Here is a 72089-nt window from a genome sequence, read left to right on the forward strand (position 1 = left end):
CAAAAGCAATTGGAAAGGTTCGAGGAAAAAACTAGCGAATAAGGTATTCATCTTCTAGTTTTGTTTAGTATTATTATGGGCTTATGCATGTGATCCTAGGAATACTAATGTAGACATTAGATGTCTTATTTCCGCCATTGACATTAGTATAAGGGTGTAAAACCCAACAGTTAGTGGTATTCAACAATGAGTATACTTCATATATGAGTGCAACAACAATGTGAGATTGCTGCACAATTTCGATGAACTTTCCCCATTGATAATGGTCACCGGTGACGTTATGACAATTCTGGTGGAAAAAGAAGAAGAAGAGGAATGTCTAGGGATTTGGGTTTTGGGAAGATTTATAATTTTCACAACTAAATTCCTAACGTGAGTGAAATACAGCTTTAAAGGGGGTTTGTTTCACCCATTCAATTGGGGCCCTTTAACCAAGCTAAGTCAAAGGCATTTTACTAAGTCAATGGAGCCATGCAGGGGCCTTTTAACAAGAACGAGGGGGGCTCTAAAATCTCCCTATTCATTAACTGTAGTCACCAAGTGGGTAAGCTATTTACACATCAAGTCCTTGTAAATTTGGTTATCTTCTTCTTTCCCCTGATAAATTGCTTGATTGCAAAACGAACCTTACTTAGCGACTAACACATGAAATTTGAAGACAAATAATTTAGTTCTAAAGGACTCATCAGTTAACTGTATTAGAAGTCAATGAAGTAATCTGGCAAGATTTTTTAATTCTTCTGGAGATTTTGGATGCAGTCTTTCATCAAACACCTAGCTTGTATATATAATTTAGCTCTAGTTAAGACATGGATGATAGCTGAATAGATTTGGGGATTCATTAAAGACAAAACACAACATGACTAATGACTTGCTTCCATTAAGACTCTCACCTTCTTCTTCTTCTTCTTCTTCTCTCTCTTTACTTTCTCTCTAGAATTTGCATTATACGATGTTCTTGATCCAAAGCTTTTGATTACTCACGAAGATCATTTGTCTCAAGATTTCTCTCTCTATTTCTAATCCTTGAAGAAGTGGAAGACTCGAAGACTTGAAGATTGGAAGAACAAGAATCGAGAATAAGAAAACCTAAAATTTCTAACGTTTTTTAGAGAAAATTTGAAAATAACCTTATTAGTAATTACTCGTATTATTTCAAACTTTATGTATCATTACTTAGGGTCAGTGTTTTGGGGAAATAAGCGAAGTTTCCGGGGCAATAAGTTTTGGGTGGAAACAAAAAGTTCGTGTTTCCTCCAAACACTTATTATTTACAGCTTCTTCCCTTTTCTTCCTCTCCCACTTTCACCATGAATTCCGACGACCTTCATCGTAAATTCCGGCGAGACTCCCAAAGACATGCGAGCCTCTCACTTCTCCATCTCTTCTCTCTCTCCTCTCTCTTCTCCCTCTCCTCTCTCTTCTCTCTCCTCTCTCTTCTCTCTCAGCTCTCTCTCTCTCATCTCTCTATAATTCCGGCGAGACCAGATTGGTTTCGTCTGGAAACCAGAAATCCGACGAAGGAGTTCCTCTCCTTCGCCGGATTTAGAGAGGGACAGAAGAGAGCGAGCAAAAAGAGAGAGAAAGAAGGGAGATAGAGAGAGAAGGGAGAAGAGAAGATAGAGGTAAGAGAAAAGAGATAAGAAGTCGCCGACAGTCGTCAGACACTTCCGGTCGGCGACATTTTGCCGGCAACGCTTAGGGTGTGTTTGGTTTATGTTCTTTTGGATTTTCACCTATTTCCCCGGAAACTATATTGATTTCCCCAAGGCGCTGCTGGCCTTACTTAGAAAATTGTGGCAACTTCTGATTAATAGAAAAAATACAGGTTTTTTTAGTTAGGCGGGTGATTTGGGGAAATAAAAAAATTATCCGGGGTACAAAGTTTTGGGTGGAAACAATTTTTTTCTATTTCCTCCAACCACTATCCACTTTTATTGTATTCTTTTTTCTTCTTTCTCCATCTTCCCCTTCCACCACCATAACTCAGGCAACCATTAACTTCGACGACACCACCAACACTAACTCCGGCGACCATTAACTCTTCTTCTTTCTCTTTTCTCTCTTCTCTTCTCTCTCTTCTCTGTCCTTCCCTACTAGCATATATGTAATAGGCAATTGAGATGAAGTTGATGTACCAAACAAGCCCTTTCTCCTGAAATTTCATCGGGTAGTTCTTCAATGGATTTATCTGGTTGTTCTTCTTCTTTTGTTCATCTATCATCTTTTCCAAGTCTCAGCGCAGATATTCAGTGATGAAGTTTTAGTGTAAAACAAAGAGAAAATTTTTTGGACATGAACTGTTCGACGTTTTGCCTAACTGAAATTTTCTGCTAATATTGTAATTCCATGGCTGGATTCATTTTTAGAGGAAGAATCATCCTCCCATTATTTATACCCAAGTCTCCGATTTCTTAAACAACATGTAACTTTTGCTCAAACCCATCCCGGATTCTTGACAAGGACAAAAAATCAAACCCATCAACAATTAGTTCAATCGAAAATCAACTTTCTCCCTTTATCTCGAAAAAAGTTTTAAAGAAGATGATTTTAAAATAGAGCTTGTTGATTCTGAGATTTGGAATGTTTCATCAAGTATAGCTTAAGCATGGAAAGATATAAACAAAACATTCAATTATTCTTCAACTAATAATGAAAATGATTAACCCTACTCTCTCTTCCCCTATTTCTACTCTCAATTTTATATCTGGCCGGTTACTAGTAAGGGGCGTTTGGTGAAATATTTTTGGTTTTTCACCGTCTTTTTCGGAAACTTTTTTTGTTTCCCTAAAACATCAACCTTTAGTTATTATGATTGTATTAATTTCGGAGATTTTAAAGGCAGTGCTCGAAGTTGTTATAGGCAATCTCGCGAAAGGCAATCTGTATTTTGGTTAAAGGCAATGTGTGTGCAAGAGGCAATGCCTAAATCAGAACTTGACCTAACGACGTCAAACTGTCGGCATGCGAAAGGGAGGAGCCTTTTTCACCGGAAACGTTTTCAAAGTCTAATTTTTAAACCAGAACTGGTACCCTTAAGCAAGTAAAACTCAGCGGGTGAAAATGGTGTGTTCTTAAACTTTTCTGCTATCACTCAAACGAGATTAAATTCTAGGTATGCTTATCTGTTTCGGTCAAATGGTGTCTTCAACCTTTCTGCTATCACTTAAAGGAGTTTAATTTCTAGGTATGTTTATTTGTCTCAGGAAACGGAGAATTATAGTTGAAGGCGTATCAAGGAAGAGATCAATGCATCTTCGTCTTCTTTATGGAGTAGCTTATGGGCAACCATGGTTTGGTGGATGGGGATACAAATTCGTCACTTAAAGGTATTTACTACTTGATCTACTCTTTTGCTCGCAATATTTTATGATACGCGAAACCCTAAATTTTACGGTTCAAACAAACGATTCCCAATCTTCAAGTCTAGATGACTCGACTTTGAGGAACTCTGATTTCACTTTCTTCGTACTCGATCCAACGATCTTAATCTTGTACATCAGTGTGAGGAAATCGACCCAGTATTGAACCTGATAGTCAGATGGGTTATTTGTTGGTGTATATTGCCATTAAACATAAACCATTGGCATTAAACATAAACCCTAAATCTGTTTCAGACTAAAATAAGGTTGGCAATAGGTCACATTCGAAACAACAAATAACAAATGATGACACTTTATATTATGGATCGAACTTCTCTTATGATGGAGCAAGTGTATATCTTTCAAGAACTCCTAGTTCTCAATACGATAACTTTTACAAAAATATGCTTTATTCAACAGTATGGATGGCAGTGTCTTTATACCCACCAAAACTAAATTCAAAGAGATAGGAAAAAAACTGTTGGCGGAAACTGAAAAGGCGGGAACGAACAACATTTTTCTATATTTACTTATTTTTTAGTATTATAACAAGTTTATAAAAGTTTTAAGTCCCTGCATATGTTGCCGTACAGTGTATGCAACCATGATACATGTTTTTTTTTGGGAATACTATCTATAGTGTTGTGGACGTTGATATAACAGTTGGGATAAACGATGGCAGTGGGGAATGTGACACTGATCTATAGTGTTGTGGACATTGATATAACAGTTGGGATACATGCTGGCAGTGGGGAATGTGGCACTGATTTTGTGTGTTGTATGCAGAGACTTACATATTTGTTAAACATATCTTATATTTTTTTCTCTTTTCTTTTGACATCACAACTTTCTACAAACAATTGTGGGTTTCTCTGAGGTTTGGCAGTTAGCTTATTCGGTTTACATGTGATGTTCGAAGATGCTTATTTTATATTCAAAAATATTTTATAAATGTTTTCTAGTTTTTGGAAGTATCTCCATACGTCAAGGTATCATACCTATTATGTGGGTTCATTCGAGAAGGATTTGAGGCAGAGTATCAAAGTAATGGCTGGCAGTTGGTTTACTTTTACACCTACGACGTATGGAGATGCTTACTATATCTTATTCTCCTTTTTCAATTTTATGATTATCTTATTCTTGCTCTTTTATCATTTTCTTTTACAAGTTTACAAAAGTTTTTAGTGTAAGTCTCTGCATATGTCGCCGTACAGTGTATACAACCATGATACATGGTTTTTTGGGGAATACGATCTATAGTGCTGTGGACGTATTGATATACAGTTGGGATAAATGAAGGCAGCGGGGAATGTGACACTGATTTTGTGTGTTGTATGCAGAGACTTACCTATTTGTTAAACTTATCTTTGATTTTTTTTCTCTTTTCTTTTGACATCACAACTTTCTACAAACAATTGTGGGTTTCACTTGAGTTTTGGCAGTTGGCTTATTCGGTTTACATGTGATGGTCAAAGATTCTTATTTTATTTTAAAAATATTTTATAAATGTTTTCTAATTTTTGTAAGTATCTCCATATGTCAAGGTATCATACCAAATTACGTGGGTTCATTCGAGAAGGAGTTGGGACAGACTATCAAAGTAATGGCTGGCAGTTGGTTTACTTTTATACCTAGTGGCGTATCGAGATACTTACTTTATCTTGTTCTCCTTTTTCAATTTTATGATATTTTAAATATTGTGTAAGTCTCTGCATTAGTCACAGTACAGTGTTACAACCATGATACCTGAGATTGTTTTTTTGGAATATAATTGGTAATGCTGGTGATCATTGATATAATAGTAGGGATGGCTGTGAGGATAATGACACTGATTTTGTATTGTGTGCGGGAGACGTACTTAATATTTATTTTCTTTTCTTTTGTGATTTGAGTAAGTTCCTTTGGGCATCACATTGTTTACTTACCAACTATCCGAGATTAAGGTTGGCGTTGGTTTATTGCAAATAATGATTGGCAGTTGGTTTACATTTTTGGTGATAGTTTTGTAATTTCTGTAAGTATCTCCATATGATAAGGTATGATACCAAATAATGTCGGTTCATTCAGGATGGATTTGGAATGTTGACTCTAAATAAGATACAAGTAATGGTTGGCAAGTTGAAGTTTGTGGCTATATTTTCACACCTATTGCGTATGGAGATGCTTATTCTATTTCTGTTTTTCTTTTCCTACGTTAATGACATTTGAGACGTCTAGTGTAAGTCCGTACACCATTTACGGTGCAGAGGGAGTTACATGTCAAACTTATCAGCTTCTTTTTCGGGGAATACTTAAAATCGCGTGATTTGAGTGCCTTTTGACATCACATTTTATCACCAAAATTCTGCAATCGAGATTCGGGTTGGCATTGGCTTGTTTACAAAGAATGGTTGGCAATTGGTCTTTAAATTTGGTCATAACTTATACCTGTGATGTCAGAAGATACTTGTCTTATTTTGTAATAGCTTCATATTTGTTTCAGGTGTTAATATTTATGGTGTATGTAAACATGGGATAGTTGGGGAGACAAAATGAGTGAATTCTTCTCCATTTTGTAACAGATGGATGGAGGCATACTTATCTTATGATTAATTATTTTGTAACAGATGGATGGTGGCATACTTATCTTTTGATTAATTATTTTGTTTCAGGTGTTAATGTTATATATACTAGTTCTAATTCTTGCAAGCAACTTCATACAACACGGTTTGATACCTAAAATGTTTCTGTTTGACAAAGAGGTATAAGTATTGCTTATATTACAAATAATGGCTGACAGTTGGTATATCTTCGTTGCGGTTATACACTTATAACTGCGATGTAAGGAGATGTTTATTTTTATGATATTTGTTTTTGACAACGTTCCAAAAGTATTTAGTGTAAGTCTCTCCATATGTCACTGTACAGTGTATCCAACCATGATGATACATGGGATTTTTTCGAGATCGTACGAACAGTGTATCCAAAAGTATTTAGTGTAAGTTTCATTTGACATCACCTATTACTAACATTTGTGGGTTTACTCGAGAATAAGGTTGGCACTGGTTTATTGCAAATAATGATTGGCATTTGGCTTACGTTTTTTGGTTATCTGTGATGTTCGAAGATGCTTATTTCCTTTGAAGTAGTAATTTACAATATTTTTGTAATTTTTGTGGGTATCTCCATACGTCAAGTCAAGGTATGATACGAAGAGACGGGGTTTTGAGATGGAGTCAAACAGACTAGAAACTAAATACAAGTAACGGTTGGCAGTTGGGTTACTTTTGTGATTGTACTTTAACACTTATGGTGTATGGAGGTTCTTTATTTAGTTGTGCTCCTTTTTTCCCAAGTTGTTGATGATATTTTAGTGTAAGTCACGTTCATCACTTAACGGTGTATACAAACTTAGTTACCTGGACTTTTTTCTATTGGAGCTTATGAATATGCGATGATGTCACGTTGTAATTAAACAGCTAATGTGCCATTCACTATGAACTGATCAGGCAATTCGTTGTTTTAATGAGTAGCAGAACTTGATACATGTGATGTTTGAAGATGCTTGTTTAATAACTAAGGTTGGGAGAAACCGTCGTCCAATCAAGCTCTAAGGATTTAATCCGAGGGACTCCTTTTCTTTCCACTAATTCTACTGGCATTCAGCTTTCTGGTTTTCTATTTGCCAAGGAGTGTGGGCATCACTATTCTTTTATTACCAGGTACTTGTTTAATTTTCCTGTATGCTTTCTTGAAATGTCTTCATGTTTTTCGTGGTTTTAAATCTCTCAAATTATCCTGCTAATAAGGAAAAAGAAACGCAATCGATCACAAGTTATATATCTCGGTCAAATTATCATTTTAGTGACACCAAATATTGGAAGAACTCTGTTTGAAGCAAGTTCTGTAGCAGCTGACAGGTGTCAAATATTTTGATTAGACGACGAGTTTGTTGAAACATAACTTCTACCATCACGAGTTACATGAAGTGGCAAAAGAGAAATAATAACTTGTTTTATTATAGAACATATGATTTTGATTAGATAACAGTTTAAAAAACAATGAGAGGAAAATATATTGCGGCTGATTCTTATTCCTGATTTTGCGCGAGAAAGAATTTGAACAAAAAATGAGCGATATGATTGCTGACAATATAATATTCGAGGGCCTTAGTCGAGCTAACAATTTAGAGACAACAAATCTGCTAAATTGGAATCACTTGGTGGCTTGAAGGCTCATGAAGCTTTTGAGTCTTGGAAGCTACGTGATAATGTCAAAACCATTTAACTTTTTGCCTCCTCAAGACATTTTAGGAACCATTTTAACTAATTGATCCGGGTTAAAACTTACTTGATGCCTTCGGGTACATTTGAAGGAATAATTAGTTCCGGTGCTAAAAGCCACAAAATTTGTTTTTGATGCTGAGTTGGCTAACCAAACGAATCAAGACTACTTTGTTGAATAGGCCATTGTATACTTCCAAGATGCATTTTCGAAGGCTCTAAAGTCTTTAATGTTATTGAGGCTCTCAAACATTCCCGTGAAAATGTGATCGGAAGTCTCAGGTTTTGAACAACGCCCAAAGATTCAGACGTGTATATAAATGATCACGGGGCAATCCTCTTTAGGTGCATATTTTAAATTTAGCATTACTGTGTGACGCCTATGCGCTGCAAAGCTATATTTGAATGTATTCTAATAGCTGAGTGATGTCAATGAGATATTGAATCTGATAAAACAATCACATCATCATATAGAAATAATAAAACAACCTCAAGATTCAAGAAATGGTTCTGGATGCTTTAAGCCGTATAGTTATTTTGTTCGAAGATGGATATACCAATCAAACCAGGTTAATTGGTGAGTTTATCTTTTGCAATAGTTATGTTATAACGTGGACAAAGTTAGGGTGGTTATGAGAGTTGTTGAACGCCGAATTACAGGATAATGGTAATGTTCACTTTTCTTGGAAGAAGTGGTAGCAAAAGCGTCAACAGTACTGGCCCAGTGTAAAGCATATTAAGGCGGAAAAATCTTTCAGGTACATAACTAAGTTGACTATGCTTTACTAACTTGATTTTTTTTTTTGAAAAGTTGATTGAATTAAGAAGGGGGAAAAGAATTTACAAGCAGAAAGGAAGAAATAGGGGGGGTCCTCGGGTACAGCTCACCCAAAGATACCCCCCAATTCGACACAAAATCAGCATAAGAATACATTTTTGCACAGCCTAACTGTCTACTCCACTTGATTAAATCTTTACACATTTGACACTAAGATTATGCTTTACGAAATTGACGCTTAGTTATTACTTGATTATGCTTTACTAAGTTGATGCTTTTTGAAAGTTATGCATGTTTTTACTAATCTTTATATACTCCTTTAACAGAGAGGATTCAACAGGGCCCATGTTCTTTGATTTAGGTTGGCGGTCTATTTTTGAGATGAGAATGCTTCCATGTTTAGTAAACCAAAGAAGAGTTATAGGTTTGGTTGTCTCAAAAGTCAAAACTAGTTATTGCATGAAGGATTGACTTGATGGATCAATAATAGTCGCGGGACTTGAACATTTCTAGATGAATAACTTTAGGGAAGAGCAAGCGGTGAACTTGTAGTTGTGCTGACCAACGGGGGACCCTGCAAGGTATCTTACACCTCATAGTAAAAACGTGAAAATCTTTCATGACTTACTGTAAATATAATTCTGAATTTCAGCAGTCTTCCTTTTCTTTTCTGTTCATTTACTTGGCTTCTTCTCTCTTCGACGTATCTGTATTGAGGAATCTGCTTCTTGCATTAGACCTCCCGTAACTATTTGAAAGTCTATTGTAGGCGAATATGTGGTCGAATACAAAATTGATTGAAAGAAGTAGATAACATGTACCCGGATATTTTTGGAAGTATCTCCTTACGTCAAGGTATGGAACCAAATAATATCGATTCTTTTCTAATATAAGTAATGGATGGCAGTTGGTATACTTTTGTCGTTATACTTATACACTTACGGTGTATGGAGAAATTGAACTTTGCTCTTCTTTTCTATGCTACTAATATTTTAAATGTTTAGTACTGTAAGTCCCGTTCAAAGTTTCTCAAGAATTTGATATTTGTGGTTGTGCAATTTAATAAGCTAATGCTTACATAACTGCAAGTTGCCAAGTAATGTGCGTTGATGTGTAATATATTCCGAGCTGATCATGTAATACTTTGTCATAATGACTCGGAGATGCATATTTAATAATTAGAGTTGGAAGCACCCATAATTAATCGAACTCTGAAGATATAAGCCAAGCTCAGAGACTCATGTTCTTCCCATTGAGGAAGGAATATGTTGGATTACTACTGGGATTATGTTTTCTGGTTATTTGTTTGCGAAGGAATTCAGACAACACCATTAAATCTTCTAGTACCACATACTTGTTTAATCGCCCCATATACTTTATTGACAGATCTATATATCGGTTTTAATTTTCGATCCCCGAAATTATCCAGCAAATAAGAAAAAGAAACATAATCATAAGCTTGGCCTAAACTATATTGCTTTGTTCCAGATGGTATTATGGTAAGTTATTGATATAAACGTAGAAGAACGTTGTGGGATTATCATTCAAATATTGGAAGCACCTAATTATAAGCATGTCCTATAGCAACTCACTGGTTTCGAATATTTTGTTGAAATGAGAAATTTGTTGAAGCCTTTTAACATCTAGAGTTACAAGAAGTGGCAAATTAGAAATTTTAACTTTTTTATACTATAAATACAGTTTCGTGGTTCTTTTTCATCAAGCATGTCCTTGACTCCTTGCTTTATTATGTTATGTTATAATGTGGACGAAGTTAGGGATGGTTCGGCAAATTGTTGTGGAAAAGCTTTGCAGGTGAAGTTTAAATCCTAACCCATTCGACACTATGTTCTTGGTTCTTTTTCATTAAGCATTTCAAGTTATTCATTATGTTATATATTCCAATATAAATTTTCAACATTTTGTAGTAGTGGTTGGAGTATTTGAGATATAAATTAAGAAAACCGTCGTTATGATAATACATGCTCCGGGTAATAATATTTATCTACTCATTTGAAAGAGGCCAAGATTCAAAGAATGCCGACCTATTCTCGTTTAGGTTGTTATATTTTTTAAAGGAGAATGCTTCCATGTTTAGCCAACCAGAGACGGATACATTAGAAATGGGCATGCATGATATATTAGGTTTAGTTGTCTCATAAATAGACAATCTTATTTGTTTCGATGGAGAAGGGGGTCCCCCTTCTTATATTTCTACATTTAGGATCCGACTTGTATCATTGATAATAATAGGTTGTTGCTTGAAGGACTGGTTAGGTGGATTAGTTAACCCGACAAATGAATAGCTTGATACTGTTAGGATTTCAGGAGTGTCGATATTTCAAAATTTAGAAGAATAACTTCGACAATAGAAAGCTATGATCTTCTATTTCTCCCTGACAAACTGAAGACCCTGCTAAATATCTTAGTACATGCTCATTGTAAGAACACACGAGTTTTGGCATGAACTGTTCTGCAGATATGATTATGGAGTTCAGTATTCTTTCTTCTTTTCCCCGGCTTTTTGCTGATGTTGTATAGCGGAATCTGCTTCTTACATTAAGACCTGCCCTTAATTGTTGGAATGCCTATTACAGGTGCATGTGTGGTTAGGTAAGTTGCTGATGGAAACAAATACGAGGCCCTCTAGAGGGTGTGGATTAATTATCGTCTTTCAGGTGGGTCCTAAATTCTCGGAAATAGAACTGATTGAATACAAGGCCAGATAAGCTGACTTCTTCAGTTTCTCGAGAAGGATACATTTCATTCTTATTGCTTAAGCAGCTCTGAGCACATTTAATTCTTGTGAAATCAAAGAATAATTTTATATGCAATTTGCCATTAGGCTAAAAGGCCAGATATCCAACTAGTTAAATGTTAACTCGATCAAAAGAATGTTATTGCTGCCTTTATCTTCTGCGGTGATTATTTTTTGATGATGTGAAGATGGTTACAGTGTCGTTCTTTGTTAAATTAAATGATGGTTGTTTCTGTTACTTCCGTAGGAAAATACCAAAGGTAAACTAGACAGGCAAAAGAGGGCAAAGAACTGTGTGGTTGAAGTATTTTACGGGAGTGTTAGGATCTCTTTTTATCTTGTGGATATTAACTTCATTGCGTCTAGCTTTACAGTCATGTGGGTTATTGTTGGATCTTTGTTTTTGGATATTAACTTCATTACTCTTTCACTTTTACCGTTTTACGATATTCTTAAACTTCTATCATGAAATATATTTATTACCCTGATACAAACCTAAATCCAGTTATTTAGTTTGGTTGAAGCAGTTACTTCGCGCGTGGTGTACTTGAAAGGTGAGTTTCTAGGTGGTGTTCTATTTATACGAATCAAAATAATAAACCTGAATTATCATCTATAGATAGAACGTATTCAAATTCACCTCGAAATAGATAGAACGCTTACTATACCTTAATTCTTGCTTGATTATGTTATACTACGAGGATACTTTCTTAAAATTATGTATGTTTCAGTTAATGAGCTTTATGGACCGTTTCAGTAGAGATGATTTAACATGGAGCATGTTACCTGATTTAGGATTCAACGTAGCAGCCATATTTAGCAAACAGCAGACATACTGAAAATGGCAACCAATAGTTATATGTTTGCTTATCTCGGACCTAGTTGTTGCATGAAAGATTGACTTGTTGGTGGATATCTAACCCCAAAACCAAATGTAATAGTCGGGGGACTTGAACATTTTTAGATGAACAACTCTGAAAAGAGCAAGCGGTGAACTCAGTAAAAATTTGGAAGTTTTTTCTTGACTTTTTATGTAATTCTGTTGACATAATTCTGAATTTCAGGATTCGTTTTATCTTTCATTCATTTATTGGGCTTCCTCTATCCCGATTTATTGAGGAACCTGCTTCTTGCAGTAGACCTCCCCTAACTGTTTCAATGTATATGGTAGGCGAACATGTGGTCGGATACATAATTTGATGGAAAGACGTACATAACATACCTTATGAAGGGTCGGTCGTCAGGTGGGTTCCAACATCTCAGAAACACAAGTATTTGTATTTATATTAATATTTTCTTTCTGAAATTTGTCTTCTTCTTGCACTCGGTAATGCTATCAGTGCTTGTTATGTAATTTTTTTAATGATTTTATAGACCTTTTCCCCTGTTGAACTTAAAGCTAATTAACTACTCCTTGCAAATTCAATTAGGTTTTATACCTTTTTAAGGGTCGGAAAAGTAATTTGACTTCGTCAAGTTTTTGAGGAATTACTTATATTTGATAAATTAAACAATTTTGAGGACATTTAACATATCTAACAGAATAAAAGATTACTATTCTTGATGTATGTTAAGAAATAGGGCACACATGCCTAGTAGTAGTATATAGACCAACTCAGTCAAGCTAGTGCCATTGTTGAGTTTATCGTCTGCAGTGATTATATTTAAGAATCTATAATGTCAGGGTGGTGAAGGGAATTGTTCTTTGCTGAATTTAGTGGTTGTGGTTACTTTTGGAAGAAAAAGAAATAGTAGCTCAAGAACTTTGCCCCTATGTCGAAGCGATACATTCATTATTTATTTGATAATTTGCTGGATCGAAGTGGTTATTTGCGTGAAAGTGGTTGATGTCTAGGACATACAACTCGTCGTTGCACGTAAGAGTGGCTTGGTTGATTAAGTAGCAGGGGACAATTCAACTTTTAGATGAATAGCTTGACTTTTAAGGGGGGGGGGGGTGCTGGTATTTCAAAGAGTTATACCATAAATGCTGACTAGAGGAAAGATTACTGAATTCATATAAGAATAACTTTGCCAAGAGAAAGTTGTCATTCTCAACAACTTCTATTTCTCTAAATAGAGATTATAAAAGATACTCACAACATGCTCATTGTAAAACGATAATGTTGTTTCATTTTCTTGCTTGAGCATACTGTGGTCTTAAAATATTTGGAGTTGTCTTTTCACCTAACTTTTTTACTGTAAGAGAAAGGGTTTTGTATCCCATTATGCATCCACAAATTCGTTAATAACAAGACCTGTAAGAAGTTAACTGAATGTCTCACAATGCTAGCTCAATATATCTATGAAACAGATTTAAATTCTAAAGATCCTCTTGTTATCGACTTAAACGCATACACTCATTACCAATGGATACGTGGACATGCAGGAACTGCTTTAAGACTGAAGGCTAGAACCCGTAATGCAAGGTTTGGGACGGGAACGTGGTGGAACGGTTGAAAAGGAATATATTGAGGTACTTCATTCATTAGCTTATACTGCTTTATGATATTCTTACAGTTATCAATAAATATTTTTATTTCCTTGATGCTAAATTAACCCAGTTTTCTAGTTTTATCGAAGTAGTAACTTCATTTGTGGTTTGCTTAAAAGCTAACTTGCAAGTTACTGTTCTATTTATATGAATTAAACTGATAAATCCAAACTATCATCTAGAGCAGCATATAAAAACCCGAGGCTCCTAAATTACACTATAGTTTTATGCATCGTCCTAGAAAATACTCTCATTCTTAGCTTTTGTTGTTCTGCTAAACAAGTAAAACAACTTATATTATTTCAGATGTTTTTATGTTTATGTCATGACCAATTATGTTGTAGTGATTCTGATGTTTTATGTTGGTAGTTTCAGACCATTGGGTACATCTTCTGACTTTTTTAAACTTCAAGCAGGTATAGATAATCAAATCTTTTGATGTTAAATTTTTTTGGGTGTATCTTGTCTAAAGCTAATTTCTAAACTTTCGCTACCTGTATTTTTATGTGGCTCTTATATATTTACTTGCAATGTTTAAAAAAGCGTTTTTAGGCCTCGATGCGGTTTTCTTTGACAATGTGAGGCGGTGCCTCAAGGCGGTAAAGAGGCGTAGCTTCAATATTATATATTTTAATATAGTTATAGTATGTTATTCTATTAATAATATATTTTATTGAATTTGTTTGCAGTATTATAGAAAACTAATTTTTTTTTATAGTTGAGTTAAAATTTATGAATGCTTTCGGTCACTTCTACCCATTTGACTTCTTCTAGATGTTAAAGAACAACAAAGAAAGTTACTACAACACCGAGGCGTAAGCTTCGATGCGGCCCACCTATATTTTGCCTCGAGGCGTACGCCTCGATGCACATCTTATGCGCCTTTTTAAACATTGATTACTTGAATACTATACAAGATTAGTATTTCTGATGCTCATTACAGTTGGATGATGTTTTTTAGCACGCCGAGTAGTACACGTAATTGTTGGTTTGGTATTCCGCAAATAAAGTTTTAGTATATCTACTTGGTATTCACGTGCAAATTTAGTATGATTACCTGTGTAGCATGTCCAAATTCAAATTGTAACTTTTGGTGATTGTACCGAGTAATGTGGATCAGACTTAGTATTTCAGACTTTTCTTTATACGCGTACTTACATATATTATTGTGCTGATAGTAGTATGTACTATTTGTATTTTGAATTGCTTTGTATATGAAATTTATAATTTGGATTGTTTGTGTATGGTATTAACATTTTTGACTGTTTTATCGTGTAAGTGGTGTTTTGTTTGTTGAGTTAAGTATACGTATCGAGTTATTTGGTGTGTTACTTATTTTACAATTAGTTTCTTGTGGGCGTAAATTATATTTTTATTATTGGATTTTGTAGTAGTATTTATAGCTCTTCAATGTTTCTTTGTTAGTCGATTACCTTTGTAAAAGCATGTACGGGATTAATATTCTTTCTATGTCTTTTTCGTTTCGAATATGTGTTATTGCATGAGTTTACAAACATAATCTTTGGTGTGCTTCCTTTAAATATATGTTGGTGTATTTGTTGGGTGGTTATGTTTTTGGGCTAGTACTTGCTGAATTGGCATGTCTAGGTAATGTTTTGCCTTTTAATTTTGTAGCCCTTTACCGTAGATTCAATTCAATTTACTGAACAAGACAAATGGTCTTTTTGTATGAATTAAATTTGTTTGTATTAGAATAATATTATTACATAGTACAATTAGTATGTAATAAATTTGTATTTTGGTGTACTTTTATGTATTTTTCTTATTGGTTAAGTAGTTTATACAAATCATACACAAAATTAGAATATCACCATGTGTGTTCGTATTGAATTAGAGTAGTATCTACAAAATTCGTGTTATGTTTTCTTATCAGAATGATTTTGTTTAGTGATTGTTAAAAGTTTCTTTTAGTTTACCGAATTAGTTTTTTTAGAAGTTGTCTGAGTTACGATGTGTAACTTGTCTGGATGGATGAGTATTTGATGTGCTACTATGATGTGTACTTCTAAAAATTAATATTTGATGTGCTTGTATTGAATGAGTGCAGTATTCACAAAATTAGTGTTATGTTTGTATGCTTCTGTACGTGCACAAGAATTATGTGTAATGTGTCGGAGTGTTCTGGTGTATTTGTGTTATTAGATGAGTTCATAATAATAATCATTTGGTGTCTTGTGTATTTATTTGATTGTTTGAGTTGTATAAATTAAATTATTATTTGAGTGTGCTTCGTCCTTATATCAATTGGTGTTTTTCTTGGGTGGTTGTGTTTTTGGTATACATATACTGTCGAGGTAATATTTTGCTCTTTCATTTTTAGTGATGTTTGATTCAATTTTGTTTACTGAACTGAATCATTTCTTTTCTAGCTATTACTTTGAGCAAGACGTCCTCAATAGATATAAGTACGAACTGAATCATTTAGTTTACTGAACTAAATCGTTTCGTTTACTGAACTGAAATATTTGTGTTATTAGATGAGCTTGCAAGATAATCCTTTTCTCTCTTTCGTGTTTATGTGATTCGTTGAGCTGTTTATAAATTGAGTTACTATTTTGGTGTGTTCTATTTTTATATAGGTTGGTGAAATCCAAGGTTTTTGGTGTGCTTCGTTTCTATTGTGTAGGTTTTGTTTGCCTTTTCGTTTTTGTAGTGATTTACTGTTTGATTACTGAATTGAATCAATATTTTTTAGCTATTGTTTTGAACAAGACAAATGGTCTTTTGTATGAATGACATTTGTGTGTTTAGGTGTGTTACAATGAATTCAAATCGAAGCTTTTGGTGATTGTACTGGGTAACATGTATCGAGTTAGTATTTCAGACTATATAAGATATATTTATAGCGGTGATTGTATAAATAGTAGTATTAGTATTTCATACTGCTTTGTGTGTGATATTAGTATTAGTATTTTGGATTTTTTTTATTGTCCCGAGTGTTTAGTCATTGATTGTAGACTTGAGTTGTAAGTATGGAGTTGGTCTGTTTTGTATTTTAGAAATAATCTTGAATTGATTTTAATATTAATTATCGGGGTAACTGTATGAAATAGTATTTTGTTTATATTGTACAATTAGACATTCTGTATTTTTGTAATCGGTTGAGTAGTTTATCCAAGATTAGTATTAGGATGTGTTGAAATTGTTGCGATTGTTTCAGTGTTATAAACACGATATTAAGTGAGCTCCATTAGTTTAGGCATATATTCAGCTAGGTTAGGGGACAAATTTGTTTCACAAACGAGGAGGCGGAGTTTTACTAACTTAGCTGGTTGAAACACACTTTTATATGAGACTTTAGATACTTTAAGAACCTTAAATATCGTCTTGTTTTAATTATTTTTTGAAAGGTCTCTGTCTTAATTTCATCTTGTTGCAGTCAGCATGTTGTGGTAACTATGCAAGCTGGAAAATTACCCCCCCATTGTTTGAGACATACAAACGATTATACTTATTATTGGGTCATTATTCTGAAAATCCATAATTATTTTTAACCAAGAAAATATAATTTAGGCTATTTGTTGAGTTTTCACCCTGTTAGTTTGTTATCCTTTTATATAGCTCCACTGATGAGTCATGAAAATGCCTCATCAGAATCTCTTAATTTGGGCTAGTTAGTCCGTTTCGAGCAATTACTTTGATGAATTGCTTGTTTCTCTTTCTCAGGGGTTTCTTACGGAGTTTAATCTGAAAGACGGATAAAACTGGGAGAAAGGCATACAAAGGGCATTTTGGTAATTTGGAGATTATTGTAGTCTGGTGATTAGGCCAATTTTGATGCTCGGATGAAAGTAGAGTCCAAGACGAATCCATCGGCGAAAGCGGAAGTGGAATCGGAGTCTAGATGCGAAAATTATAGCTAGTCAAGTGTGGGTCTTAATCTGTTGACCAAAGGTCAACCCGAATCCCTCTCGAGACACGTGGCGCAAGAGATGGAATCAGATCTAATGGTGCCAATAAGTCTCGGGATACTCTCGGGCGTAAAGGGTGTGTTTCGGGCTCTTTTTAGACGCACTAGACAGATCGACGGTTGTAGCTATTCCCGAACACATGGATCCATCTTAAGTGTTGTTGCAGCTTACTTAAAATACTGCCCGAAGCACTGAATCATCCGTATTTCCAGCAGAGACACGCTAACTTGGCCGTTTCATATATCCTTCCTTTCTTCTCAATCTCAACAGTAGAGATGGAGAACGTGAAGGTAAGGATTCTTTCCAAATAAAAAGGAAACCGAGAAGGGAAAGGAGCTGAACATGGACTCGATTGAGAGCTTATGGAAAGAGGATTTTGCTGAATCAAGAAAGCTGGAAATCAATGGAAAGAGAGAGATATGTATTTCTCTTTAAAACAGAAAGAAAAGGATGAAGATGGAAAGAAGATAGAAACCAAAAATAGAGAAGAAAACAGGAAGGGGGATCACGGTTTAAAGAGGGGAAGCTCACCTCGGTTTTGAGGACTATCTCTCACGGCTGAAACCAGAGGAGCATTAATCATCTCTTCTCCACGACTAAGAAGGATTTTCAGAGAGGGAGAGAGTCGACTATAAGATAAACAGAGAGTAGTGAGAGAAACAGGAAGAAAAAGAACAGCTCACGGCCATTGAAAGAGGAAGACCGAGAGCTAGAGAGAGAAAGTGAGAGTTTAAAGCTTTTCTTTTCTTTTCTTCTTCTTCTTTAATCCTTCTCTTTGTAAGAAAGAGGGGTTTATATTGAAAGAGTTAGAGAGAGAGAGCTGCTGATTTGTAGAGAGAGATAAATTGAATTAATTTTATAACTCCATTAAAACTCATATTTTCTTCTTCTTTCTTTACTGTTCCTGTTAGAGAGAGAAAGAGAGAGTTATATTATTGTATTAGAGAGATAAAGAGAAGTTTTAGAGTGAGAAAGAAGGAGAAAACAGTAGAGAGAGAGAAAAACCAGAGAAGGAAAATTATTTTCTCACCTGGAAATCGTTTCCGGGAAGATGAGAAAATAATTTTCCCTAAGGTTCTGTTTGGCTGCGCAGAAGCGAAAAAAGGTGTTTTCTTCTCCGAATCTTTTTCTTTCTTTAATGTTATTAATTTTTATCTCTCCCACCATGATTATGATCTCTTTAGTGATGAGTAGCTAATTTATCTAATCTAGGGTTTCGATGAAATTATGATTTTGTGTAAATTTTCACTTAATATCTTAGTACTTTGATAAGCAACTCATGCATTGATTTTCTATAAATTCTCATGATTTCTTCTTCATTTATGTTTCCGAGTTGATTAGTCATATTTAGATAATCTCTTTAATGGCCAATACTCCTTAGTTAATAGGTGAATGTTGAAAACGTGTGTAAATCTTTCATTACCTATGCTTCATAAGTCTTGATTCGTCATATTTAGGTTAAGTCCTTTAATGGAGAATACTTGATAGTTGATAGGCAATAGTTAGAGTCGTAGAAAATCAATCATAGTGAGCCATACACGATATAAGATTTAGGTCGATATTTATGCCTAGTTATAATGGATTCAAACCCTAGACTTCCATCCCACTGATTTACTCTCATCGTTATTAATTGCCCTCGTTATTTTAGTATTTTAGTATTCTATCACAAAATAAAAAAACCAATTTCAAAGAAAACCTTATTAGTCATAGGATTTAGAATAGATTAACTTAGTCTCTGAGGAACGAACCGGACTTACCGGAATTATCACTTGACGCCCGTATACTTGCGGGTGGTGACCTATTTAGGAAACTTTCTTCCTTGAGTTATAAAGGAGACAGATTTCATCACCGTTCTCTTGCCCAAATAGGTAACAACATTCACGATCCTAAACCTCACCTACAAACTAAAATTTGATTTAGACATCAGCCCCTAAGGTGACGAGCTCATAGGATCTTTGGAACAATTCAGGGACTTGATTTTTATTTGGGCATTCCTAAAGGGAAAGTTCACTCAACTCTTTATAAGGTCGCCTCGAGAAGAGGAAACGTTACCAGGTTGGACGGCTATCACAACGTTTATCGTTGGTCGTCTCCAAGAGTTGTTTGATCGTAGTACTTGGACGGAGTAACCCTCATAACAATTATAGTTCAAGCTTTGTAACGAAGTAGGAGCTGTCTAGATTTTTAAGGGAAATCTGACCAACTTGTCATTCGTCTAGATTTTGTTTAGGTTGCTTGGTGGAGTCAGACTGATTGTGTTTGCTTTCCTCTAGGGTCTTCGTAGTGATTCCTCGGTTTTCGATTTAAAAAAAAAAAGAAAAAAAAAGTTTTGTTGAGAATATCCTTGGTCATTGGGCTCTAGTTTATGCCCGATAGATATCGTGATAAGAGAGGTCGTTTCATCAGTAGAGAAACACATTTAAGTAATCTTTTAGCGAATCTCTCTTTGAGTGACACTATGGGTGAAAATCCAGACCAAGCCAGGGGCGGAAACCCACCTATGACACTCAGGGATTACATGAATCCTACTAGAAAAAGTCAACCATCAAGCATAAGGTTACCCCACTCCACGACTCACTTCCAGTTGAAGCCGAGCATTATTCAAATGCTCCCTACCTTCCGTGGGGTTGAGAACGAGAACCCCTACCACCATGTTAGGGATTTTGAAGAAATCTGTGGGACTATGAATCTCCCCAATATGCCTGATGAAATTTTGAGACTTAGGTTGTTCCCTTTCTCTTTAAAAGAGAAAGCAAAATCTTGGTTGTATGCCTTACAACCTCATTCCATTACTAAATGGGAAGAATTAAGCAATTTGTTCCTTCTGAAATTCTTCCCTAAACACAAAACTATCACTTTAAGGCAAAGTCTTAACAGTTTTGTGCAACAAGAAGGAGAGTCTCTCTATAACTATCTTGAGAGGTTCAAAGAACTTGAACTGCAGTGTCCACATCATGGTTTTGAAAAAATGAGACTAGTCCAGATTCTTTATGATGGACTAAATTATTCAACTACATCCATGGTAGAGTCATTCTGTAATGGCGGGTTTATCGGTAAGAGTGCTGATGATTGCATGGCCTTTTTAGAAGAATTAGCTGAGAAATCCCACCAATGGGAAACTTCTAGAGGACCTCCTACTAGGACAAATATTACTCCAGGTGGTATCTATAGAGTTGATGAGTCAGAACTTAAACTCGCCGCCATGGCTAGAAGAATAGAAGCCCTAGAGCTTGGTCAGCCTAAAGCATTCAGGGAGGATCCCACTCACATCATGAGTGTTGTAAATGAATCCACCTCTTATCCGTGCTCCGTCTGTGGAGACCCTTCTCATACAGGGAACAAGTGTACCTTGTTATTTGGTTATGATGAAAAAGAACAGGCCGATCTTATGGGCATTCAGAGAAGAGTCAATGTCTCCTGGGAGGATGAACTGACCTGGTTTATTGGTACCTTGGAGGGAAGTTTCCTAAAAAGGAGGTTAGGGGGTTTGGTTTTCACTACCTTCATTTCTCAGATTTGGAGGGAAAGAAATAGAAGGTTTTTCCAGCATGAGAGCAGACCAGCAACAACAGTTCTTAGGTTGATTATTAATGAAGTGAAGATTGCTCTGTCAGCTTGGAAGGGGAAAGTGGAATGCAACTCAGCAAATGCTGAACTCTTGAGCAGATGGAATATTGAGATGCCTATGATTGCTGTTTCTTACCAGAAACATGTTTGGAAACCTCCTCGAGAGGGCTGGTTTCTCATTAACTCAGACGGTGCCCTGGACTTGGATTCTGCTGGGTTTGGAGCAGTGATAAGGGACAGTAAGGGAGAGGTTCTGGCTGCAGCTGCTGGCTCAGCTACTAGAGATTCTGTCATTGTTCATGAACTCCAAGGGGTGGAACTTGGTCTGAAGTTAGCAGCAAAGCTAAACCTAAGGAAAGTGACCATTGCTACTGATTCATTGTATGCTTGTGGGTTGTTTTCGATTGGCAGTAAAGACCCTCCTTGGACTACTTGGTGGCTCTTCAACAGAATTAAGGCTCTTTGGAGTCGCTTTGAGGTTTGTGAGATTGTCCATGTGGTTCGAGAAATGAATCAAGCAGCTGACTGGCTCTCGAAGTTGAAACCGGGTCCTGATATTCTCGAGCTAGACCCCTCCTGGTTACCAAATGAGTTTGCTTTAATTCTTAAGCAGGATAAAGATGGTTATGTTAGACTTAGAAAGAAATATGTCGTGTAATTGTGTTTTGTTGTTTTTCTTTGTTAGTTTTTCCTTGTAAGGGTCAGGCCCGTTAATCCTGCTTACTAATGCAAAAAAAAAAAAAAAAGAACAGGCCAATTTTCTTTATCAAACCTCTAGGCCAGACAATCGTCAGAAGTATGATCCTTATTCCAACACGTACAATCCAGGTTGGAGAAATCATCCCAATTTCTCTTGGTACAAAGGTCAAAACCAGAGTCAACCTAGCAGTTCAATAAACCCTCCTGAGTTTAATGCCTCTAGGAATCCCTATACTCAGCCTAGTGCACAATATCCTCCGGAGAACAAGAACTCTCTAGAGGAGGCCTTCATAAAACTAGCTAATAGCCAAGTAGAGACCAACCAATCCTTGAATAGTCTGAAAATCCAGGTAGGTCAACTTTCAGAAGCCCTTAGCCAGAGGGAAAAGGGTATGTTTCCTAGTCAAACTGAGCAAAACCCAAAAGGTACACTAGGTAAACAACCAATGGATCAGGCCAATGCAGTAACCACCCTTAGAAGTGGTAGGGTAATTGACAATAAGGTAGGAGTTCCCGAAGATAGTGAACTAAACTCTGAGCAACCCACCTTACCAACTAGTGTCCCTCGTAAAGAACCTGAGAAGGCTCCTGAGTCTGAGGAACCACCTGTAGTGCCTGAGCCTTACATTCCTAGAGCCCCGTATCCTCAGCGTTTCGTAGAGCCAAAGAAAAAGTCTCAGTTCGAGGAGATAATGGAAATATTTAAACAAGTCAACATTAATATTCCATTACTAAATGCAATTAAACAGATCCCAGCTTATGCTAAGTTCCTTAAAGACCTATGTACTAGAAAGCGTAAGATGAATGTGCATAAGAAGGTTTTCTTAACTCAACAAGTGAGTTCTATCATCCAACAAAACCTTCCACCTAAGTACAAAGATCCAGGAAGCCCTACATTACCTTGCACTATAGGGGACCATAAGATCGAACGAGCTTTGTTAGATCTAGGTGCTAGTGTCAACCTTCTCCCTTACTCTGTGTACTTACAGTTAGGTTTAGGAGAAATAAAACCTACTTCTGTAGTTCTTCAGTTGGCAGATCGGTCTGTCAGGCGACCACGTGGCATAGTAGAGGATGTTCTGATAAAAGTTGGTGAGTTCATCTTTCCTATAGATTTCATCATCTTAGATACTGAACCAGTTCATGATACTCAGAGTCAAATCCCTGTCATTTTAGGTCGACCATTTTTAGCTACATCAAATGCTGTCATATACTGTAGAAGTGGTCTTTTAAGATTGTCATTTGGGAATATGACGGTGGAAATGAATATTTTTAATGCTGGACTCCATCCGGATGACATAGATGAGTTTAGTGGGTTGAACTTGGTAGAGTTATTAGTTCAAGATGGATTACCAACGACTCAGTCGAGAGATCCCTTAGAAACTCTATTAGCCCTTTTGAGCTTAGATGAGGAGAGTATTATTAATGAGATGGATAACATGTTGGAATCTAGCTCATGGTTGGTGTCTGAACCAATTACGTTGTCAATCATGGAGACACAATTCCCACCGTGTGAACCCATTGTTAATTCTGAGGAGACTTTTGTGCCCCTTTTGGAGGAGCAAAAAGTCGAGGTTGTGTTATCTCCGACGTCAACACCTTCATCCCATTTTCATGTGGATAAACTTGAGAGTCATTCCACAACCAAAGATGATGAGTCATGGCTACTTGACTTGTTGAATGAGACCATTAGCTCACTTGACTTAGGTGAAGATCTAGATGCCTTTAAGGACCCTGATTACATTGGGATAAGAGAGAGCATAGAAGGTTTATCTAAACCGACTTTTGAGGACTTAGAGTCGGATGGCCGGGTTATTCCTTTGGAACTACCCAACATACCTGTTTTGGAAACCGCTAGTCTAAGTATAGACGTCTTTGATAGTCCTCAAGATCCTCTTGCATTGTGTCCATCGGGAGCATGTTGGGAAGTTTGTGCAATCTCTCACTTGGTTTCTCCTCCCTACAGAGATCCTTTCTATCAGGACTATAGTTCTGCTAGTCCATTGCCAAACTTAACGACTTTATTGTCGTCTAAGTTTGGGGATTCTTACCTCATCACGATAGTCTCACAGGTACTGCAACATATTTACACAAGAGTGGGACTATCATTCACTAATCACTTCGTGTCTTGGGTAGATCCTCAGATGTTTCGCCTATTGGTTTATGGAGCTGTTTCTTAAGGTTGTTGAATCATCTGTTTCGTCTGGCTGAAGACGTTAAACTTAGCGCTTTCTGGGAGGCAACCCACGCTTAGGACTTCCGAATCAGGTAATATCCTTCCCTCATCCTATCATTTTTTACATAGTCTTCAGAACATTGAGGACAATGTTCGGTTTAAGTTTGGGGATAGGGGATTGAATTTTTAGTCCTTATTTCAAAAATTCAAAAGGGTTCAAAATTTTTCAAAATTTTATGTTTTTGGATTGAAAATGTGAGTCTAGTTGTTTTTGCTTGTTAATAGTTCTAGAGTTTAGTTGGTTGTACTACACTTTTGCTAAAGGTTTTTCCACGAATTTCGAGTCTTGAAGTTGTCTGTGCACTAGCCATGTGAGTGTTAGATAGGTGAAGAGTAGACTTTTCTAAGAGAACTTAATCGATCATTAGTGGAGACTTAACCTATGTGAGATTCTGAACCTTTCTTTTTGCTTTGAGTGACCTCTTCTGCGTTAACTCCGAGTAGAGTGAAGAGCTACTCAACCTCGCAACATTCATTAGAGCTCAGTTGATCTCTTGAGTTCAAATTTTACAACCACTAGGGATGTCATCAGGAAATAAACCTTTCTCTTGTAGTCTGGAAACTTGAAAACAGTGTCAACTAGAGGAAGATAGGAACCTCATCATTTAGAACCCTGAGAATAAGGCATGAAGCAAAGTAGAGAGAATTATACCCAAGGAAAGTGTTAAGAAAGTACTTTGTGTATTTTGAGTTTTATTACCAGAAGCGTATTCAAAAAAAAAAAAAAAAAAAGAGAAAAAGGAAAAGTGTTTGTTTAGTTGTGTTTGAGTATTCATCCCTTGAAGTAGTTCCTGAAGATTTGAAGATGTCGAGTTCTCAGGAGTTCTAGTCACATCATCATTAGTGTCTATCGACCTCTAGGAAGCATTGTTAGATAGTTGATCAGGTGAGAAGAGTTGGTTAGCTTCCCCATTCCGTATTAGTGGTTGTTTCCTTTCTATGAGATCCGTCGTTTACCAAAAATTTAGTCCGTCTTTTGTAATGTGTTGAGTTTTTTTCATGCTCATACTCGCACATTGAGTGAAACATTTCTGAGTGACTTGAATTTTTGAGTGTATGACCGTGAGGCAGTAGTCGAGGCGAAATGTATTGACAAGGTAATCGAGGTCTTGTCTGTTTGGAACCGAAATGATACTCGTATTGGCGGGTCATGTGCACTTTAGGTCTTGATTACTAGTGAAGGGATTTTTAGCATTTGTACGGTTTGGTCAACTTTGATTTCATTTCCATTAACTTTCGGAAACTTACCGGATGAACATTTTTAGTCCATACTATATTTAGACCCTTCTGCATTTTTGAAATTTTTGAATTTTGTGGGTATATTCACTGCAAACCCTCACGAGACAAAACTCGTCCTCTTGGGTAACCTAGAGGTTTAACGGCTTGTTGCACGTGCTAAGTGCAATCGTGAGTCCCTACGAAAGTGGCGAAATGGGTGTAGTTTTATTTTTCTGTTTTGCTCGAGGACTAGCAAAATCTAAGTTTGGGGATGTTTGATGAGTCATGAAAATGCCTCATCAGAATCTCTTAATTTGGGCTAGTTAGTTCGTTTCGAGCAATTACTTTGATGAATTGCTTGTTTCTCTTTCTCAGGGGTTTCTTACGGAGTTTAATCTGAAAGACGGATAAAACTGGGAGAAAGGCATACAAAGGGCATTTTGGTAATTTGGAGATTATTGTAGTCTGGTGATTAGGCCAATTTTGATGCTCGGATGAAAGTAGAGTCCAAGACGAATCCATCGGCGAAAGCGGAAGTGGAATCGGAGTCCAGATGCGAAAATTATAGCTAATCAAGTGTGGGTCTTAATCTGTTGACCAAAGGTCAACCCGAATCCCTCTCGAGACATGTGGCGCAAGAGATGGAATCAGATCTAATGGTGCCAATAAGTCTCGGGATACTCTCGGGCGTAAAGGGTGTGTTTCGGGCTCTTTTTAGACGCACTAGACAGATCAACGGTTGTAGCTATTCCCGAACACATGGATCCATCTTAAGTGTTGTTGCAGCTTACTTAAAATACTGCCCGAAGCACTGAATCATCCGTATTTCCAGCAGAGACACGCTGACTTGGCCGTTTCATATATCCTTCCTTACTTCTCAATCTCAACAGTAGAGATGGAGAACGTGAAGGTAAGGATTCTTTCCAAATAAAAAGGAAACCGAGAAGGGAAAGGAGCTGAACATGGACTCGATTGAGAGCTTATGGAAAGAGGATTTTGCTGAATCAAAAAAGCTGGAAATCAATGGAAAGAGAGAGATATGTATTTCTCTTTAAAACAGAAAGAAAAGGATGAAGATGGAAAGAAGATAGAAACCAAAAATAGAGAAGAAAACAGGAAGGGGGATCACGGTTTAAAGAGGGGAAGCTCACCTCGGTTTTGAGGACTATCTCTCACGGCTGAAACCAGAGGAGCATTAATCATCTCTTCTCCACGACTAAGAAGGATTTTCAGAGAGGGAGAGAGTCGACTATAAGATAAACAGAGAGTAGTGAGAGAAACAGGAAGAAAAAGAACAGCTCACGGCCATTGAAAGAGGAAGACCGAGAGCTAGAGAGAGAAAGTGAGAGTTTAAAGCTTTTCTTTTCTTTTCTTCTTCTTCTTTAATCCTTCTCTTTGTAAGAAAGAGGGGTTTATATTGAAAGAGTTAGAGAGAGAGAGCTGCTGATTTGTAGAGAGAGAGAAATTGAATTAATTTTATATAACTCCATTAAAACTCATATTTTCTTCTTCTTTCTTTACTGATCCTGTTAGAGAGAGAAAGAGAGAGTTATATTATTGTATTAGAGAGATAAAGAGAAGTTTTAGAGTGAGAAAGAAGGAGAAAACAGTAGAGAGAGAGAAAAACCAGAGAAGGAAAATTATTTTCTCACCTGAAAATCGTTTCCGGGATTATGAGAAAATGATTTTCCCTAAGGTTCTGTTTGGCTGCGCAGAAGCGAAAAAAAAGCGAAAAAAGGTGTTTTCTTCTCCGAATCTTTTTCTTTCTTTAATGTTATTAATTTTTATCTCTCCCACCATGATTATGATCTCTTTAGTGATGAGTAGCTAATTTATCTAATCTAGGGTTTCGATGAAATTATGATTTTGTGTAAATTTTCACTTAATATCTTAGTACTTTGATAAGCAACTCATGCATTGATTTTCTATAAATTCTCATGATTTCTTCTTCATTTATGTTTTCGAGTTGATTAGTCATATTTAGATAATCTCTTTAATGGCCAATACTCCTTAGTTAATAGGTGAATGTTGAAAACGTGTGTAAATCTTTCATTACCTATGCTTCATAAGTCTTGATTCGTCATATTTAGGTTAAGTCCTTTAATGGAGAATACTTGATAGTTGATAGGCAATAGTTAGAGTCGTAGAAAATCAATCATAGTGAGCCATACACGATATAAGATTTAGGTCGATATTTATGCCTAGTTATAATGGATTCAAACCCTAGACTTCCATCCCACTGATTTACTCTCATCGTTATTAATTGCCCTCGTTATTTTAGTATTTTAGTATTCTATCACAAAATAAAAAAACCAATTTCAAAGAAAACCTTATTAGTCATAGGATTTAGAATAGATTAACTTAGTCTCTGAGGAACGAACCGGACTTACCGGAATTATCACTTGACGCCCGTATACTTGCGGGTGGTGACCTATTTAGGAAACTTTCTAGGCCCATCATCCACCATAGTTGTGTGTCATTACCATGTTTCTCTTTTATCTTCCCATAATGCGGATACAGTGATACGTAGAGCTAGAACGTTGGAGTTCATTAAACCAATCCCTTGTTGTATATAAAGCATTGATGGTTTTGATTGTATACTATTTGTCGTATTTCATCCTAGCAGTTTTCGATAGGAGTCTAACTGAAATAGGCATTGGGCATTGGTTAATGATCTCCATTTGTGTTTGTATGCTTCTGTACGTGCACACGAATTATGTGTAATGTGTCGGAGTGTTCTGGTGTATTTGTGTTATTAGAAGAGTTCATAATAATAATCTTTAGGTGTCTTGTGTATTTATTTGATTGTTTGAGTTGTATATAAATTAAATTATTAATTGAGTGTGCTTCGTACTTATATCAATTGGTGTTTTTCTTGGGTGGTTGTGTTTTTGGTCTGCATATACTGTCGAGGTATTATTTTGCTCTTCCATTTGTAGTCGTGTTTGATTTAATTTTGTTTACTGAACTGAATCATTTGTTTTCTAGCTATTATTTTGAGCAAGACATCCTCAATAGATATAAGTACGAACTGAATCATTTCGTTTACTGAACTGAAATATTTGCGTTATTAGATGAGCTTGCAAGATAATCCTTTTTTGTCTTTCGTGTTTATGTGATTGGTTGAGTTGTTTATAAATTGAGTTACTATTTTGGTGTGTCTTATTTTTATGTAGGTTGGTGAAATCCATGGTTTTTGCTGTGCTTCGTTTCTATTGTCTAGGTTATGTTTGCCTTTTCGTTTTTGTAGTGCTTTACTATTTGATTACTGAATTGAATCAATATTTTTTTAGCTATTGTTTTGAACAAGACAAATGGTCTTTTGTATGAATGACATTTGTGTGTTTAGGTGTGTTACAATGAATTTAAATCGAAGCTTTTGGTGATTGTACTGGGTAATATGTATCGAGTTAAGGTTGTCCTCTCTCACCTTACTTGTTTGTGATGGTGATGGAAGTGTTTGCTGGTCTTATTCATAAAGAGAGGGTGGTTGGTGACTTTCAATTGCATCCTAAATGTAAAAATCCTGTTGTTACTCATCTTTGTTTTGCAGACGACCTTATGATTTTCATGAAGGGAGATGTTGCTTCTGCTGTTGCTCTTAAAAGAGTTCTGGATGGCTTGCTCTTGGGCACTGGGTTGGCTGCCAACTGTAATAAAAGCTGTGTTTTTGGCTGGATTAGGGGAGCAGCTGAAGTTGGATTTGCTGGGGATTTTAGGGTTCCAGGAAGGGGTTCTGCTTATCAGGTATCTTGGCTTGCCTCTTCTGTCCACAAGGTTGTCTTTCTCTGATTGCTTACCCTTGATTCAGAAAATATTAAGAAGGGTACACTCCTGGAAAGCTAGGTTTTTAACCTTTGCTGATAGGCTTCTTTTGGTGAATGTGGTTTTGAATAGTGTGCTGATATTCTGGCTCTCTGTGTTTGTCTTACCTAAAAGGGTTTACAATGAGATTAATAAAAATTTTAGTAAATTCCTTTGGACTGGGATTGACTTAGGCTCTAAAAGAGCCAATGTTAATTGGAAGTTGGTCTGTCTGCCTAAGGTTGAAGGTGGTTTTGGGTTGAGGAATATTGAAGTTCTTAATCAGGCCATGAACATGAGACATATTTGGGAGGTTGTGACCAGCAAGAACACTCTTTGGGTTAAGTGGGTCCAAAAGCATCTTATTAGAGATAAAGTCTTTTGGATCATGGATGCACCTAAAGACTGTTCTTGGTGCTGGAGGAAAATTCTTGCTGGTAGGGCTAAGGCTTAGGAATTTTGACTCCATATTATTGGGATTGGTGAAGACACTTTGTTCTAGACTGATCACTGACATCCTCTTGGGGTGTTATATGAGCTTTTTGAAGAGCACCACAGATATAGTTCCTTCCTCAGCATTAATACTAAAGTAGCAGGGTTTATTAGGGATGGAGCTTGGTATGTGCCTAGATTCCTTCAGCCTATTCCTAATGTAGTATTCTCAAGACTTCATGAGGTGGTTGTGCAAAGCATGAATCAGGACAGGAAGGTTTGTAGAGTGAGCTCTCATGGGGTATACCTATGAAGCTATTAGGCCTAAGAGCCAGGCTGTAGTTTGGCATTCTCTTGTTTGGTATTCTCAATATGTGCCTAAGCATAGCTTCATTTCTTGGCTTGCTCTCAACAATGGGTTGAAAACTAGGGGCAGATTGAGCTCTTGGGGAATGCAGATTGATGTTTCTTGTGGTATATGTGGCCTTAGCATTGAGACAGAAAGCCATCTTTTTTCCAGCTGCAACTTTTCTCGAGACCTCTGGCACAGGCTTCTTGCTGATCTTGGTTTTGTTTGGACTGGGTTTAATTCTCTTAAGGATGCAGTTCATTGGTGCAGTAGACATTTTCATGGTGAGTCTGTCCTGGCTAGAGTTGGTCGGCTGGTATTTAATGCAGTCATTTACCACATTTGGCAAGAAAGGAACAATAGAGTGTTCAGGCAGAAGTCTCTCTGTCCTGCTGACTTAGCTAATATTATTTGGGATGAAGTTAGAACTACTGCTTGGAAGGGGAGGCTAGAGGACAATATGCAGAATTTTGTTGCTATTGAGAGGTTGAATTTGAATGTTAGCTTATCTAAACCTAAGGTCAGGGGTTATAAATGGTCTCCTCCTCCCCTTGGCTGGATTCTTGTTAGTTCAGATGGGTCTCTTGATGCTAGTTCTGCTGGGTTTGGTGCCATTGTGAGGAATGACTTGGGTGTTGCTCGCCTCATGGGAGTTGCTACTGCTGTCCCTGCTACCATCCTAGTTCATGAGCTTTAAGGAGTTGAGTTGGGGCTTGGGTTGGCTAAGCAAGTGCATAGTGATTATGTGTGGGTGGCAACTGATTCTATGGCTGTGGTCTATTTGCTTTCTGATTTTGAGAAGTTGCCTCCTTGGGTAGCTTGGTCTGTGTGGATGAGCATTAAGAAGTTGAGGGTTGGGTTCAAGGAATGTCATGTGAAGCATGTAGTTAGGGAAGTGAATCAGAGTGCTGACTTCCTAGCTAAGTTGAAGCCTGCTGCTAAGATAATTTTGGATGCTAATAGCATGCCTCCTGAGTTAGGGAAGATTATCAAAGAAGATAGAGAGGGTAGAATCAGAATGAGAAAGTCTTGGACTTAATAGTTTCTTGTTTCTTGTTTTAGTTCCTTTGTTGCTTTTTAGCTTTGTTTTTGCTGTTCAGGGTATGGCCCTTTAAACCTAGCTCATCAATGCAAAAAAAAAAAATGTATCGAGTTAGTAATTCAGACTATATAGATATATTTATAGCGGCGATTGTATAAGGAGTAGTATTAGTATTTTATACTGCTTTGTATGTGATATTAATATTTTATACTGCTTTGTGTGTGATATTAGTATTAGTATTTTGGATTTTTTTATTGTGCCGAGTGTAGTCCTTTGATTGTAGACTTGAGTTGTATGTATGGAGTTGGTCTATTTTGTATTTTAGAAATAGTCTTTTGTGGGTGTGAATTGATTTTAATATTAATTATCGGGGTAACTGTATGAAATAGTATTTTGTTTATATTGTACAACTAGACATTCTGTATTTTTGTAATTGGTTGAGTAGTTTATCCAAGATTAGTATTAGGATGTGTTGAAATTGCTGCGATTATTTGAGTGTTATAAACACAATATTAAGTGAGCCCCGTTGTTTGAGTTTGTGTCTTGTCAATTTCTTCCCTCCATGAGGCACTTTACATTCGAAAGTTTGGCGAACTTTACTAATGTAACTCCCATGTAGTTTTCAGAGGAATAAGAATTATCTACCATGTAATCTTGTGGTTGTTATCACTTATGAATGGAATTATGGTTTAATAAAAAAACAAAATTGAATCCAAAAGTTTGAGTTTAGAGGTTGAAATCCCTAACTAGAGCAAACTTGATAGGTTTGTATTGGTTTGATTGGCCAACCATGATGAGCGACCGAGATGATGTGGTGTAAGACACCGGTTTAGTTAAAGCCACGCGTTAATGTACGTTTGGATGATAATATTCCAAGATCGTATACAGAATGTGGGATTTTAGAGTGCATTAGACTTCTAGATTGTTAATCTTTTCTTTTTTTTGCATAGATCAGCAGACTTAAGGGAGCCTGACCCAAGGAACAACAACAACAAAAACAGAGGCAAAAAAAAGCCAATCCCAAAACAACAAGCCAAACAGCCACACAAACAACTCAAAAAACCAACAAAAGCCACACTAGCCAAAAAGAAATTAAGCAACAACAACCATCATCTGACTCTTTGTCGAACTACTCTATGTTGCTCTTCCTGCAAGAGACGTTGAAGCTCTCCTCTAAGATCACTTGGGCCAAGCTCCTCCTCACCAATAACAGGTCTGGTATTAGCCAAGAAGTCTGCCACCTTATTGGGCTCTCTGAAAACATGCACAATCTTACAAGAACCAAATTGCAGCAGCATTCTTCGAACATGTGTGACCAAAAACTTTGACTGCCAAGGAGGGGACAAACAGCAATTGGATAATAAGGTGCAAGCAAGTTTAGAATTAGTTGCAACAATAACCTTATCACAACCATGCCTAAGAGCAAGCTCCAGCCCCTTCCCAATACCCTGAACCTCAAGATGCAAAACTGAAATAGGAATAGCAGCCCCTCGAGCAGCAGCAATAGCAACCCCCCTATGATCCCTAAGGATACAACCATACCCAGCAGACTCCTTACAATAGGACCCATCAACATTGATCATCACATAGCCAAAAGGTGGCTTCACCCATTCACACAAGGTAATCTTCACTGCCCTAAACTCAAACTATAGGTTAAAATAATTGGCAACACCTCTACTGCGAAAATAGTCATTTGCTTTAACTGGAAGACCAGACACTCTCATCCTAACATCAGTCACAATCCTTCTAAGGATATCTCTTTCTGATTCAGCCTTCCCAGTGAAGATTCTCCTATTCCTCTCCAACCAAACATGATAAACAAATGCATTAAAGGCTAGCCTACCCACTAATGCAACCATGTCTTTACCTGCACAAAACTTGACCAACCAAGCTATCTCCTGATCCCAATCAAGGAAAGAGAGTTTAAGCACTGCAAGGAGGCTAAGAATGGTCTGCCAAATAGACTTTGAATAACTGCAGCCAAAAAATAAATGAAAGTCATCCTCATGATTGTTTTGGCAGAACACACATGTAGCATCAGGCATAATACCCCATTTACACAGCTTTGCCTTAGTCTTCAGGGCCCTATCAGAGCAACCCAAGTGATAAAGCTTTGTCTAGGAACATTGTGGGAGAACCATACAAGAGAGTGCCAATCAACTGTAGCACCCACCTTCCTAATGGCTCCATAAGTAGCCTTAAGAGTATAAAGGCCAGAAGTCCCAGCAGTCCAAACCTTTTCATCATCACAAGTAGGGTGAATCTCCACTAAATGCAGCAACTCAGAAATACCCGCCAGGGCTCCTTGAAGCATAGGGGGAACAACCCAATAATTATCAACAATAAGAGCACTAACCTTTGCAGTAGCATTCAATTTGCTATCATGCCTAAAAAAGGAGTAAGATAGCTATAAAGAACATCAAGAGGATGCCATAAATCAAACCAGAAATCAATGGAATTACCATTCCCAACAAGATTCCTAGCTAACATAGCTCCCTGCATTTAAGAATACACCTCCAACTCTAGGAAGCATCATTAGGAATACTCATGGTCCAAAAGATATGCCCCTTAATAAGATTAGCTTTAACCCAAGAAACCCATAAAGTATCCTTCCCAATAAACAACTCCAACACATGCCTAAGGGTAGCAGCAACATTAAGGCTCCATAAATCTCTGAGATTTAACCCACCCTCACTATGAGGAAGACTAAGGACTTCAGCTCTAACAGGAGCTGTCTTGGTTTTCATAGCAGTGCCAGCCCATAAGAAGTTATTAATAATGGAGGAGAGCTCCTGAAACACCCTTTTAGGTAACACAAAAGCACTAATACAAAACAGAATCATACCATTAACCACAGAACAAATGAGAGTAACCCTACCAGCATAGGAAAGAAACTTAGACTTCCAAGACTGAACCTTACTCACTACTCTATCAAGAAGAGGTTGACAATCAGCATAAGTAAGCCTAGAAGAGAGCAAGGGAACACCTAAATATCTCACAGGGAGAGCAGCCACATTAAATCCCAAAATAGCCTTGATCAATCCTATTTGAGCATCAGGAATCCCAGCAGCAAAAATACAACTCTTTTTCTTATTAGCACTGAGCTCAATGCAAGCCTGGAACATCTCCAAAGCATCTGCTAGAGCAGAAGCAGACTCCACATCTCCCTTAAGAAACACCAAGAGGTCATCTGCAAAACTAAGATGAGTAATAATAGGATTAGCACACTTAGGATGGAAATGAAATCTACCATTATGAACCATGTCCAACAAAAACACATTCAAGACCTCCATAACCATCACAAAGAGATATGGGGACATAGGACAGCCCTGCCTAAGCCCTCTCATACCCTTAAAGTACCCATAGGAACTGCCATTCACCATGATAGAGAACTTAGGGGTGGAGACACACATCCTAACCCAGCCCACAAACTTCTCAGGAAATCCAAACAGAGATAAAATCTTGAAGATGGCTTCCTACTCAATAGTATCATAAGCCTTCTGAAGATCAATCTTGATAGCACATCTAGGAGGGCCCCTAGTTCTATGATAATTCCTGGTAAGCTCATGAGCCAAGAGAATATTATCTTGAATAACCCTACCTGCAATAAAAACAGATTGACAAGGGCTAACCAAATCATATATCACATCCTTCATTCTCAAAGTGAGAATCTTAGTGATGCATTTATAAATAACATTGCAGCAAGAAATGGGCCTAAAGTCCACCACCCTATAAGCATTAGGGTGGTCACCAACTATGTCCCAACAAACCTTAAAGAAAAAGGAGGAAACCCCATCTGGACCTGGAGCCTTATCAGAGCCAATAGTTGAAAGAGCAAAAGTAATCTCATCTCTAGTCACATTCCTCATCAAGTCAAAAGCCTGGCCCTCAGTGAGAACATGAGCAAAGCTGAGCCCCTCCAACTTATTAGCAAAATCCCCTCCTGAAGAACACCCAAACAACTTCTGATAAAATCCAACACACTCAGCAGCCACCTCTTTATCCTGAACCACCTTCTCCCCCCATTATTAAAAAGAAAAGGAATATTTTTCCTAGACCTCCTCTCCTTCATGGAACAGTGAAAAAACTTAGTATTTCCATCCCCACGCTGGATTTTTTGGACCCTGGACTTCTGCTTAGCCATAGCCTCCTCAATCCTAGCAAGCTTGACATAAGTAGCAACAGCCTTCCTTTCAGGCTCCCTCACAAAATCACACCCAGGCTCAGATTGAAGCAATGTTTGGAAGTTATGCATAGAATTCCTAGCCTCCTGAACCTGCACAGAAAAATTATGAAATTTGTCCCTCCTCCAAGAACACAAGGCAGCCTTCACCTTTTTCAATTTACACATCAGCCTATACATGGGATTCCCCATCACCTCAATACTCCAAGCCTTCTTAACCAACTCCTGAAAATCCTCATCCTCTGCCCAACAGTTAAAGAACTTAAAGGGCCTAGGTCCAGACACTCCATGCTCAAACAAAGACACCACAAATGGGCAATGATCAGAGATACCATGATTTAAAAATTCAGCTTTAGCATTAGGAAAAGCAGAAACCCATTCAATATTTTCCAAGGCTCTGTCCAACTTCTCACCAATATAACTATCCCCTTGCTGACCATTTGTCCAAGTGAGAAAATGACCAGAAAAATAGCAGTAAAAAAGGTGGGTATCCCACAAACAATCCCTGAAATCCACCACCTCATAAGGCCTAACAACAGCCCCACCAACCTTCTCTTCAGCCTGCAAAACAATATTAAAATCCCCTAAACCTAGCCAAGCCTGCTAAAAATTCATTGCAACCATTCTCATCTCATTCCACAACCTCCTCCTAGAAACCCCATCATTGTGAGCATAAAGAATACTCAAAATAAAAGACCTCCCATCCTTCAAAGTCACCATGGCACTAATTGTATTTTACTTGTTTTGATGTATTTGTATATATTTTATTTTTAATTGTATTTTACAATTCTTGAAGTTAAGTCTCTACATACGCCATAGTACACCACCAAGATACATGGATACTATTTGAGAAGTTGGTGGTAGTGGTACACATTACTGAAAGTCTGAAACCGAAAGGGACCTAGAGTTGACTCTATTCAGATGTACAGATTACTTGTATCTTGGTGGTAACTGCTGTATGTAGAGACTTCTTTTATTTTTTTACTCGTGTAAGTATCTTCATGCATCATGTTATAGCACTACGAGATGTGGCTACTATATGGAGATGAAGGTTGGAAGTCATTTGATTGAAAATACTAGCCAGGAGTTGGTTAACTCTTGTGCTTATACATATGATGTGTGGATATGCTTATACTATTACTAAGTTTATTTTCAATTGTATTTTACAAGTTTTTGAAGTTAAGTGTCTTCATACGCCATAGTGCACCACCAAGATACAATGATATTATTTGAGAAGTTGGTGTATACGTTACTAATACTGAAAGGGACCGAGAGATGCTTGCTTATGTAAGATCATGTTCAACAGTTGACTCTATTCAGATGTGCACATTACTTGTATCTTGGTGGTAACTGTTGTATGCATAGATTTTCTCTTTTGTCTTTTTTACTGAATATATTTTCTTAGTATTTTATTTTTAATTGTATTTTACAAGTTTTTGAAGTCAAGTCTCTTCATACGCCATAGTACACCACCAAGATACATGGATATTATTTGAGAAGTTGGTGGTACATATTACTGAAACTTAAAGGGACCTAGAGATGTGTGCTTATGCAAGATTATGTTCAGCAGTTGACTCTATTCAGATGTACATGTTACTTGTATCTTGGTGGTAACTGTTGTATGCAGAGACTTCGTTTATTTTTTTACTTATCATATTTTTTCAGTAACAATATTTTTTTTTGCTCGTTTAAGCATCTTCATGCATCATGGTGTAGCACTAAGAGATGTGGGTACTATCTATATAAGGATGAAGGTTGGAATCCATTTAATTGAATATACTGGTTGGGAGTTGGTTAAGTCTTGTGCTTATACATATGATGTTCGGATATGCTTATACTGAGTTTATTTTTAATTGTATTTTCCAAGTTATTGAAGTTAAATGTCTTCATACGCCATAGCACACCACCAAGATACATGGATATAATTTGAGAAGTCGGCGTACACATTACTGAAACTGAAAGGCACTAACAAAGGTAGTCTCCTGGAAGACTACAGTGCTAGGAGATAGAAACTCTAGGGTGGTGCGATTTCCAAAGTGTTGGTGGTGGCGGGTGTTTCCGTTAAGGGTTTCAGCCAAGTTTCTTGGAGCTGGTATGTTTTCTTTGATTTCTGTACGGCTGTTTCTGTCTATTTGTTCCCGACAATTTCTTCTTTTGTTCTTGTTTTCCTCTTCTGATAATTTCTTCAATTGCTGGATCTTTCTCTGACGAGTGGATCTGGCGATTGGAGAGGTGAAGGTTCCTGCTCCAATCTCAGGTGATGGATTACGTAAGCTTGGGATTGGTGATTCATCGAAACTGAGTATGGGTGAGGGGAAGTCAGGAGTGGCTGGAGGGACGAATAGTGTCCCTTCTTCGTCTGAGGGAGTGGGTGGTTTGAATCGGCTCCGTTGTCCTGCTCGTGTGGCTGTTTCTGATAATATTAGAGCCCATTCTTCTGTTGTTGTTGGGGGTACTGTTGTTGGTGGAGCTGCTCTTCATAGTGGGTATGGTGTGCCTAAGATGTTTGGCAAAAGGTCTCAACCTGAGCTTCCTTCAAACCAGGCTGCTACGGGTGGGTCTTCTCCTAATTGGGCTAGTCTCTTTGCTAAAACCTTTGTTCCAGGTAGGAAACTTCTCTCTTATGTTCCTCCTGTGGAGTTTGATGGGGTGAGAGGGGTTAGTTTTGCTACTACTAATTTAGAGGAACGTATCATGGAGTGTGAGAGATGGATTGTGGGTAGTTTCATTGGTGGTCGACTAGCTTTTGATGTTGCTAGAAGGAATTTGATGCGAGTGTGGAGGCCTAAGGGTAATGTGACTTTGACTCTTCATGGTGAGAGTGTTTTTATTATTAAGGCTGACCTTGAGGAGGATAGGGCTCTGATTTTGGAGCATGAACCAGTGACTATTGGTAATAGAATATTTGTTACTAGACCATGGAACATGAATGTGGAGAGAGAGTTGGAAAGTTTTAAATCCATACCTATTTGGATTAACTTGAGAAATGTTCCCATTGTGTTGTGGGATGAGACGGGTCTTCAGTCCTTAGCTAGCTGGGTTGGTAAGCCTTTATTCCTTGATGCTACTACTGCTACCCAGTCCAGAATGTCTTTTTTTTTTTTGTATTAATCAGCATGCTAAGGGAGCCAGGCCCAAAAAACAACAGACAATACCAAAAAAACCTAGCCTATACCCTTAGGAGGAAACACTCCCCCAACAGGCCCATAAAAACCCTCAAGATACAAAATATAACCCACCTTACCAAAAATAAACAAAAACTCACACAAACTCATCAAACACAATAAAATGCATCATTTAGTTCTTCTCCTAACAACTCCAAGCCTATCATCTTCAATAAGATGCACCAACTCAGGCCCAATATCACCTGGCCAAGAGGCTCTCCTATGCTGATTGCCTTCCTCTTATTCAAAAGATTCAAAACAGAGTACACACATGGAAGGCTAGGCTGCTCTCCTTTGCTGGTAGGATGCTGCTTATTAATGTTGTTTTGAATAGTATGGTCTTATACTGGTTTTCTGTGTTTGTGCTCCCTAAGAGGGTCTACAAGGAGATCGATAGCATTATGAGCAGGTTTCTTTGGTCTGGTATTGAGCTTAAACATAAAAAGGCCAAGGTCAAATGGAGCTTGGTCTGCCTCCCTAAGTCTGAAGGAGGCCTTGGTATTAGAGACATTGAAACTCTAAACTGGGCTTTCAACTTGAGGCATGTTTGAGACATTTATATTAGCAAGGACACCCTTTGGGTGAGATGGGTCAGCAAGAATCTGATCAGGGGCCAAGATTTTTGGCAAATGAATACTCCTCATGATTGTTCCTGGTGCTGGAGGAAGGTTCTGGCTTTAACCTCATTGGCAATGGAGAAAACACTTACATCTGGACTGATGCTTGGCATCCAGAGGGTATTTTGCTTAATGTTTATGATGATATGGACAGGTACTGCTCGGGGTTACATCTTAAGACCAAGGTTGATGCTTTCATTCATGAGGGGAAATGGTGTGTTCCTGAAGGCCTAAGGTATGTTCTGAAAGGGGTCTTTGATACTCTCACAGAGGTTCCTATTGATAATCTCACTGAAGATAGGAAAGTTTGGAAGGTCAGTACACAAGGTGATTACTCTCTCAAAAACACTTATGAAGCAATTAGGCCAAAAAGTCAGGAGGTTCCTTGGAAGCATCTGTTGTGGTTTCCAAACTGCATCCCTAGGCATTGCTTCATCAGCTGGCTTGTCTTTCACAATGGTCTCCACACTAAGGATAAATTGAGGCAGTGGGGCTTGAATATCTCTGATTGTTGTGTGCTATGTGATAATGGAGTGGAAAATACTTTTCATCTGTTGTTTGGTTGTGTTTTCTCTCAGGGTGTGTGGATTTCTTTGCTTGGCAAGCTTGGGTTCCACAGGCAGTGTCTCCCTTCTATTGAGCAGGAGATTGATTGGTGTTGTACTCATTTCAAAGGGAATTCCCTTCTAGCTAAGTTGGGTCGCCTCTCTTTCAGCAGTTTTATCTACCACATATGGGAGGAAAGGAATCATAGAATGTTTAGACAAAGGAGTAACACAGCTGGGGGTATTTTAAAGCTCATTGATGAGGAAATTCGCATCACAGTTGCTGCTTGGCAAGGTAGGACTGAAGACAACATTCATAATTGGACTACTGCTGACAGATGGAACCTTAGCATCACCCTTTCCAGACCTAAAATCAAAGGTTTCAAGTGGGAGCCCCCTGATATAGGATACTTGCTGCTGAATTCAGATGGTTTCCTTGACAATCAGTCTGCTGGGTATGGAACTGTTCTTAGAAATGTTGAGGGAAGATTCAGGCTATGGGGGCTGGCTCGGCCAATTGTGCTTCTATTCTGATCCATGAACTTCAGGGAGTGGAATTGGGGCTTAAACTAGCACAGCAACTTCAAGCTCCAAATGTTATTATTGCGACTGACTCTATGGCTTCATATTGCGTCCTCTCGGATTTTTCAAAGTTACCTCCTTGGCCTGCTTGGAGGGTGTGGGCTAGTATTAAAAGATTATGGGCAGGATTCCAACACTGTAAAGTCAAGCATGTGGTGCGTGAAGTCAATCAAGCAGCTGACTTCCTTGCAAAGCTGAGGCCGAGAAATGAGACTATCATGAACCCAAAGGAGATCCCACCTGATTTGAGCAAGATCTTGCTTGATGATGCCAAAGGAAGAATTAGACTCAGGAAATGTTGGACATAATGTTTTGATGTATCTTTTTGTTGGTTTTTTTGGATAGCTTTTTGTCTTGCTAAGCTTGCTTAGCTTGTTGCTTGTTAGGGTCGGGCCCTTTTTTCCCGCTCAATATTACAAAAAAAAATATCACCTGGCCACAAAACTTCTTCACCAACTGGTCTGTTTTTGGAGAGCCAATCAATCAGCCACCTGGTTCACTTCTTTAAAAACATGCTGCACCCTGCTAAAGTGGAATAGAAAAAGCCACCATGGAGTCTGTGGCAACAACCACCTTAGATAACCTCAGCATATCTGCCAGCCTTAACCCAGCTTCAATACCCTGAAATTCATGATAAAGCACTGATTTAGGGGTAGACTTTCCCCTCACAACAACCAGAACCTCTCCCAGATGGTTCCTCAAAACACCACCATAGCCAGCACTATCAACAGCAAAAGACCCGTCTGAATTGATGAGGACAACACCCTCCTCAGGTCCCTGCCATTTGCACTCCACAACAAGAGGAGCAGCAAAGTGGAAATCAAGATTCCATTCATCAGCAACCCTCCTGCCCCTCATGGAATCAACACTTTTGATGGGCACAGATTGAGCCTTCATCCTCACATCAACAATAATCTGCCAAACACCTCTTGGCTACTCCTAGCAGGTTCCAAATGCACTCTCCTATTCCTCTCCCACCAAATGTGATAGATAACCCCATTGAAAGCCAACCTGCCTAAGAGAGCAATGCCATCCTTCCCTTTAAACATACAAGAGCACCATTCCACTTCCTTAGCCCAGTCACCTCTAGTAACCTTCACAAAGCCTAGCATCTTCAGCAACCTATTCCAAATACAGAGAGAAAAGTCACACTGAAAGAAAAGGTGGTGCTCATCTTCACTGCCCTACCACATAAAACATAAATTGAATCCACCTCAATTCCCCAAAACAGAAGCTTACATTTGGTGATAAGGCCCCCTCTCAAAGCCACCCAAGTGATAAAACTATGTTTAGGAATGTTATGAGAAAACCTAACTACACCATTCCAAGGAGCCACCATTTTAGTCTTCCTCAAGGCTTCATAAGTACTTTTGAGAGTGAAACAACCCTTCTCACTAGCTTTCCAAATCCTCTTATCTTCATAATCCTCCTCAATAGGTTTCTCCTGCAACCTATCAGCAATTTGGCCCAACTGGCAAGACAAGTGCCTAGGCAAAGACCAAGAACCATTTGCAATACAATAGCTAACTGTAGCCCTAGCATTAAGCTTACTATCATATCCAAAAGTTGCATCAAAATGCTCAGCCAAAATCCCCATTGGATGCCAAAAGTCAAACTAGAAACTGGTTTGTTTTCCATTGCCTATAACATGAAAAACAAACCTCAAACCATAGCTCCTGTACTGTAACAACCTTCTCCAAACCCAAGAAGCATTGCTAGGAATAGGCCTCAGCCAGAAGTTCCTTTTCTTAATGAGATTAACCTGAACCCATTCCACCCACAAAGTCTGCTTATGACTAAAAATGTCCCATATATGCCTTAGGCAACAGGCAGTATTCAGGGTTGCAAGGTTCCTCACCCCAATCCCACCCTCAGCATAAGGAAAACAGATGTGACTCCAGGCTACAGCAGCCTTCCTCACCCTCAAGTCTGGCCCAGACCACAAAAACTTGCTGAATAAGCTTTCCATCTCCCTAAGAGTTCTCTTAGGGAACTCTTAGGGAGATCAAAAACACTAAGCCAAAAGTAAACCGTGCTCTGAAGAATAGATTGAACAATAACTATCCTTCCAGTATAAGAGAGAAACCTAGTCTTCCAAGACTGAATTCTAGCCAAGACTCTATCAATAAGAGGCAAACAATCAGAGTACTTCAGTCTGGAAGAGATAAGAGGGACCCCAAGGTATCTAACAGGGAGAGAAGCACACTCAAAGCCCAAAACATCCTGGAAAGCTGCACTTCATTATCAGGTAACCCAGCAGAAAATAAGGAACTCTTCCTTTGGTTCACTCTCAAACCAGTACACTCATAAAAGAAAGCAAGGACCTCAGCCAAGGCCAAAGCAGAACCAAAATCCGCTCTAGAGAACACCAACAGGTCATCAGCAAAAGCCAAATGGGTCACTAAAGGCTTAGCACATTTAGGGTGTAAGTGGAATCTATTCACCTTGACCATATCAAGCAAGAGCACATTAAAAACTTTCATCACTAAAACAAACAAATAAGGATACATTGGGCAGCCTTGCCTAATCCCTCTCTTACCCTTGATATATCCATAAGAACCCCCATTCACCATAATAGAGAACCTAGAAGAAGAGACACAAGCATATACCCATTGTCTGAACTTACTAGGAAATCCCATCCTCTCCATAACCTTCATCAGAGCATCTTATTCTATAGTATCATAGGCTTTTTGCAAATCAATCTTCATAGCACATCTAGGAGGGCCAAGAGTTTTATGATAATCTCTAGTGCGCTCATGAGCAAGAAGAATGTTGTCTTCAATACACCTGCCTGAAATGAAACCAGACTGACAAGGGCTAACCAGCTTAAAGATAACATCCTTCATTCTCACAGTAATAATTTTAGTAATACACTTATACACAGTGTTGCAACAAGAAAATCAGTGACCCTAGAAGCATTCTTAGTTTTAGGAACCAAAGTAACAAGGGTAGAGTTTACCTCACTCAAAAGCTGACCTGAAGAGAAAAACCTCAACACAGCTTTGGTGAAATCATCACCAACAATATCCCAGCAAGCATTGAAGAAGTGAGCAGTAAAACCATCTGGTCCAGGAGACTTATCAGGACCAATAGTAGACAAAGCATAAACCACTTCATCCCTAGTAACCTCCCTAGTCAGCATAGCAGCCTCAGACTGCTCCAAAATATAACCAAACTCCATATTGTTAAGCACCTCAGGGACTCCCCTCTGATAATTAGAAACACCAAACATATCTTGGTAAAAATCAACACACTCCTGAGTAACCAGATCAGCACTAAGAACCTTTTCATTTCTTCCATTATAAATGAAAGGAATGTTGTTCCTAGACCTCCTCTCCTTCAAAGAAGCATGAAAGAACTTTGTATTATTGTCTCCCAAATGAATCTTCTGAACCCTTGATTTCTGCTTCAATACTCTCCTCTTTCCTAGCCAATTTAGAAAAGCTAGCCACAACAAAACCTTCCAAAGTAACAAAGCAGCTTTCACCTTCTTCAGCCTACACACCAATCTATACATAGGGTTCCCAGTCACCTTCACCTTCCAAGCATTAGCAACCACCTTCAAGAAATCCTCCTCTTCTGTCCAACAATTATAAAATTTAAAAGGCATGGGTCCCACTTTGATCTCCTCAAACAAACTCAACACACAAGGAGAATGATCAGACACCCCAAGCTTAAGGAACTCAGCTTTGGAAGAAGGAAAGAGCTGAACCCGATCAATATTCACCATGGCCCTGTCCAACTTCTCAGCTACACTCCTCCCTCCCACCTGCATATTAGACCAAGTAAAGATACAACTTGAAAAAGGACAATCAGAAAAGTATGTATCCCTAACACACTTCTGAAAATCAGTCAACTCCCCAGCTCTAACAGCAGCCCCTCCTTGCTTCTCATCCACCCCCAAGATAGTGTTGTAATCCCCCATCACTAACCAGGGGCCTTCATAACTCTGAGATAACCTCCTCATCTCAGCCCACAACCCTCTTCTATCAATACTAGTGTTTCTAGCATAGACACAAGTCAGCAAAAAACTCCTACTATCCCTCATCAAAACAGAAACAGTCAAAACTTGATCTGTCATAGCAACAACTGAAACCACAACCTGGCAAGGATCCCACAACAACCAGATCCTTCCTGATCTATCACAGTCATAATTACTTAACCAACTCCAAGTAGGCATCATGGAGTTCTTCACTTTCTCTTTATTATTAGCATCCACATGAGTCTCCAACAAAAAACATAAGCACAAATTATTACTCCTAATAAATTGAACTACTTCTTTTATTCTGAGAGAGTCATTAAGCGCCCTCACATTCCAACTACCAAAACTAATCATTAATAATTCTCAAAGGGCCTCTGCCCTTCAATCTCTGACCAGCCTGAACATTTGCCAAAGTACCCCCAAATAAAACAGCCTTACCAGCTACACCAGACTGCTCAACAACACTACTCTCATCCATTTTATCATTCTCCCATCCATCAACACTCAACTGACAAGTATTCACTACACACATCCTTTTAGGAGCCTGTCTATTGCTAGGATCATCAGCAGCTTCCCCCACAGGCCTTCTAACACTATCAACAAACTTATTCTTCTCGGATCTTCTCACCTCAGTCCAATTTCCCTCATCTAAGACCATATTATTATTATCAGAAATAACATTTGCCTCCTCAATCTTACTTTTTGCAGGGGGAACCAAAGGAGGAACCACACCCTGGACACAAGGAAGTTGGGAGCCTAAACTCTTAGCAGGAGACACCTTATTAGGTGTCAAATCCTGAGCTCGAGCTAACTGTATACCAGGGTCAATCTTAGTCACAACCTTAGGAGTACCTGGCATAACACCAGCATCAGTACCAGTCCTATTGTCCTCTTGGGCATTAGGTCGAACAGATGATTTGCACTTGCCCAAAGAGTGTCCAAAGCCACCACAACCACTGCATTTCAATGGTTTCCATGCATATTCAACATGAATATTAATAATCCTAGAGTCTTTAACGGCAAAAGAATTACCTCAGGCATTGTACACTCCTTAGGAATATCCACACACTCGAGCATAAGCTAATCTAGATCGACGAGCAGTAGGCTCATTATGCTTCCCCAAATGGCTAGCAATGATAGCCAAACCCTTAGAATTCCATAAGAACATAGGAACATTCCTAAAGCACACCCAAACAGGAAGAGTTTCCATGGCAGCTATATTTTCTTCAATAAACAACCTCCAAGGCCTGACAAAGAACAACCTATTAACAATGTATAAAGGCTCCATTTCCAGCACCCTCTGTCGATCCTCTTCTAAAGTAAATCGTATGATGTACGAAACATCACCATGAGCAGTCAGAAACATCTCCCCTTTGGGTCTCCATCGAGCAGTGAGCACTCTACGAACATAAAACAAGACTAAGAGGAAAAAACATCAACAAAAAAAACCTCTGCTACTTCAGCCTAAGTCTAATAAGACCCAGACTATCATCACCAGCCACACACTGCATAGCATCACTAAGCTCACTAGCTGCAAGATAGTCAACTCCCACTGTATGCCTAGCCTTGGATAACAAATCTGCAAGCTGATTAGTCTCTCTAAAAACATGCTCAATGCTGCAAGATCTAAACTTATTCATGTTACTCTTGATGCTTCTAAACACACTTAAGGACTGCCAAGGAGGAGTAGCATCAACACTATTCAACAGATCACAAGCATTCTTTGAATCAGAAGCAACAGTCACAATCTCAAACCCATGAGACAAAGCAGTAATGAGCCCTTCATTGATGGCCTAGAGTTCATGGTGGAGAACATTGACAGGCTGAGCACCACCTTGAACACCAATGATGACCTGACCTGTATAATCTCTAAGAACACAACCAAAACCAGCCTGATCACTACTATAAGAACCATCTGTATTTATCAAAACAGTACCTGGAGGAGAAGCAACCCAAGTACAAGGAATAACTAAGGAAGGAGTGACCTGAAGCTGCAAATTCCAATTATGAGAGACTTTACCCAATCTAGGACTACTAGAAGCTGTACAGGTCAGCTCAGACATCTTCATTCTAACCTCCTCAATGATTCTTCTCAGAAGACCCTCTTGACTATTGGAGGTACCAGCAAAAGTTCTTCTGTTTCTCTCACACCATATATGGTAAACAAAAGCATTAAACACTAATTTACCAAGAACAGTCAGACTATCCTTCCCTCTCAAGATCCTAACACACCAATCAATCATAGCATCCCAGGAAGAGCAAGGAGTCTGTCTCAAAGCCTACAGATTAAGGAGAGCCTTCCAAATACCCTTAGAGTAACTACATTTAAAGAAAATATGAACATCATCCTCCTCACCATTGGAACAAAGACAGCAGGTGACATCAATGTGCAAGCCCCACTTGTAAAGTTTTAACTTAGTTTTTGCAGCTCTATGTAAAATCACCCAAGAGATAAAGCTATGTCTAGGAATATTATGACTAAACCAAACCAATGAGGCCCAAGGAACAGCAGGAGATACCTTTCTCATAGCTTCATAAGTGCATTTCAAAGTGAAATCCCCCTTATCATTAGCCAACCAAACTCTAGAGTCCTCATAGTCCAATGCAACACCCACCTCATATAGTAAGGTTTTGTTGTGAGGAGAGAAAAAATCCCGTGAGGAGAGAGAAAGTGACGTGAAAAGTGATTTTTTAGGGTTTTTCTAAGGTTTTGCTGATCGGAAAGGCTGCTGGTTAGATTTTCCAACCATGAAGGAGCTTTCTCACGGCAAAGATACTAGTTTAAGTCCGACAATGATTGATTCTTATCTTAGTAATGATAGAGACATGAGAGATGAAGGTGAGATCGGTGAAGGAAGGTTCCTCTTGGCTGGGAACCGAGTGATTAGTGAAGGTGAAGAAGAGGACATGGAAGAGGAAACCTCTCTGGTTTCACGTGAAGAACAGCATGGAAAAGGTCATGACCGTGTGAGAGAAGATGATTCCCCATCAAAAACAGTTGAGGAAACTAATCCAACGTTGGACAGATTGGCGAATAGAGAAGGGCTTGTGTTCTCGGCAAGTAAACCAAACCCTAATACAAACCCTAATGCACATAAGTCAAGGAACCAGGAACAACGTGAAGACGGCCAACTCAAGTCGCAAACAGGTCAGAATTTGGGTAATAAATCATTAGCAGACGCAATAAAAACCAATATGTTCTCGAGTATCTTGCGAAACACTTCGAGGAATCAGCAACCAGTTACAATGGAAGGTTTAAACCACCACTCACCGGTGATAACAGGAAGAAACAATCATAACAGCAGTTTTTTAGCAAACCCTAGAGTTCCGTTAGCTGCTAGGGTTCCTGTTGCACCGGGACAGATTACTTCACCTTTATTGAATAGTGAAGAGTTGAGTGCTGCACCTCACACGGAAGGACAACCGTTCAATTGGACTCGACTATTCACAAAGGAGAACTCCTCACAGAAAGCTCCACTGCGTTATACTCCACCTCTAGAGGTAAATGGCGAACGAGTAGCAGATTTTGACATTGTTGATTTTGGTGATCGTGTAAAATCATTTGATGATGTTTTAATTGGTAATTTTGTTGGTGAGAGATTGAGTTATGGTCTAGTACATAACGTCTTGATCAAAAAGTGGAACCCTAAGGGTGGGTTGAAACTAACAATTCATGGAAACTCGGCATTTGTGATTAAATTTGCATCAATTGGAAGATAGACAGCGAGCAATGGAACATGAACCCATTTTTATTGCAGGAAGACTCTTTGTTGTCCGCCCATGGCGTCTACATATTGAGAAAGAATTATAGGAAATGAAAACATTACCAATGTGGGTTACCTTCCGTAATATCCCACTTATTTTCTGGACACCCGAAGGTATAAGTCGTATTGCAAGTATTCTTGGTAAGCCAATCATGCTAGATAGTCACACCGAATCGGAAGAGAGAATGGCTTATGCTCGTGTATGTGTTGAAATTAATGCGGAATGGGAGTTACCAAAAGAACTCAGAATTCGTGTTAAAGATGGTTCACAAGACGTGTTTGAGAAAGTGGCAGTTGAGTATTCATGGTTGCCTTCTCGTTGTGCCACGTGTAAAGTGTTCGGACATGACGATGTTGGATGTCCAACACTACCAAAACAGCATGTGACATCAGACGTACATATAAACCATCTTCGTACCACCAAAGAGACTACCCGAGGAGCAACCACAACACAACATCCGAGAACTACTCAATTCCAGCAACCTCATGCCAAAAAGGGACCTCATATGAAACAAGATGGTGGGAGGAAAAGATCAGCAACAGGAGAAGGAAGAGATTCACAAGTTGTTCGTAATGGGGATGACAAAGACGAGACAACCGAGTGGACGATTGTTGCAAATAAAACTAAGCAATTCCAGGTGGGTTCGGGGCAGATTGGTAGAGTAGATCAGCAAAGAAGGAAGATACTTAAGAGGTTACCATCTCAAAACCAAGTCATCACGAGTGGGAGCAACCGTAGCCAAACAGGTAACTCATTCTCAGCCTTGTTGTCTATTGATACTATTGGGAATGATGTGCAGAAAACCCATGAAAATAATGTTATTTCATGTGAGCCGGACCCTCATCAAGAGGACTTAACCCACCCAATGGAGGGTCAGCAACCATTATTGAGTAACTCTGAGAGTTCGAAAGGAATTACTCAGAATCCCCCATTAGTTTAATGATTAATCTCGCATGTTGGAATGTGAGAGGTCTTAATGACTCTCTCCGTACGAAGAGTGTGAGAGATTTTGTGAGATTGAATCGTATTGGTTTGTGTGGCTTTTTGGAAACTCATGTCCAGGAAAGGAATAAGACTCATATTCAGCGTAGTCTTAAACCTAACTGGACTTTTATTGATAATTATGTGGTTGTTCCGAATGGACGGATTTGGATTGGATGGGACCCGAGTAGGGTTGATTTCACTGTGTCCCATGTTGGAGGACAAGTTATTGCAGGTGGTGTTCGATTTCCGGATGGTTCGGGTTTTCTTTTGGCAGTGGTGTACGGTAGCAATAACACTGTTCGTCGCCGGGAGCTTTGGAGGGACCTTGAGTTTCTCATGATGGGTTCTGAGGCTCCGTGGCTAGTGCTAGGTGACTTTAACACCACGATGCTGGCCAATGAAAAGAGGGGCGGTAACAGCTTACCGTCTCAAGGCTCCAATGAGATGTTTGACTGTATTACCGATTTGGGACTGTTCGATTGCCCGTATACAGGTTGTTTCTATACATGGTCTAACAGGCAAATGGGAGTTGCTAATGTCAGTTCCAAGATTGATCGGGCTCTTATTAACAGCGGTTGGTTGACCTGCTTTCCTCTATCTAAAGCAAATTTTCCACCGCCCGGGGATTCAGATCACTCTCCTATTATTATACCGCTTGCTGCACCCAACATACACCGGCGTACTCCGCTTAGGTTTTTTAATGCCTGGACGGAGGATCCCACGTTTCGAGCTCTTGTTGCTGATGTATGGAAGGTGTCAGTACGGGGTAATTCGATGTTTCGTATGGTGACTAAACTGAAAACTTTGAAGGCTCGGTTGAATGAATGGAAGAAAGATCGGTTCAATGGGGTGACGAACCAGGTAACCATTAACCGGAATTTTTTACATTCGGTGCAGGTTCGATTGCAGGGAGATCAAGCAAACCAGGTTTTACGGAGGCAAGAGAGAGTAGCTACTGAAAACTATAGTAACGTTGTACGGGCTGAAACAACAATGCTCCGACAACGTGCTAAAGTTGAATGGCTCATTCTCGATGACAGCAATACAGCTTATTTCCATAACTCTATTAAGGAGCGGAAGTCATGGAACACTATTACTCGACTCACCAGAGAGGATGGTTCGGTGGCTGAGGATCCAGTGGAAATAGCCAATATGTGTGTGGATTTCTATCGGGGTTTATTCGGTCGGGATGATGAGGATAATGAAGCATCAAATCACATATCTAATGTGGAGTTCTCACGCCCGCTGACGGAAGCTGAAGGAGCTCTTCTTACTATGAGGGTGACTAGAGATGAAATATATGCTGCTTTGCAAACTATTGGTTCTGATCGATCGCCGGGGCTGGATGGGTTCTCTTCCCTTTTTTTAAGGCGTGTTGGTCGATTGTGGGAGATGACTTTGTGGAGGCTATTCAGAACTTCTTCAGCTCTGGGAAACTTCTCAAAGAGGTAAACTCTACTTTTGTGACTCTTATTCCAAAAATCGATAATGCTTCCTCAGTTTCGAACTTTAGACCTATATCTTGTTGTAATGTGCTGTATAAATGCATTACCAAGATACTCACTATTCGACTGAAGGGAGTTATTTATTCGATGATTAGTCCGAACCAGTCAGCCTTTATTTCAGGTCGTACTATCCAGGACAATATCATGCTAGCCCATGAGATTGTCCGGAATTACCATCGACCCACTGGTCCAGCGCGGTGTACGGTTAAGATTGACCTTAAGAAAGCGTATGACACAGTCCGTTGGTCTTCTCTATTCTCAGTCCTTGGCAAGTTCCATTTTCCAAGGATATTTATAGAATGGATACGGGCTTGTGTCACTACGTCTAAGTTCTCTATTTTGGTCAATGGTGAAGCCCACAGTTATTTTGATGGGAAACGGGGTTTACGGCAAGGCTGTCCGATATCTCCATATCTGTTTGTTTTAATGATGGAGGTATTCGCGGTTCTTATTGATCGAGAGGAAAGGGCAGGTCGGTTTCTGCTACACCCTCAGTGTCTAGTCCCGAAGGTTACTCACCTTTGTTTTGCAGACGACCTCATGGTCTTCTTTCGAGGAGACATGGGTTCGGCTCAATCTCTAAAAGGTGTGCTAACTGGCTTTCATCGGGCGACGGGGTTGCAAGCCAACGTGCTTAAGAGTACTATCTTCTTTGCTTGTCTCTCGGCTCAAGGTCAGAGTGATATCACCACCATCCTGGAATTCGGTACTGGTTCTCTGCCTATTCGATACCTGGGATTACCTCTCATATCATCTCGTCTTACCTATAGTCATTGCATACCGCTGATCGATAAAATCAAGGGACGAATCCAATCTTGGAAGAGTCGCTTTTTATCGTTTGCGGGGCGTGTTCTTCTCATAAAGGTGGTTTTGAATAGTATGTTACTATATTGGGCAGCGGTGTTTGTTATTCCCAAAAGGGTTATGAACGACATCAACTCCATCTTTAGTAAGTTCCTTTGGTCAGGTGCTGATATGGGGTGTAAGAGAGCTCCTATTGGCTGGGAAAGCCTTTGTTACCCAACTGATGAAGGGGGCCTCGGATTTCGTAATATCGAGATGTTGTTTGAGGCGTCTAACCTTCGCCATATATGGGATCTGGTTAGTGGTAAGACGACTTTGTGGGCTGATTGGGTGAGAAATAATCTCATCAAAGATCAACACTTCTGGACTTTATCGGCCTCGAGTAGAAGTTCTTGGTGTTGGCGTCGGATTCTAGCCAGCAGACCGATGGCCCTTCGACTCATCTGCACTTCTTTGGGGGATGGTCATGATACCAAATTCTGGACTGATTTATGGTATCCTCGTGGTCTTCTATTTCATGCTTTTGAGGAGACACATAGATACGACTCTTACCTTCATTTAGATGCCCGGGTTTCTCAGTTTATCGGGCATTCAGGCTGGGTTTTCCCTACGCATGTGGCAGCTATGTTAGGGACTATTGAGGTCGAGGCTAGAGAGGTGGTGGTAGACAGCACTCTTAGAGATGAGGTGATCTGGACGCCTAGCCAGAATGGATAGTTTACTCTCAAAGAGACGTATGAAGCTATTCGACCTAGGGGAACTCGATTGAGCTGGATTTCATTAGTATGGTCACCGGGTGGTATACCCAAACATTGCTTCATCACGTGGCTTGCCTTCCGACAACGCCTCAAAACCAGATCGCTTCTGGCTAGTTGGGGTATGCCTTTAGACACTACTTGTGTATTCTGTGGGGGAGATGAGGAAACAGTTTTCCACTTATTCTTTGGCTGTTCGGTTACAAAGACTATATGGGAATCGTTATTACTCAAGATGAGATATCAGAGAGTATGTGCTGCAGATTTGGAAGGGGAGCTACAGTGGTGCATTAATCACTTTGGTGGGCTTTCTATTGCTGCCCGAGTGGGCCGTCTGCTTCTAAATGCCTATGTTTATCATATTTGGAAGGAGCGGAATAATAGGGTATTTAGAAGTAATGTCATGTCACCAGAGCTGATTATACACACTATTTGTGATGAAGTGAGGATCAAGCTGAATACTGTTACCAAACGGTTTGAAGATATTCACAAAGGTGATTCATTATCACAGGTTACATTTGAATCAAGAGGGTCTAATTTGCTCGTACTTGAGAATATATTCACATTAAACTTGGCATCCTTCTTTTTGTACTCGTTCACCTTCACTTTCAATACCCAAATCACTTTCAATATCAAAATCCTAAAGACAACTGAACCAAAGTATGATTGAGAGCTTCAACTTCAAACTCACTTATTAAAGGGAAACTAACTTTCATGCATTTATTTCTCTTCGAAAATAAATTCTTGGTCGGAGGTAAGTGGATGAACTCATGAATATAACTAAAACATATCAATCGATAAAATAAAAACAAAAGTTATCAATCTTTATTCAGAAGAGTAGTATAACATGTAAACTATCCATGAATTTGCATGTGTAGTACCTCTAAATTGTTACCTGAAATGATCAAGCTAATTGCTCGTTTTTTTTCGAAATCTTTGGAAATAAGAAAACATGTTTCCGCCTGCATTAACGCTAGATGGATAAATGAGATGTACCACTTTCAGAAGCCACAATCGGAAACCCTTTAAGCTTCAAAGCTCTGGTAGAACATCATGCCTCTAACAACAAACCTGAAATACTGCATAAGACTAGGAGCAGTAGTTAATATCGACTTAACTGAAAATACTAGTTTATAAACTACTAGCTATGCATTGTGTTTGTCCTTCTAAGGGGACTGTCGGAGATTCAACATATTCTCCAAGTTTGTTGGCACAACAATTGTAAATTCTCTGGCAACAAGTGATTGCAGCTGCGTAATTTGTTAGTATAACATTTTAATACAAAGAGAAATGAAGCGGAAAATGATATACAGGGGGATACAACAAGAAGTTTCATTTGAGCACAAGCAAAAAAGTTGACTTAATCATACTCTGCCATATTCAGTGCTACTGGGACCTGAAAGACAAAAAGTTATCAAGACTATATAAGCACATTAGAAGAAATGAAATGAAAAGTGAGGAATTAATATTGCTAGCAAGTAAGGAAGGCAGCCAATGTATTACCTTCAGTTTGTTAAAAGATGTATAAGGACCTAGTAACAACTCCATTTCCCTGGATCGAAATAATACAAATAACAAAAACAGAGGAAATTTAATCTTACTTGCACAGTAAGACCCATAAAATTTCTTCGAAATGAGAACATCAGCAAAAGCTGCAAGGAATCAAATCCCCTAACATGCTTAATTGACAATAACAATCAACTAGATGTCTAACCTATGCAGTCTAACAACGAAAAAGAATTTCAAAGCTGCACGGTCAATCAATAGATGTGATGATTTTAAAGCTAAGCAGTCCAAACAATTTCTTTATAGGATTTTAGCATTTGGAAAAGCAAGTTATGTTTGCATGTAAGAGCGAAAGAATTCACGTGTCAAGAAAGAAAATAATAGTGAGTGAGTCACAAACAAGCACCGCAATAACACACATGCATGCACCTCATCTAGGAACAATTACAAGAAAACACACAAACAAGTACAACAAACCCACAATGCACAAACACAAAAGAAAGCTCCGACCTACATCACAAACGCTTATACAAAGGCAAACACCAAACATAAACAGATACACCATAAAAAAAACCACAACAACAAGCGCAAGAAGAAACAGAAACACAAACACATATTACTGGCTCGCCGAAAATGAGATTAGGGACCATGAGCCAAGCACTCCAAACAAGCTAATCGAATAAACCAGTACAAAATCACTAGTTCACTAAAAGAAACCCTTATTTTTGGAAAGGGCGTAAAATCTTAAGAAGCGCTCAGTGCTTGCCTAGGTGTAAAGGATGGTCATCCGACCGAAGAAAGCTAAACACAAACACAAACACAAACACAAACACAAACACAAACACAAACATAAACACAAACACAACCACCAGCTCAACCACAATCACAAAGACAGACACAACTACAAACACAAAGAGAAACACAATCACAAAGACAAACACAAACAAAAACGCAAACACAAGCCCAATTACAAACACAAACACATGTAATGAATCAAAAGGAAACACAAACACATGCACACCTACAAACATAAGCACAAATACAAGCAAAAGCAAACACAACTAAAAACTCAAACTCAAAAAATAGTACAAAAGCAACCAAATAAAAACACCCCAAAAGACTATCTTTTACCAAACTAATATTAATTTTTCCTCTTCAAACACAACCAACAAAACTAAGACGCTCGAAAGCAATATTCTTATCTATTGATACGATGGTTTCCCATGTATGACTTGACAACCTCATCCCACTTTTTGTGCATACTTCAAAACCGCGAGAATACATAAAAACATCAATACATAAGAGCATTTTAACAACTACCAATGCGAAAGTGTAAAAATTCAAATTGGGGGGTTTTCAAGATGCTCAATCAACGCTTACAATCGGAAATATAGAGACAATAAATATTGGTTTAAAGTTTGAACATAAAGGGTTCCTCTAACTGAACATCCAAATGTGTTGAGCGTATGTTAGTACACGACAACAACCAAGGGAAGCAAAACTTGATTATTAATCTGACATAGTGCTATAGCCAAATTTAGCAAATATCAGCTTAAACCAAAACGTGCTGGTATGCAATCTTATCTTGTAAAGATATGATATATAACTAATGATTGTCATGATGATTATTTAAGCATATAAGAGAATAAAACAAGAAGATAATGGTTTGGGTTCGCCTTTTTGGAGCTTACATTTTCAAACTTAACTTCCTTAGATAAGAAACATTCCTCCAAGTCTGAGCTTCGTGATATGGGCAGTCATCCTAGGTAGACCCCACCAAAGGATTTCTTGATCAAAAGGGAATCTAAGAGGCCAAACTGATGAAGTTTGGGCAAAAACAAAAACAAAAAGTGAATCTGGTCCTCACCGGTTCACGTATTGTAGCTTTACTTTAGCAGTTCGACATCTTTTCTTATAAAGTTTTAATACTAGGGGGATATCTTTCACGACCAACCTAAGATGTGTTTGTTTATTGGGGTAATATTGCAGTAGCTAAAAGGGAAGGAGGATAATGGAGAATAAGTCCTCATGCGATGGTTTTGGGGCAGTACGGAAAGAGAGGAACAACGCTATCTTCAAAGGCTGCCAGGTCATGCCCGATTCTCAAGTTATTTATCCATATTTGGAAAATTTATGGAGATTTAATAATGAAAGACGAGATTGCTAGAAGATGCAAATTGTACTAGAATAAGTAATCCATAGTTCCATACCACCGATTTTCTGGAGCCGGAATCCTAAAAGATTAAGCCATATATACAAATTTTGCTCCCCTAGGATTGTACAAGTTTTCTGAGCTGTTATGAGAAGATATACAAGTTTTGCACCTGTAGGATTGTACAAGTGTTCTTAACAGTCTTATTTCAGCAAACCCCCCAACATGTACCGCGGTTTCCTTTTATTCCATTTTACCTACTAAAGTCTAACCTCATATCAGCTCATAATATGCATAAGGTTGGTAGCAATATATGAACTAAGATGAAAAAAATATAAATACATAACTCATTAAGAGGACGAAATACCTGTGACAACAACAAAAGAAACCTTATCATATGCCAGTTTGAGTTTTCAATTCACCTGTGAAGCATGGGAAATGTAAAAAATATATCTTTTAGTAGATCACGAAGCAAATATCACAACACAGTATACAAAGGTTGTCTGTCCTTTACCTTTTCTGAAATTGCGTGGTATGCCCTTCACTCAACTCATCAACGAACTTCCACCTGTGGTATCATGTGACAAACCTCTAGAAGTCTACTATACCTACAATTTTAATTAGTTGACCATAACTCGAGATTCCACTACCATGACTCATGTAACTCTATAAGTTATGTCCTTACAGCGTATGTTTTTGCAGCATAACTTAATTTGAACATAAAATCAATAAGATACCTGGGCTGCTTTGATTCCTCTTCCTAACAATTTGCATTCCTGACACAACTTACGAGGAAATCATACTTCAAACTGAAAATTCACAAACAACCATGGACAACAACTTTTAAGCACCAAAACATTGAAAGTGCACAAGAATAAATCTGCCTTTTGTCAGTTTCCCCCGGAACCAAGTTTAAATAATATACAACAACGGTACTGTCAGTACATGTACTCTTCCAATGAGGAAATTGTCTTCCATATCCAGAGTTTTTAGCATCTGAAGAATAGATTAGTTATCACTTACATATACTCTTCCAATGATGAAATTGTCTTCCATATCCTTTCGTCTGAAGGATGGATTGTAATAACTTCGGCCTAGTATCAAATGTATAAGAAACTTGTATTAACCTGGCATTAACCTACTCATTTGGCCCTTCATGGATTGTATTAACTTCAGCTCTTGCTTTCTTTCTTAAATATATTAATTCAAATTTTCAAAAAAAAATAATGTTTGTTCCACAACCTACAAGGTGAGGCCCCATTAGTTATAACAACAATCAATTTTTAAGGAAAGAAATGTTGAGTTAACTCATACCACTTTTTGACCGTCCAATAGCCTGATCCGTCTCATCCATTTTCTTCTCCCCACAAATGATAAGCTCTTGATAGACATTGTTGAAAAAATAATCAAGACAAAAGTATGATGCATTCATGAAACACAAAGAGTCTCTAGGAGCCAGTCTAGGGTTCTCTCTCTTATTTATTGCAAGGCAACTTAACTGGAAAAAGGAAAGAAATTGAAATTGTCCTCTAATCAGTAACCAGTCAGCAGTCAACTTCATCAAATTAAACCGAATCCTAGAAAGTGCATCAAGTCTGACTCAGTTAACTAAAGTTAAAAGACATAAACTTTGTTGCCAAAATCTGTGCTCGAGGGTTGCTTGTGTTGCCTAAAAGCAAATGCATCAAGTGTTATCTATCTTACCCAAATCCTTTTTGCTCCTGAAAAGGATAAACCAAGTTGTAGTAAGCATTCCTATAGAATATAACCAACACAATGGGCTTCTTATGAAAATGTTAAAAATGTCAAAATCTGTCCTTTTTGCTTTTGTTATTGTATATGATTTTATGTATGGCAAAAAGAATAAGTAAATTTATTTAAAAGATCCTAACTTCCTAATAATATTGAATGAAAAGCAGGCACTAAATGTTTGAGGTTATTATTCGGTATGCAGAGGCATGAAAGTAACAAATCAAGTCTCATCTAATACGATTTGAATATTTTCCCGGGCTCTAGGTTCACTACTACCTCCGCTCCATATCAAAGAGCTAACTATCTTAAGGTCAATGTTAGCGGTAGTGCAGTAACACCAAATTGATCAGCGCCTGTAGACCAAAACTAAATAGAAGCAAGGTCTGCAAGTTAGGCAATAAGTACACAAAGTCATGACAGATAGCAACAATAAAACGTACTTATGCTGGAAGCTAGGTTTATGGAGTGATTGAAGCCTACGTGGTTAACAAGCTTCAAACCTTAAACCAAGTAAGTCCTTATATATGAATCTAAGAAACTAAAATTCCTCTGCCCTTATTAAGAATCCCAACTTGTATATGCTCCTATCAGTGCAGCCCCTTTTGTGCAAGTTCACATTTTCTTCTCTTGTCTCGTATTGGAAATCTTATAATGTCATATATACAACTAGTCAGTACCAAAATAGCATCATATAGATATAAAATGAAGAGGTATCCCAGGGCATACAAGATACAGCAGTGCTGGCAAATTACTTCTAGTTGCCACAAGACTTCCCTTTCATGGCCAAGATAACTAGAAGAGTGGAACTTAACTTACATTTTTCTTATGGTAACATATGAATTTAGCACTTTTGGTTAGTTACACAACTGGTAACCAAAGAAAGGAAAGGAGATTAAATGCTTAGCAACGCATGAAGATTTTCATTTGTAAGAAGAGAGAGAAAGTCCCGGATGGTGTTTTCTAGGGTTTGGCGGCGCCGCTTCCTTTTCTCCTTTCTTCTCTGGTTTTCTTGGATCAATCTCTGTCCGAGTGTTTCCCTGTAGCCAGCATATTCTTTTTCGAAAGAAATGTTAGCTGATAGGGAGGCAAAGTTTCTCCTTCCTCCTCCTGGTGGTGGAGGTTCAGATTCTTTGGGATTTGAATCTCTACCAAAACAGAGTGGTTATGGTGAGGGGTCCTCGGATCAATCTGGTGGTTCACCTGAACAGAAGAAAGATTCTAGTTGGGCTTCTCTCTTTCGTCCTGACGAGAGGAGATGTCGGACGAAGCTAGCTTATTCTCCACCTTCGACCATTAAGATTGGAGAACCTCCTGAGATTGTGTTGGAAGATTTTGAGGATGAAATTCGTGACTGCGATAATTTATTAATTGGTTCTTTTGTAGGAGTAAGGATGCCTTTTCCTATGGTTCGTCGAGTGTTAACTGATAAATGGAAGCCTAAGGGTAATATGTTCTTGACTGTTCATGGAGAGGCAGCTTATATCATTCGTTTTGATTTAGAAGAGGATAGGCAGAGGGTATTAGAGATGGAACCTCTGTATATCTCTAACAGGCTATTTTTCGTTCGTCCGTGGAGTTTATTCATTGAAGATGATATTGCAGCCATGGAAACGCTACCAGTCTGGGTATGCTTTCGTAATGTTCCTATGTTCTTATGGAATCCCATGGGGTTGGCTCTGATTGCTAGTCAAATAGGGAAACCGATCATGCTAGATGAACCAACTGCTAAGAAATCCAGGTTAGCCTACGCTCGTGTTTGTATCGAGATTTCGAAAGAGTGTTTGATGCCTGAGCTCTTATCTTTTGTGGTTAAGGATCATCGAAAAATAGATATTCGTGTTGAATATGCATGGAAACCTCTTAAATGTTCAGGGTATGGAGCTTTTGGGCATTCTGTAGGAAAGTGTAGAACAACTGTTCGACAAAATGCTCCAGTGAGACCTCCTGGTAATGGTGCTAATGGTAAGCCTGGGACAGGGAAGGTAGGGGTGCAGCCTTGTGCCCCAGCTCGTGCTCAGGGTGTGGAGCCTAATAAGGTTCCCCCTGCTAAGAGTAGCAACTCCATTACCTTTACTTGTGCTCAGGATGAGACCTCTTTAGAGGTTTCTCTTGCAAAAAGTGAGGATGGGGTTGCATCCTGCTCAGTCATTAGTGATGATAGTTCAATGGATCCTGAATGGACAGAGGTTAGGAGATCTAAGAAGAATAAGTTTCTTGATGGAGCTCGAAGGCTTGTAGCTCCTTCAATAATTGAAGATAGGGGTGTTAGTAAGTCAGTAAAGAGACTTTGTGTGTTGGACTCTTGTGTTGAGGGAGATGCTATGGAGGTTAGTAAAGCCTCTGAGGAGCAGAGAGGTGTGGCAACAAAAGTTGCTTTATTTGGAGGGGGTCAATCTGGTGCCCAGGTGGGGTTGGGTTTGAAAGGAAGGGGTCCAATTAGGATTCTTAATGATTAGCTTTGGTTTTTGGAATGTGAGGGGGTTAAATGATTCCTCAAAGTTAGAGAAGTAGTGAAATTCATTAGAAATAATAAGTTAGGTATGTGCAGTGTTTTGGAAACTCATGTAGCTGAAGCTAAGAAGGATAAGGTGCATCAAAGTTTAATGCCTTCTTGGAATTGGTTACACAATTATGATTGTGATAAGTTTGGAAGAGTGTGGCTGATCTGGGATGCTGGTCAGTTTTCTGTTACTTTTGTTTCTATGTCTGATCAGAGTTTAACTGTTAGAGTAGAGTTAAAGGATGGTAGGTTCTTTATGCTTTCTTGTATCTATGCTAAAAATCTTTTAGTAGATAGAAGGAATCTTTGGACTGAGTTGAGGAGTGTCTCTCTTGATTTTTCATGCCCTTGGCTTGTTATGGGAGATTTTAATACTTTTTTAAAGGAGGATGAGAAGTTGGGTGGGGCTAATATCAAACCTAGTGAGCTTCTTGATTTTCAATTGTTTGTCAGAGATTCTCAGCTGTTTGATTGTCCTTTTAGTGGGTGTTTTCATACCTGGTCTAATTTGCAATCAGGAGATAGATGTATCACTCAGAAGCTTGACAGGGTTTTAGTGAATATTGAGTGGGTCCAAGATTTTTGTTCTGCTAGAGCTGAGTTTCTTAATAGAGGAATATCTGATCATTCCCCTTGTGTTATTAGTCTCTTTGAGGTTAGTGGTGTGGGTCCTAGACCATTCAAGTTTTTCAATTGCTGGACTGAGGAGGAGGGATTCATGAAGCTAGTGGATAAGGCTTGGAGCATTAAGGTCACTGGTAATCCTATGTTTAGGTTGGTTTGCAGGTTGAAGAGAGTGAAAGCTGATCTTTTATTATGGAAAAAGAAGAGGTTTAGGGATTATTCTCTTCAAGTGCAGGAGGCTAGGTAGGAAATGGAGATGCTTCAAACTAAACTTCAAGACATTCCACTTTGTGAGAATACTAGAGTTGCTGAGAGGAAAGCTGTAGCTATATTTTCTACTAAAGCTAGAATGGAAGAGTCTATGTTAAAACAGAAATCTAGAGTTCAGAAGATTGATCTTGGTGATAGTAATACTAAGTTTTTTCATGCATCTCTGAGGGAAAGAAGATCAAGGAATAATATTCCTTTTCTTTATAACCTTGCTAATGAAAAGATTGTCCAATCTGATTTAGTGGCTGCTGAATGTGTTGATTATTATCAAAACTTGTTTGGTGTTTCAGCTTTCCAGGGAGGGACTTCTGATTTGTTGGAGCAGATGTAGTTTAGTTCTGTGCTGGATGAGCAAGATGCTGAACAGCTGGTGAGAGGAGTCACTAGAGAGGAGGTTGTTCATGCTCTATCCACCATTGGTTCTCACCAGGCCCTGATGGTTTTACTGCTCATTTCTTTAAGACTTGTTGGAATATTGTTGGAGATGATTTCACCAAAGCTGTGTTGAGGTTCTTCTCCTCTGGTAAGCTTTTAGGTGAGGTCAATTCTACTTTGGTCACTTTGGTTCCTAAGTCTAAAGATTCTTCGAAGGTTAGTGAGTTTAGACCTATTTCCTGTTGCAATGTTATATATAAATGCATCTCTAAAATTCTTACTTTAAGGATGAAGGATTGCATTTCTAAGTTGGTTAGCCCTTGTCAATCTGGGTTCATATCAGGTAGATGTATTCAAGATAACATTCTTTTGGCTCATGAACTGGCTAGGGATTATCACAAAACATTGGGCCCCTCTAGGTGTGCTTTCAAGATTGATTTGCAAAAAGCATATGATACCATAGAGTGGGATGCCTTGATGATGGTAATGGAAAGAATGGGATTTCCTAATGCATTCAGAAAGTGGGTGTACTCTTGTATTGCCTCTTCTAGGTTTTCTATAATGGTTAATGGGAGTTCTTATGGGTATTTCAAGGGTAAGAGGGGAATTAGACAAGGTTGTCCTATGTCCTCTTACTTATTTGTTCTTGTTATGGAAGTTTTCAATTTGTTATTGCTGGATATGGTGAAGAATGGAAGGTTTCATGTGCATCCTAAGTGCTCTAAGCCTTTGATTACTCATCTTGCTTTTGCAGATGATGTCCTTGTCTTCTCTAAAGGTGATATTGATTCAGCCCTAGCTTTAGCTGAGGTGCTGGAGGTGTTTTATAGGTGCACTGGCTTGAAGGTTAATAAGAGAAAGAGTTCTATGTTTTTAGCAGGTGTTTCTGATGATACTGGAAGTGCTTTAATAGAATGTCTTGGTTTTTCTCAAGCTGCTCTTCCAGTTAGGTATCTTGGGGTGCCTCTTATTTCCTCTAGACTCAAGTACTCTGATTGCTTATCTTTGCTTGATAGAGTTACTGCTAGAATTCACTCTTGTAAAGCTAAATTTCTTTCTTTTGTTGGGAGGCTCACTATTATCAAGTCTATTTTTCAGGGCATGGTTCTTTTTTGGCTTAGTGTGTTTGATCTTCCTAAAAGAGTCCTTAAAGAGCTGCAATCTTTATTCAATAAGTTTTTGTGGACAGGGTCTGATACTAGTTTGAAGAAAGCTGCAGTTGGTTGGGTTCATGTGTGTTTTCCTTTTGCAGAAGGAGGGCTAGGCATTAGGGATTTGAGGGTCTTAAATGTGTCTTGCTGTCTTAGGCATATTTGGGACATTTTTTGTGATAAGGATACTTTATGGGTTCAATGGGTGCAGGTCAATTTGATCAAAAAGAAGAACTTTTGGACCATGGGAGTGCCCAGCAATGCTTCTTGGATTTGGAGAAGGCTTCTCCATATCAGAGATATTGGAGTTCAATTTGCTTTTCATGTCATAGGTAATGGTGAGTCTACTAAGTTTTGGTGAGTCTACTAAGTTTTGGTGAGTCTACTAAGTTTTGGTTACCCGTCGAATTCGAAACACGAGCCAACCATAAAAAGAAACCAATTGCCAGCATTAATCTCGAGTGGGAACAATGTCTTCGTTTACAAGAGATATTCATGCAGAAAACCATTCAACTACAACCCAAAATTCTATTAACAACAAAAAGTTCCACGGAAAATTATTGCGTTTTCACTACGATTAAGTTCTAAGACATCTTGCAGGATCCCAGCTTATACAATAAGCAACATTTTATTACGAACTCTGAAAAAATATTGATAGAAAACAAACTGTAAGAAACACAAAACCCCCATGGTTAAGCTATTGCTACCAATAGTGCTCGCATACCTCGTGGTGGAGATGGCACGATAAACCAGTCAACACCATAGTTCAGTGTCGATAGCATAACTAAAATACCAACAATGAAGGACGACATGGGCCTAACAAGAACTCTCTTTTGTTATCCAAAACTAAATACTTTTCAAGTAGAAACTTATTTGCAAAGGAACTTTTCATTTTCAAACTCGAAGAAAATATATTAAATTAAGCAACTGAATATAGGAACCACCAAATCGGTCGTTGTTCATGTACTAATAGCTTAGCAAACGATACTGCTCGCTCAACTCATGGTGGGAATGGTACAATAAACCAGTCAACCATAATACAAAAAAAATAAACCAGTCAACCACCATGGTTCAGTGTCGAAAGCGTATCTAACAATACCAAAAATGGAGGAAGATACAGGTCTAACGAAAAAAAACTTTTTGTTTACAAGTAGATACTTTCAACACTTTTGATTAGTAAAAACTCACTTAATAAGCAATTTTTTCACTTCGAAACTCAAAAAAGTTATTATTAGAAAAATGTATAGGTACCACAATACTGTCCGCGCAACTCATGGTGGAGATGGTGCGATAAACCACCATGGCACCATTGTCCAGTTTTGAAAGCGAAGCTAATCAACAATGGAGGATACGGGCCTACTAATACTCTTTTGATTGACCAAAAACAAATACTTTTCAAGACTTAGTACTACCAAAAACTCATTAACATATTTTGCCTAATTTTTTAAAACTTGGCACTTAAATGAAGAGATTTTTAAGGAATTAGAATCTACTTCGGCCACAAGATTTCCAGATAATATAAGAACAACAGCTGAAAAATAGGGATTCACTACAGATAATTTGATGGGAACCCTCAAAAATAGTTTTAGCATTTGGTTGATCTAAAACAAATAATTTTCATGACATATGTACCAAGTTATTAGCAAACCGTGGTCCTATAAGTCTAGAACTTCAGTTGCTCAAGGAATATTAACAGTATAAGTAGTCACACCTGTTTGAAGTTTAAAGCATAAGCAACATTGAAGTGCCGCCGCAATTGAGTCCCTCTAACCCAGAGGTAGCCCGCCACAGTCCTTTAACAACCCTAACAAAAAAATACATAGAAAGTCAATTTCATGATCGAGAAAGAATCCAATTGTAATCTGATGCAATCATTTACCAAACAAATAACAATCAGAGTTGTGCCTTGGTCTCTTTTGTTATTCTTTTCAGCAACCAAAAATTGAAATTAAGACATCATTGCATCAGTACGTATAACATGATTTACCATTTAGGCTTTAGGTAGTTGAGATTAGTTTTAAACTAACAGTTTTAATGCCTAGGCATTTGACATCATTTCAGAAACTTTACAACGAAGCCTGGTATAATTCAGGAAGAGTTTAGACTGCAAGATAGGGGTCGGCAGGATGCGTTATTAAGCTAGGGCAAATAAGGCGCAGAACTAGTCAACTTCAATTATACTTAAGAACCGGTAATAATCCGTACAATATTATGACCAGGTGACCTATAACGAAATATCCAAATACGGGGCAAATCAGAAGTCAGTGTACTCAATTTATCATAGGCAAATTAGAGAAGCAATGGTGATAAAGAACAAAAACAGATAGTCATACACATTCCTTAGTTCAGTTTCCCAGTTGGACTGAGTGCCAGCATTAATCTCGAATGGAACCACGTTTTTGGTTTACAAAGATATTGTGCAGAAAACCATTCAACAACAACCCAAATTTATATCAATAGAAAAAAATTTGCAAAAAAGATTGCATTTCACTACGAGCAAGTTCTAAAACATCTTGCAGGATCAGCAAATACAATCACTTTGGGAGGTATCTTAACAATAGACGAAGATTCGATGTCTTTTTTAAAAAAAACTTTGAATGAATATATTAAGGAAACAAACTATGATGGGATTGAAGTCTATCGACAACTTGGAACCGAGCAGCTGCCTCTTCAACATTCCAGCCACTTCCAAACAAATGATTGCATCTAAATATTCATAATCTTATACAAGCATCAAAATAACAAAGCGCAGACATGTTTTTATGAATGGTCTAATAGTATTTCTGCAAAAAGAAAACATATTCATAGCCATCCACAATTTAATCTTAATCGAGCAACCCCATACAGTAAAGGCTTATTACTAAACAAGGTCTTTTTCTCTGAACCAAAGCTAAATTTAATATGTTGGGAACAAGTCATACCTATCTTCTTGCTGCAGAATGTCCAGTACTGCCAAAAGCACCCGATTTCAAGCACATCACTCGTTTTACGCCTAGAAACCTACATTATCCTGTCATATAGACATCATGAACAAAACTTTAGCTACATGGTTAAAACCTATGTTGTCGAAGGCGCGCTTAAGCATCGCCTAGGCGACCGAAGCGCCGGGTCAGGAAGGGGGTCGCCTCTTTCAGAGGCGATTTCCCCTGGTTAACCCAAGTCAGACAACAACGGTGGTCCTCAGTCAGGAGATAATGAAGATATTGACTTTTAGATCTTTACTTGCTTGATAAACTTGAGATTGTCGTGTTTGCTTGTGTTTTTGTTGGTTAATTGCGGTGGAATACTTTTGAGTTTTGAATGCTTTGATGTTACTATTTTAATCTTTACTGTTAGATATTGGGTGTTTATTAGTTACTTTTTATATTTTATAAATATGTGGTACTTTTATATTATGCTTTGATGCCTTTGTCTAAAGCGGTCGCTTAAGCACGCATAGGCGAGGCGATGAGTTTGTCTCGCGTCGCCTCAAGCCTCAAACAACATAGGTTAAAACTCAAAAGTTCTAAAGAATGAAACATGGTGTATATAACAGTAAATAAATATAAGCAATACAAACTCACTTGTACAAATCCTTAGCGCAGCTGAACCAAAGTATAAGGGCATTGAGAGCTTCAACTTCGAACTCAATTGATAAGCAAAATAAATTCTGATTAGGAGGTAAGTGGATGAAGTGATTAATAATAATACTACAACATATGAACCATTCAACTTAAAACACAAGTTGTTATTCTTCCTTTCCCATTCAAGAAAATAGTAGAATGCGTAACTTATCGACAAGTTGCCTATTACCTAGAATTTTATATCTAACATTATCAAGTTAATTGTCCAAATTTTCAAAATATATGCAAATACTATGTTTATAAAATTGTGAACTTTCATTTGTGAGATTGCGAAGATATACTCACTATATTAGTTAAGAAAGTGTGATCACTAACCGAGAGAAAACGACGACATTTTCTTAGTTTCCTCGACAACCAAGACAATGAGAAAAGTTTACACAGCTCATAGCATTCAATTACAGCAAACATACACTTACTTCTATTAATAAGATTACTTGTGATATTGAGTTCTAAAAGACAGATCAATTATCAATATAACACTAGAATATAGAATAAACAAAATGGAAGTTGGGAATATACCTTGCTAACAAGCAAGAAGGTGGCCAACTGCATTAAGTTCAGTATTCATCTTGTTGGACTCGCATAACAGAAAAAAAAATCCTAATTGCGCAATAAGACCCACACAGTTAAAAGGTCGTCGTCGTTGAGATATATAATTACAATATATGTCATGTCTATTCTCTTGCTCCTCTTCGTTCACTCTTTAGGACTTGGGGATTTCCATTTTCCACTCTCTTAAACCCTGCAGAAATGCATTATCGTCATATACATAAAAATGGATGCGTCATTGATCATGAATTTTTACTGCATGGTTATAATTACAGTTTTAACAAAGCTTATGTTCTTCTTTTAAAAAAAGAAACTATTCATTCATCAGTAGTACTTACAAACAGAGGGTGGCACCTTCAAGAAGTTCATCGATGAAGGCGGAAGGGCATGAATTAGCAATACTTGAATAGGAAGCGACGTGATTCTTGCTGGTTCTTATTTCATCCATCGGGCAATCTCCATCAAAAGCTGCCAGTTCAACGGTGTGATTGTCCTCTTAAGGAGACCCGATGTCGAAGAACCAATAAAACCTCATTCATTTCCCCAAATCTCACCTGTTTTACAATTATCACTAAGCGTATCTTCTACATGGTTATAATTACATTTTTAACACAAAGCGTATTCAGTTCCTTTAAAAAAAGATCCAATCATCAGCAGTACTTACAAACTGAGACCCGTACCTTCAAGAAGTTCACTGATGAAGGCGGAAGGGCTTGAATTAGCAATATTTGAACAGGAAGCAACATGATTATTGCTGGCTCTTGTTTCATCGATCGGGCTATCTCGATCAAAAGCTGTCAGTTCAGCAGTGTGTTTGTCCTCTTAAGGAGACCCGGTGTCGGACAACCAACATCCTCTTTCATTTCCCCAAACCTCACCTGCTTTAAAATGATCACAAAGCGTATCTTCTGCATGGTCATAATTACAGTTTTAACACAAAGCGTATCTTCTGCTTTAAAAAAAGAAGAAGAAAAGACACAATCACCAGCAGTACTTCCAAGCTGAGACCTACACCTTCAAATTCATCGATGAAGGCGGAAGGGCATGAATTAGCAATATTTGAACAGGAAGCAACCTGATTCTTACTGGCTCTTGTTTCATCGATCGGGCAGTCTCGATCAAAAGCTGTTAGTTCAGCAGGCCCAATGTCGAAGAACCAACATATCCTCTTTAATTTCCCCAATCCGCACCTTCTGCTTTACTATTCAGTTTCTCCTTGAAGTTTTTCCAGCACAAGAAAACCAAACTAACTCGAAACTCACTATAAATCGTGAGTCTAAAAGACAGAATTTTCGTCATAAAGCACAGAATGAACAAACAAGGATACTCGATCCTCGAAATCTTTTGACATCATTTTCTTCGAAGCTCCACCCTTTTCTGTTTATAAGTCTTTCATCTAAAAAAACATGTAAATGCACAAAAATTGTTCGGGTGAAGTCGAACTTACTACCACAAACAGTTCAAGAAACAATCACCATTCTGACAGACTTAGCATCGTTGCCTTATCATCAATGATGTCTGTTGCATCATCTTCTATAACATTTTTTTTCTCTTTGACCACAAACATGTAACTCCAGAAAGAATGCAGGTCTGTTGTTACTTCGGTGTATATGCTTTTAGTCTAGGAATGTATCCTCAAACAATGTCCCACACGCAGTAAAAAGGAGTCAAGTCACAACATATAAATGAAACTGGATAAAATCACCACAAACCACATTGAAGCAAGGATATGATAACTTGAGATATCAACATATATAGACGTTAGAAGCATGCTTAAAAAGATATGAGCATTACATCGAGTATTAAATTGTTTACTTTCCAACAAGAACTACCCTATTATGCAAAAATGAGTTTTTATAAACAAGAAATGGAGCCTGAAATAACGTCGTTCAAATGATAACTTGATACCCATGTTATTAGAAGGATTTTAATAATTCAAGAAGTTTGCGTTGGTAAGGAGACATGAAGTGTCATCTTGTACCCACATTAAAGGTTAAAACTTTTACACATCTTTAAAACTTATTATTCATTTAGTTACTTGCTCCCAATAGCTTTTTGGTGCTAAACAAACAACTACCAAACTTTATCTCAATAATTAGTACAGGAAATAAGTCATTTCAGATGAATTAAAAAATAACTGATATTACTCGACATAGATGAGATATTTTAACTATTTTCAATTTATTTTCCCTCAGAGACTTTATTATCTAGCTAACTTTCGTTGTCTGCACATGCAAACAATGAGAATGTCACTTCCACAAACACAATATTGAAATTGCACTTTTCAGAAGTCTCAAGTTCATTATACATATGGAACATAAACATGCTAAACAAAAAAAAGAGATGAAATTCTGAATTAGGATAAGGTTCAGATTGAATAGCAACAGAAATTTGAAAAATACTAAACCCAAGCATTCCGAGATAAGGTGTTAAAGCACAAAACAAAGCAACCATGTAACCTGTTCAAGGAGACTTGCACATCAAGATGATCTACTCAACGATAATAATTATTTAAACTGCTGCAAACAATTATCATTAGTTACAAACCACCTGCCTAATACATAAATCGAAGCCATAAAACAAACATGGTACTTTGAAGCAGGAAGGTAATAGATGGCCATCTTAAAAGAAGTCCAGATACACGTGCTACATACCTGGTTCCCGTCCAAGGCCAGAGAAAATTAATGCGCATCCTCCTTTGCTCCACAACTTATTTCCTTATTACTCGTCGCTGCATACAAGAGGTGACTATTTTTGATGGTCAACGTCCATTATAAAAGCTACAAAACAAAAAGATAAAGAGCAACTCAAGCCAATAGAGTACCTGAGGAAATGGCCTTACCCTATTTCCTTCCAACATCATAAATTTTGAGGTGTACGTTGCAGGTGCCTCCTCATCTTTCTTTTTTTTAATTTGTCAGCCGGTTAAAGGGCTCGTCCCATTACAAAAATCTAATAAATTCAAGAAGTAATGCAAAGCTAATAAAAGAAAACTATACATGCTATCTAGTTATGTCTTACTCTAATTACACCTCTCTTATCATCTCGCACAATCACTTGAAGTTCAGCGGGAAGTGAATTTGGTAGCAACTCAATAAAACCCGAAGCTGGTTTCATTTTCGAAAGTTAGTCTGCCGCTTGGTTAATTTCCCTGTACACATGAGCAACGGAACAATCTTCAAACTGTAGGCATAGTGCTCGGACCTCTCGTACTATCCGGTTAAGGTGCCAAGGAGGTGCCTTCTCTGCATTCGTCAGAATAGAGACTGCTAATGAGGAGTCTGTTGCAATCTTTAAGTTTTGCTTACCAAATTTCGTGCATGATAACCGAGCTGCTTTTCGTCTTGCCTATAACTAAATGTAATACTTAATCACATTAACTATCTTTTTACAACTAATCTTGTCTACTTAATCCAGCACTACTTATGCATTTATTTGGAAACGTGGCCCATTCTGCTTTGCTCTTCTCACTTATCCAAAAGTGGACCATTCTGGTTTGGAGAGAATTAACATCAAGATCATCAGAACAAAAGCAGAAAGCACACATGTGGGGAGTCAAAAATAACATAAAGATTGGAACTCATAAACGAGTCACCAACAAAAGAAGCCACTGACCTGCAAAATGCTTGAATTCACTAAGATTGGAAAAAATCTTTAGATGAGACGTTTCAAAAGTGAGCATAAAACTGCTTCTTCTATTTCACCACTTTCTCCTTTACTTGTCCTTATATATTAAGTTAGAATGCTAATATGAAGATAAAGTACGGAAAGTTTACAGAAATTAAGCTTTAGTTCCAAACAAAGAGGTTTATTTGTTACCACATTGTATCCTTAGCATTGTACAAGTATGGAAGGTCTGGGAGCTGAAACAACAAGTGAGTTTGGGTCCGTAGGATAGAATGGAATACCATAACTCAATTTCTTCAAGTCTGGCAAGCTCCTAAAAGAGGTAAATTCCACTCTTGTTACTTTAGTTCCTAAGATTTCTAATGCTGCTTCTATGTTAGATTTCAGGCCTATTTCTTGCTGCAATGTTATATATAAGTGTATCACTAAGATTTTGACTGAGAGGCTTAAAGGGGTGATATACTCTATGGTTAGTGAGAACCAATCTGCTTTTATTTCTGGAAGATCTATCCAGGACAATATTATGCTGGCTCATGAGATAGTTAGGAACTATCATAGGAAGGAGGGTGTCCCTAGATGCACTGTCAAGATTGATCTGAGGAAAGCCTATGACACTGTTAGATGGTCTTCTCTTTAGAAGGTTTTATTGAAATTCAATCTTCCTCCTAAGTTTATTGGCTGGATTATGGAGTGTGTTACTAGTCCTACTTATTCTATTGTTGTGAATGGAGGGTCCCATGGTTATTTTGCTGGTAAGAAAGGGTTGAGGCAAGGGTGTCCCATTTCCCCCTATCTTTTTGTCATGGTTATGGAGGTGTTTTCCTCTCTTTTGGCTAAGGAAGAGGTTGAGGGTAGGTATATCCTCCACCCAAAATGCAAGGAGCCTAAGGTGACCCACTTATGTTTTGCTGATGACTTGATGGTGTTTATGAAAGGAGATGAGAGGTTTGCCACTGCTTTGGAGACTGTTCTTTCTCTCTTCCAAAAGGGTACTGGTCTTGCTGTGAACACTATGAAGAGTACCCTTTCTTGGGCAGGAGGTGGAGATGAGGGTGAGCAAGTTAGGCTCACCTTGGGTTTTGATAAGGGGGTTCTCCGTTTGAGGTATCTAGGCCTTCCTCTTATTTCCTCTAGACTTTCTTATAATGACTGTTTACCTCTCCTATCTAAAATTCAGAATAGGATTCAGTCATGGAAAGCTAGATATCTTTCCTTTGCTGGGAGAGTGCTCCTCTTGAAGTCTGTTCTCAATAGCATGATTTTGTACTGGACATCTTTGTTTGTGTTCCCTAAGAGGGTCTTTAAGGAGATCAACTCCATGTTCAGTAAATTCTTATGGACAGGGCTGAATATGGGATCTAGGAAGGTGGCTGTTAAATGGGCTACAGTTTGCTTGCCCTTTGAGGAGGGTGGATTGGGCATTAGGGACATTGAGTCAGTAAACAAAGTCATGAACCTCAGACATATTTGGGACTTGGTAAGTGGTAATGAGTCACTCTGGGCTAGATGGGTGAGGGCTAACCTTATTAAAACTAAGGACTTCTGGACCATGTCTATACCTCATGATTGCTCCTGGTGTTGGAGAAGAATTCTAGATAGTAGGAATTGGGCTAAGAAGTTTGTTCTTCATCTTATTGGAGATGGGTCTAATACTCTCTTTTGGAAGGACATTTGGCACCCTAAGGGCCTTTTATGAGAGTTCCTTCCTGTGGGGTTTCAGTACAGTTCTCAGCTGTCCCCTAATGTTAAGGTTAGTGAAGCTATTTCCAATAGTCAGTGGTCCATCCCTGACTACATTGAAATTCATTTGGAGGAGATTATGGAGCAACTTCAGCAGGTTCCCATTGGGGGAGGCACAGGAGATAAAATCATTTGGACTGCTGCTTCAAAAGGTAAGTATACTTTGAAGGAGACTTATAATCTCCTTAGACCTGTTGCTGAAAAAGTGAATTGGGCTAAGCTGGTTTGGTCCAAGTGAGCTATTCCTAAACATGGGTTTATTACTTGGGTTGCTATTCACAGAAGGTTGAGAACTTGTGACAGATTGCTTGCTTGGGGAGTGCCTGTCGACCCAATCTGTTTGGCTACCAAGAATCCTAGGACTCTTGAATCCTAAGGATTCCTAATTCCAAAATTTGTAT

General features: G+C 38.3%; 4 protein-coding genes across 4 annotated transcripts; 1 reads left to right on the forward strand and 3 right to left on the reverse strand.

Moving 5' to 3' along the window:
* The first annotated feature begins 20857 nt into the window (after positions 1 to 20857).
* LOC147557397 (uncharacterized) lies at positions 20858 to 21811 on the forward strand. The gene has a single exon (XM_086658842.1). It carries the CDS (start codon positions 20858 to 20860, stop codon positions 21809 to 21811), a length of 954 nt encoding a protein of 317 aa, XP_086514968.1.
* Positions 21812 to 32042: 10231 nt separating this feature from the next.
* Positions 32043 to 34316, reverse strand: LOC147557398 (uncharacterized). The gene is made up of 5 exons (XM_086658843.1): positions 33522 to 34316; positions 33377 to 33429; positions 33072 to 33320; positions 32664 to 32907; positions 32043 to 32579 (listed from the first exon to the last, which is right to left on the reverse strand). The coding sequence occupies exons 1-5, from the start codon at positions 34314 to 34316 to the stop codon at positions 32043 to 32045; spliced, it is 1878 nt and encodes a 625-aa protein (XP_086514969.1).
* Positions 34317 to 34409: 93 nt separating this feature from the next.
* On the reverse strand, positions 34410 to 35836 carry LOC147557399 (uncharacterized). Its single transcript, XM_086658844.1, has 3 exons — positions 35774 to 35836; positions 35057 to 35677; positions 34410 to 34937 (listed from the first exon to the last, which is right to left on the reverse strand). The coding sequence occupies exons 1-3, from the start codon at positions 35834 to 35836 to the stop codon at positions 34410 to 34412; spliced, it is 1212 nt and encodes a 403-aa protein (XP_086514970.1).
* Positions 35837 to 40923: 5087 nt separating this feature from the next.
* On the reverse strand, positions 40924 to 41993 carry LOC147557400 (uncharacterized). The gene is made up of 3 exons (XM_086658845.1): positions 41686 to 41993; positions 41335 to 41574; positions 40924 to 41146 (listed from the first exon to the last, which is right to left on the reverse strand). The coding sequence occupies exons 1-3, from the start codon at positions 41991 to 41993 to the stop codon at positions 40924 to 40926; spliced, it is 771 nt and encodes a 256-aa protein (XP_086514971.1).
* Between the last annotated feature and the right edge of the window lie 30096 nt (positions 41994 to 72089).

Source organism: Eschscholzia californica, unplaced genomic scaffold (genome assembly GCF_041429995.1).
Source record: "Eschscholzia californica isolate CP2 unplaced genomic scaffold, dmEscCali1.0.p SCAF_2, whole genome shotgun sequence".
NCBI lineage: Eukaryota > Viridiplantae > Streptophyta > Magnoliopsida > Ranunculales > Papaveraceae > Eschscholzia > Eschscholzia californica.

Bases quoted from the DNA above. Each gene is read 5' to 3' on its own strand.
- LOC147557400 (XM_086658845.1), bottom strand. From the start codon at position 41,993: ATGGAAAGCTTATTCAGCAAGTTTTTGTGGTCTGGGCCAGACTTGAGG. The intron at 41,575-41,685 runs GTTTGTTTTTCA...TGGATATGATAG, and splicing joins TACAGGAGCTATGGTTTGAG to TAAGCTTAATGCTAGGGCTA. The intron at 41,147-41,334 runs GTTTTCTCATAA...TATTTGGAATAG, and splicing joins CCTTGGAATGGTGTAGTTAG to GTTGCTGAAGATGCTAGGCT.
- LOC147557399 (XM_086658844.1), bottom strand. From the start codon at position 35,836: ATGGTGACTTTGAAGGATGGGAGGTCTTTTATTTTGAGTATTCTTTAT. The intron at 35,678-35,773 runs GTTTCTAGGAGG...ATTGTTTTGCAG, and splicing joins TTTATGCTCACAATGATGGG to GCTGAAGAGAAGGTTGGTGG. The intron at 34,938-35,056 runs GTCCAAAAAATC...AAGGTGGTTCAG, and splicing joins TGGCTAAGCAGAAGTCCAGG to GATAAAGAGGTGGCTGCTGA.
- LOC147557398 (XM_086658843.1), bottom strand. From the start codon at position 34,316: ATGGTGAATGGCAGTTCCTATGGGTACTTTAAGGGTATGAGAGGGCTT. The intron at 33,321-33,376 runs GTTTGATTTATG...CTCCTTTTTTAG, and splicing joins GGTAATTCCATTGATTTCTG to GCATGATAGCAAATTGAATG. The intron at 32,908-33,071 runs GTTCTCCCACAA...TTTTGGCTGCAG, and splicing joins GATTGGCACTCTCTTGTATG to TTATTCAAAGTCTATTTGGC.
- LOC147557397 (XM_086658842.1), top strand. From the start codon at position 20,858: ATGAGTGTTGTAAATGAATCCACCTCTTATCCGTGCTCCGTCTGTGGA.